Below are 72,089 nucleotides of genomic sequence, written 5' to 3' on the forward strand. Positions count from 1 at the left end.
GCTCCTGTAAATGTGCATTGAACATCTCCTCAGTTCTGCTAAGTCCACCAATAACTTCTTACCAGGAAGAGGCTCCCAAGCTTTCTTTTGAGTTATGCTGCGAATCCAGAGGACAGGGCCCATACCTACTTATGCCTGCAACATTACATGAGCTTCTGGACTTGAGGCTACACAGAAAGGACAAAACACAGCTCTCGAGGGTACATTGCCCAGATGATCTGAAGGAATCCTGAATACTAGGAGAGAAACTAGCCACCTGCATTTTCCAGATACAAACATTGATGATCTGTAACAGAGTCATTCTAAAGGACCTTAATGCTTCCAATGTCTGAATGCTTGGACTGTAAACAGTAATTCAGGACCATTTGATCTTTTCTGCTGCTGACTTTCCCAATCCAGACAGATGGATCAGAGAATTGCAAAGCTAGATTACTTTCCTTTTTACTTTCCTTTTTTCAGTCAATCATCCAATTCCTTTCATGAACATGCTTATTTCAGGGTATGCACAAATTGTAGAGAAAGATCTAACAGAGAACCTGAAACTGTGCAATCATTTAACTTCTTACTAATAAAAAACATGAACAAGGAAGAACACTAGCTGATTTTCCTTAGCTAATTCAGACTAGTGTACTGCAGTAGAGGGAAAGAAAAATATTACGGTTTTTATGGACATTGAAGAAATCACAGTGATCTTGCTAATGGAAAATGGGATAGAAATTTAATCAAAGAAAGCCATATGGAATAGCTATATTCTCTAATGGAATAACAAATTATATTCCAAATTAATTCTTGTGCAATAGATATAGTTGGGAACAAATAAACCAGTGTCCTAAAACTCTGTCGGAGAGAGAACTCATTTGGGAACTACAGCTGTTGTGCTTTAGAGATTTGGATTAAAATCCATCATTATCTTTCAGTTAATACTCTTTCACTGACCAATCAGCAGTCATATGGTGTTTACCAACCCTGGTCACTTAACCCACTTGAATGGCATTTGTGCTATAATTTGTACTTCAATACAATCAGATTACTTCTAATCTAAATGATTCGTATCCTTTATGGGACAGATGAACACTAATCCCAAGGTTCCTAAAACACTGTAAGCCTAAACACTGCTAGTACAGCATTCAGTGTCTGCAGTTTTAATGGAAGTATTTCATTCAAACTGGGAAATATTTCATCACTCAGACCCTGCCTTTTAAATGCTTGTTCTAACATTGTTACGTAGACGAGATTCATCAGCAAAAAAAACACACTACTCAGATAAAACCAGCAGCTAGTAATCATATCAATGTGTATATACTACTTTTTAATCAAATTATTTCACAGGAAATAATATTTAAAGTAAACTAAGCAATGAGGAATATTTTAGATCTTTATGTTGAGCAAGGTATTACATGTGGTAATGGCCCACTGTCCCAAGCTCATGGTTGAAAACACCCTTCTCTCTGGAACAATTTTCCAAGGACTGAGCAGTTAAAATGTCCTCTATCATTCGTGTTCTTCAGTTAATCTTGGGTGACACTTGAAAGAAATTGCACTGCAACACAAGTCCAACATCCAATTACATTTGCCAGTAATACGCTTAGGCTCTGATCTCACACAGGTGGATCAGTGCCCATGTGACAAACTCCCTCAGAAAGGAGGGACCCACAGACACAAGAACATCTGCACGACTACAGGTACATCAGTGTCTGTACCTTGACAAACACCGGTGCTGGGAAGAAGAATCCCAAAGTTCAGTAATAACCAATGGGTGAGAGCAGGTACACAAACATCTAACTACATAGGAGTATTATCTGTGTAACCCTGTGTATTGTATTCACATACACAAAAAAGTGATATTTTTTTACCTAGAAAAACGGGTAACTAACATTCCAATTTCCTATAAGACATCCCCTTCAAAAAGATAACTGATTGTATGTCAAGTTAAGGAGAGAGAAATATACTTGAGAATTGGATAAATCATTCCTAAGGAAAAATTTAAAATAAGATTTTAATTTAGAAGATGTTAGCAGCATCATAGCTAATACCTTACGTAAATCTAAATATGTTTACTTACAATACATTAGCTCAAGTGCCTGTATTTCATATCAGCAAAGCCTCTTTTCTAGTTGCTGGACTAAACTAGAAAGAGAAAGTCCTTTTTTTTCCCCCCCCAGTGTCTCACACACACAGAGCAGCTCTCAGCTGTGACCTTAGCCTACCTTGCAGTGACAAATGAATGAACACCCACAAAGGGACCTATGAACCACCACCACTGCCAAAACTTTACAGTTAAGAAGCAAGCCTGATGCAATAACTTTCTAAAAAAACCCCAGTGATTTTAAAAGGAGTGATGCAGATCGTCTAGTTCAGCACGACAGATCATAAGAAGCATTGCACTGAAAAACTCTCTATGCTAACAGCAAGCACATGTAGGGTTACATTGTGAACAGCACGTACACTCCTTATCCTGGGCACAACACACCTCCAGAAAAGCCTAGTAGAAATTACAGCTTGTTGGAAATATTCCAGGAAAAGTAACAAACTTCAAAAGTGCTGGAAAAGGCTGTATTCATTTTTAGACTTATCACAACCATTAAATCTAGTAAAAATTCAGAATTAACCATTCTGAATTTACAGTATTGCACTTAAAAAAATCACATTCACAGTACAGAAGATGTTGAAAAGACAAATATTCAAAAATTAACATCATTAGAGAAACTTCACGCCTAAGAGTAACATAATGCACAATAACTGCTTTGCACACAAAATATACCGAAGTAGACAAAAAAAAAAAAAAAAAGCCATTTGGGAATGGGATCCAATAAATAAAAGCTTCTTCAAAACCCCTAAGCTAACAAAAATTGCTGGCTTGTAGAGGGTTTTCCTCCTTATCACTGGAATACTAATTCTCTCACACTAGGAAAATGTTAGAGCTACACTGAGAATATATGGGATATCTGCATTAAAGTAAGTTTGAACATGAAAGATCACGTGTATTTCTGTTCTTAGCTGCTATGTTTGTGCTTTATGGAAGAGCCACATTCCCTCCTCTCTCCAGTGAATCGGATATGTGACAAGGAAGCAAACAACCATAAGTCACAGGAGCATGGGCTTTTCTGTCCTTATAATAAATGAGAAGATGCTTACAGCTGCCTTCTTCTCCTCCCATCACAATAGTCACCCAGCTAGAGAAAGCATTAAACAATTGAAGGTGTGAACCCAGTCTAGATTTCCACCCCATTAAGTCATACACCATTTTTACCTAGGAGTCGGAGAGCTATAATCATATGAGACAGAATGAGAACTAATTAACAGATCACCTAAGCAAATAATTTTGCATTGCTGCACATTAGAGAGCTTTAAAATCAGCCATATTTTCTGTAAAATATTCTCAAATATTGAAAGACACTTCAAGCTGATAGGGTTCCCTCCCCTAAGAGATGGCCATTACCATGTGAAAAATACTTAATTTCTTAGCATAGAAACCCCATGAAACTCTGAGTAAGGCTTTTGTTTCTTTTTTAATAACACTTAACTCTGTCTTGCACACCAGTTGAGGTGCAGCTTTGTTTACAGCCTTTGAGCGTAGTCAATTTTTTTTTCCTATAAGACCAAGCTCCTATGCTTTTTAAAAAATACACAATCCAAGAAATCTAAACATACACTAATGCAAAGCATTAATCAAACACACCTAAATCTAGCAGTTAACTTTACCTTCAGAGTGTTCACAGGATTCCTTTGCCAACAAGCTATGGTTTCCTCAGAAAAACAAATTCCTTGCACCAGATCTCTCATTCAGTGCAATTACATGGTACAACATTTTCTTTGAAGGTTAGAGGGAAATCTGTTACAGACATATTAACTGAAATAAAAGGAGATTACAGCCCTTTTAAGCACACGTAATATTACTGTAGTACCTAGAGCCTCTGTTAGGGAGTAAGAAACCTATTATCCCATGATCACATAAAAATAGAGCATGAGGATGATCCTCTAAATCAAAAAGCATTTTCTCCAAGGGATTTTTATATGTAGGTATGGATATGCATTTTACTTTTATTCCTTCTCCATTTTCTTTTTAATGATGTAATGATTGAAGCTACAAAAGAAACTCATTTAGGAGTTTTTTAAATAATTACATTCATCAATCACACTAACGCCTTCCTGCAAGACATATTCAAGGGCTTCTATAGCAGACTTACAACTTATTTTCAAGAATTTGGTTTCCCACCAGCACCTTAAAACAAGAAAGATCAAATGTTCTTCCATCCTGAAGCATACACAGATTTCACAACTAAACCTTAAAAATAAAGTGCTTTTTAAAAATTATTATTATTCTGCTGAATTTAATAAAAGGGTATGGAAAGTGTTCTTAAAATAGTTTTAATTCAGGATTGAGTGAATGGAAGAAGGGCTCAAAGACATTTTTATTAAAGATACAGCAAGCATTCATCAAAGGATTCATATTTTAGTCAGATATTCCAGTGAGCCTGTGCTTACTCTAACTTTTAGAGATGGGCTGCAATGAGGGAGAGGGATATGGTCAAATGCTAAGGGCAAGGCACTGCAGGGGCAGGAAATTAGAAAAGTCAAGAAGTGCCACTACCTGAAGGAAAGGGCAGAGCCCAAGGCATCAGGTTGCCTGATGGGAGGACAGGAGACATGCCAGGGTCAGGAGCAGTAGCAACAAGTGACAGAAGCTTTGCAGCCTATGAAGCCCAACTTGCTTTGCAGGCTCCTTTGATTCCACTCAAGTGCAAGCTGAAACCGTCAGTTTAAACAGCACAAGATAATGCTCTGGTTCAATGCCAGCAACTTTATAGAAATTTAAAAGTATATTTGTTTGTTACAGTACGTCACCAACATGAAAATAATTTGAGGATTCTTACAATCTGCCAAGAAGGAGGAGGAAGAATGACAAGAGCAACACAAAAATCAGTGACAGCCGTGGATTTGGCACTTAGAATAGTTGAACATATATTATCAAAAGCATTCAAAAACTTGGATGCAGCATCACACAGAACATGCTCTCCACCTCTACAAAAACAGTAATTCCATACAAAACCACGTTATTGTCATAAATGTATTTATACAGCATGAAAGCAAGTTTGCCATGACCCCCAACACTCAGCATGAAACAAGCTGTTGACTCCAAATTCCCCTTTACAGATCCTACAGTTATCATGACCACATGGTTAAATAAGCCTCTGAGCGGGAAGAGACTGTGGAGCTGCACGCAGAGATTACAAACCCCACGCGTTCCTGTTGGCCACAGACTCCTTGCTGCCCTCTGTGTCATCTGGTGCTTAAAACAAGCATGGGCTTTTTTTTTTTTTTTTTTAAAACGTTCACTAAATCAGATTAGGATAAAGCTCTTCCTCTGAACAAGGGGGAAGTTTTCTTGACCCTGTCAAGACTTAGATGCCCACATGAACTGTAAAGAAATTCAAATCTTTTCTCACAGAACTACTGCAAAGAAACTTGATCAATATTCTGATTTAGAGTTGGGAAAGAAAGGTGAAAAGCCATTAAAAGCTAGAAATAACATAAGAGACCCACAGGGTTCCTCTAAGGGCAAAGGTTTTTCATGCTTTTATGATACAAAAACAAAGCTCCGCTAAGTCACGTGCAGAAATTTTGGCAAGTGTGAACTGAAAGGGTTAAAAGAAGCATTACAGCATTCCTGCTTTGCATGCCTTGCTCTTCCTCCCAGTCCTGTATGACTTAGGCAGTAAACTGTAATTACAAAAAAGTTGGGAGCCATCACATTTACAGAGTTAACATATGGTATTACAACAGCATTGACAATATAATCAAATTATGACATTAGTTCTGTCAATGTTTGTTATTTCTGATCATCAGCACAACTGTCTTTGATGTTTGCTGAAGTTCCTAAAGCTCCATTTTCTGGTTTCTTAAGCTATTTTTGCACTACTCTTGGCTTGGAGAGACTAACCTACATGCTGAGGAGAGACAGCAGAATTTGATTTGAAATGTTTCCTCAAATCTTTTTGAAAGAGAAAGAAATTCCCAGTGGGGGTGGCTGTTGTACAGCCTTTTAAGAATATCACTTTCTCAAAAGAATCTGCCACCTGCCTGCAGTGAAGAGGTCTCACATCAGATTTGCTCCAGCCAGACTAGTAAAGCTATAGTAGTCTCAGGTACTTCTGTGAGAAGAGATTTCTATCTTAAAAAAAAAAAAAAAAAAAAAAAAAAAAAAAAGTCATGTGTTGTCATGTGTTTCCAAAAGCATTAATTTGGAGCAGCTGAGTACAATATAGAACAAGACAAAAGCACCAAACATCCCTACTCATACTAAAGCAATTCATATTCTTCTGCATTACTTATAGGACTGGGAGGGCCATCGTTCCACTTCAGCTGCCCCAAACCTTGTATCTATAATATGATTCTATTGCTTTTGAAAGGTACATAGTGTCTAAAAGAACATAAGAACATGCTGAAGTTTTCTAGAATAGGATCTGATCACATCCGAGTAAATACCAGCAAAAAAAAATACAAGAATCAGATAAAGCTCATCAAGCCTCACCTCTTATGTTCTAGTACGGTAGTATGAAGTTCATTTCTCCCTTGCTCCAGCCATTTCATAACCTCCAGAAGCTATGCTCTGTATCTAAACATTTGAAAAGTGCTTAGAAATGACACAAGACTTACCAAAATTATTCCTTGGAATTGAATTTAGAGGTTTTAAAGTTCACTTTTGAAAAATAAAATGAAGAATACATCTTCATAAAGAATACTGAGCTCTTTAAGTTACAACATCATATTTCCTCTTCTCACAAACTGGAGAGGAATCAAGACTCTCTTACACAGAGACCTCTTTCACAGAGCTGCTAGCAACGCTAAGCAAGTCACTGAAGTCAAGCCTTCCTCCATCACTAATTGTGCATGCCTTTCCTGGGAGCCCAGCTTGATAACAGAGCTCTAGTTTACAGACATGCTGAGCACTCACACTATAATGCAAGGCAGCACAAGCACTGCCACAAACACACTGCATCACTCTGAGCATTGGCATAGCAGCTCTCATAACTCCCCAGCTGAGCATCTGACACTGCTGCTGACCTTCCTGTGTTAGCTCCTCATCTACTCGGGGAGAAGGCCCCCCGCTCTCCTCACAGAAGCATTGCAAATTTTTTTATTTTTTATTTTTTAATATCACTAATCCTGCATTACTTATCCTGTTAACACAGCCTGGTGGAAGTCCCACAGAAAGAAAGCAAAAATGATTCACGGTTGTATGCAACAGGCACACAGACAACATTTCTCATGCTTCCTAATTTTCCAGTAGTTAACTTTACAAGTTCTATGCTGCACCAGTGATGTCTGTTATAGGTACAATAAAGGTATGCTTGTTTTGCTGATTAGCAAGGAAGCAGGTGAAACATCAGAAGGCATTGACAATGCAGAGGCCCCCAGCCTCAGCAAAACCCAGCTCTGACACAGAGTGCCCCCACACTGCAGAAGAGACTGCAAAAACAGACAACGGCAGAATCTTCACCTGTAAAGCTTTGACACTGATTTATAAGAGGTTTTCTTAATTAGTAACATGTATTAAATAACTTCATTTTAAAAGACAGATGACATGCATGTAGGCACACACATTTGCAATTCCAAGTCAAAGGTTCACCATCCAATTATTAGCTGGTAGCCAAAGGAAGCAAGTTTAAGCAATTTTTTTCTTTGTCATATGCAGTCATGCAAAGATAGAGACCAGGTACTCTTCTGCTGGCTTCTATTAGCATTTCCATTATAAAATCCCATTAGGAGGTTCTAATACTTTCTTTAGAAGCCTTGCTGACCAGGGCAGAGTACACACAGTTTGAGAGCGTTTACTTTATACCCTAACCAAACTCATCTTCTCAGGGATAAGTCCTGGTAATGAATTTCTATGCTCAAAGTTATTTTCTTTCCCTGACTTGGAAAAATAAAGTCATTTTCAGACCTGATAGTTGTAATAGAAACAAACACTGAAAAAGCAAGCCAAGTTGCATAAAAATCACATTATGGTTTAAGGATCAACGGTATGACAAATAGCATTAGTACAGTGTGATTCAGAATGAGGGGAGAAGAAAAAAACTAATTAATCTTTGAAGTTCTATCAAATTGTAGTAGAACTAAAGAGACCTGATAGTCTACTATATTCAAATGGGATGCCCCAAGCCCTCTCATTTTGGCATCTCTGCAGCGAATAGGTAAATCTCCAATGGGAAACTAAGAGTAATGAAACACTGTCCAATGTACCCCAGAATAAATCTTCACCAACACAACAACCCATCCCTTGTCATCAAGCAAAACAGCCTGGAAAAGGTCTGGAGAACCATGAATGAAGAGATGCAATTATGCATATCCTGCATTCTGCCACAGAAGAATGTGCATTCAATGTCAATTTGTAAATTGAAAACTACTTATGCAGTTTCTCTGTTTGAGACCGACTTTAAAGCCTATAAAATGAGTCCTAAACAAAGAAAGCTATGTAAATGAAAAGACAAACACAAGGCAAAAAGGACTTTAGGTGTCTAAATAAGTACAAGCGGAAGCAAAAGTTGGTGGTTTTTTTTGTTTGTTTTTTTGCTACTTCTCCCCCTTAAATTCCCACATTATAGATTTTTAACACTAAAAATATTGTTGCCAATAAACAAAGTGATAGAGAGTAATCCCAAGGAATTAGGCATTTCTGATGTTCCCCTAACAGGCCAACATACTCATACTCAAGCAATCATCAATAACATAAACAGTGCAATTGAACTAGATGTGCAGTAGCACCACCTGCCCTTTAAAGATCTGCCTGGCAGTGCAACAGTAGCAAAACAGTAAGGTGCCAGTATGGATAAGAAAAGGATTGGAACTGCACTGATACAATTAGATTGGTTTACAAGGCTTCTATTTTTACAAGCCTTGGCAGATCAAGTTCTCTAATGAATTTTTAACACATCAATTAATATGTTTATAGAAAGCAATGTCAGCTTTAGCTCACATGTGAGAAAAATCACAGTTGCATGTAGAATGCACAACATATACGTGACGATTCTACACTTCACAATGTAGAGATATTCAAAAGAATTACTGCGGACAATCTGATGAGAACACTCATCTGTAAAGGAAACACAATAATGCTGTGGAGGTTAATGGGAACGAATCATCACTATGGAAATACATCAGCTTATCTTCAACAAATGAGATGAATTGCAAAACAAAAAAGGGTTGGGTTTTTTCTTAGTGGTTTTGGAAGGATTGGGAGAGGCACAGTAAGACCCTGACCTCCTGTCATTAAAAACACATTATACTGAAACAAAACACTCGGTGCTTTCTTATCCTGCAGTTTACCAACATGCCACTGATGCCAAGAATTGTACTGGAACACCAGATACTGTTTTTTAGCACTGTCTCCAACAAGGTAGAATGCAGTCAAACGACTGCACTATGCAGACTTCATTCTTGACTTAATTCCCTGACTCGCCCTGCGCATTGCATAAAAAGTGAAAACAGATTATTTTATGAAAAACATTAATTAAAATCTTTACAACAGAACTTTTCAAAGTGTTTAAAAGAAGGCATATAAAAGCATTTTGCTTTAAAAAACATTTTCATTTGTTAAGAAAATACAAAAGCCAACTTCCCATAGAAAGATTAAATGCACTTTCTGGAGCTGCAGTACAAAGAGGAGTTTTATCTCTGAAGAGAATCTGTGCATTTTACACTTGTGAGCAAAACTGGAATAGAAAATAGTCCTTTGACTAATTCCTGCAGTGCCTCCGTAGAGCTAGGCAAGCAGAGTTCCTGGGGCAAACCCACCAAGCTATGCAGCTAGTGGGATGTTAGGATCACACAGGAGTGAAGTTCCTGTAATCCCTTCAGCTTGCTGCGAATTCGCCAACCTGAGGGAACACAATGCCTGTATGGTCTGGATTTGGGTGTATTTCCCTTAAAACCACTGAGATATTGTAGCATTTAGGCACCTACCTCTGCCTTCACTGTGTCAGAGGCAATACAGACTCACATCTGGTAAGAGCTTCCTCTTTGTACCACAATGGCTGACAGACATTAAGTACTACCATTTTCTGAATGAAATGAAATATTTCAGTTCTGTAACTTCTGGTCTGCTACAAGTTAACACTGAAGGAATGCTGATGGTTTTAAAACAAACTGATAACAGAACTTCAGAATGTAAGCTATCCAAACTGTGATTGTCTTTTCTTCCTATTAACTACAAATGATTTAAGCTTTGCAGCATATCTCAGCACACTAGAATAAACACTGCACTCAACTTTTGTTACAGCCCAGCACAGCCTGACAGACATTTTAAGGTTTGAGACAGCCACAGCTGTTCCATATGTTCATTTTTAAATCAATACTACCACCTCATCTCATAGATTTTCAAATTCATAGAGCAAATACTCACGAACCACAGTCCCTTGTGATAACCTGAAGAGCAAGGACGGCAGTGACACTTCAGCATCTGTTAGGTTTTATGCAGCAACCCTCATTGCTGTTTGAAATCTAATGACTTCCCAGCTAATTAGCTAACAAGCATACACTCCTTTCAAAGATTATTATCCTCTGCAGGGCTTTTTCCTGCTCTTATGCCATGTTATTCCTGAACAAACGTAGTCAAGTAGGAAGACATCCTCTCAGTTAAAACTTCACTGAAGAAATCCAAGAGGGGAATGAGATGGGAACAGCTAAGACGAGTCGCTTAGGACAGGCTGAGCTGGTGTGATACAGCCATTGCCTCCGGTGGCAGAGACCAGCACAGAACAGAGGGGCTGGGACGGCTCCAGCCGAGGTATAAGGAGGTGAGATCACGGAATCCCCTGATACTGCCTCAGTTTAGTTAACACTTCTGAGTTTAAGCAAGCATCCTTCATATTACTCATCAGGGAAAAGCACAGGAACTTGGTACCTTTATGAAGATACCATGTAAGAAGATCGTTTCCTTTTTAATTTCTTACCACTTCATGGATTATTTAAACAAATAATAGAAAAAAAAAATGTTAGTGTAACCAATTTCACAATTCCATTTCATGTCTGCCTGGCAGCTGCCACACCAAACCCTGCTCACTGTAGAAGGCACGAGTTGTGGAAAAGCCATGTAAGGATCCCGAACACCAGAAGGGCTCAGAATGAATTTGCAGCCATGGAAAAACACCTTAGCACTCAAAAAGCAGGAAAAAAAACCAAACCACCTCCCCCTAAGCAGCGCACTGACCTGATGAGTGAGAGAGAACAGCAACAGAACTCATTTGAGAAAGGAGAAGCAACATAACCCAGGCAAACCCCTCCCAGGCCGGCTGAGCTCTGCACACAGGCAGCGCTCTCCCCTCGCCGGTCCCCGCGCACCAGGCAGGCCGGCCGGCTGCTGGTGGGGCTGCTGCCCGCTGAGGCGCACGGCGCTGCCCCGCACAACGGAGCGCACACCCCGCGTGCCAGCCGCCCTCAGGTCCGTGCTCGCACCGTTACATGTGGCCTTATGGTGCAGCTCCTGCACTGCTGTGTCGTGTTGCATTCAGGCATGAGAACGTGCGGGTTCTGGACAGTAACAGGGCTGGCTTTATACCTTGTGCAAGATATCACTGATACTGCAGCAAAGAGGACGCAAGCAATACTATTTCTGCTACCGCTTTCCCAGTAAGCAGCAGCTTGCTGCAGTTAGACGCTCACTTTTAAGATGTATTTCAACTTCACAGAGCTTTAGAACTACCTCCCATCCCAGCTTCCCCACGCCGCTCGTGCTCAAAGCGAAGATCCCGTGCCCACACCGAGCCCCGCGGGGCGCTCATCCCGCAGCACTGCCGCGTGGGCAGGAAAGTTCTGCCGCTTCCCCGGCACGAGGGCGCTCGCGGCTGTGCGCGCGCCCATCAGCACCGCGGGGCTCGCGACGGAGACACCTGTGCTGCCCAGAGCCCGCGCCGGCCGCTAGCTCACCGGGACGGCTCCTTCACAGAGGTCAGTTCCGTCTTCTCTAAAGAAATCCACCTGCCCCGAAACCTGGGCGATGCCCGCTGAGCTACGCGAGCGAGGATAGCGGATCTCCGTCCCGCCCCGGGAACGGCACAGCCCGCACCCCGAGACGCGGAACGGCCACACGCTCAGCGCTGACCTACTGAGGGCTCGCCTCGCGCTCTCCCCACTCAGACTCGCGGTTGCGGGAGACGCCGCGGAGGAGCGGGAAGCCCGGCCCGCCGCCGCTCCTCACCTGCGCAGCCCCGTCCCCATCCCGCCGTGACATTGAGCAAGGTCCCCGCCGCGCCAGCCCTTACCTCAGCAGCCGGCTTTAGGCGAGCAGCGCGGTGCCGGCGGGCGCAGCAGTCCGGCTCTTCCTCAGGGGAAGGCACGCGTCCCAACTCCGCCGGACTCCGGCGGTTCGCTCGCTGCCACCGCCCCAGCGCATGCGTCCGACGGCCCGCCCCGCCTCAGCCGCTCAGGTGCGGGCGGACCAAAGGGTGGGGGGATCTACGTGCTTGATTCCTCTGCTAAACAAAAACGTTGAGCGTGGGTTGGAGAAAACCCGCTTGCTGGGTCTTTTCTCAGCTCGTGGAGAACACTTAATACCGTTCCGAATTGCCTCATACTTTATTTGTGCTCCTGTGTTCAATGGGCTCTTTCATAATTCAAGAATTTTTCCGAGTTTGAAGTAGCCGTCCTGTTAGAACATGAAATGTGAAGTAAATAGCCCTTCCTCTGGTCTGTTACCTCTCACAAACTCCTGGCAGAGCAGAGATCTGAACTCTAACCTGAAACAGCTGGTGGCCTTGAAACATTTTCTGATGCATCCTACAGTGAGAAAGGGAAGCTGAGAACAGCTTCTTTTGTTTGTGTGTTTGCCCAGACATTCTGAGTTTGTCTGAGGCCCTCGTGGAAGGATGGATGACATAATGGGAAGAACCCAGCGCTCAAACTGGTCACACTGGGACGTTGGTGGAGGAGCTACTGGTGTACCCCTACCCTGCAGTAACTCAGCTCAGGAAAATGATGAAGGCCGGCTGGTGCAGGTAAGTCAGACACAAAGTATCCATCAAGGATGATCCACCAAAGGAATGTCCTGTGTGACTGCACACTGGCAATATCGAGCATGTCAATATTTGCTTATCTTTTAGTCCATTCCAAAACAAACTTGATGTAGACTTGAGTAACAGTTTCCAAAATACAATTGAAAAGCTCTAAATCTATCAGGCTTAAAAAAAATCAGAATTTTTCTCTTCATATCCAGCTGTTAAGTCCTATTGTAATGAACAAGGAATATTATGTTCATGAAATATTATTTTTCTATGTAAGCAGTGGTGGTGGTTGCCATAGAGATGTTATTCAATCTCAAATTGGAAGGTGGTCTACAATGGCCATCATACTAGCTGTTAAGATGAAAATGTTTAAGAACCCGTGTGAATACCGCAACATTCTTCAGAGCAAATGCATTTCCATTTAGTAGACTTATGATTTTTTTTAAATGACATTTCAGTGAATGGTAACCATCAGCCTCCTACAGGGAGATGCAATAGTAGACAGATAATTGTGTATGGCTTGGAACGGTTTGTGTGAAAGTGTATCTTGGCTCTGCCTTTGAACTATTCTTGTCAGAAACACCAACGTTTAACCCATAATTGTAAGGACCTTTACAGAGTATTTCATCTAAGCCTTCCACTGTACAACCCATTGCTCTTTACTCCATTTATTTTTTTTTAATACATCAATTATTGAGAACAAATTGACTTGAGCTTGTCACTGAGAGGACTAGATTCGTGCAGGATGGTGCATGTAAGCAAACCTCTGAGGGAGGCTTGCAACCCAAAATCAGTGGAGAAATCCCAAGAGCTGGGAAAAATCTCCTGCCAAACTTAACTATTATATTAAACATTAGATAACAATATTAAACGCCAACACTGTCCTGAATCAGATTATGGGGACAGGTCACTACTGGAAAACTTAGAGCAACCCTCATAGTGCGATGGTGTGACTTACCCTGCAAGAGATATAGGCCAAGAAATTTTTCTCCGGAAAAACAAGGCAACAGGTGAGCTCAAAACACTGATCTATTTTATATATGTCAAAACCTATTTATTGTGAGAAAGCCTTCCTTCCTTGTGAGAAACCTTCCTTCACTTGAACATCGTACTTTTTACGAGAATTAAGGTGCAAGAAATTTTATTCTCATTTGTTTAGAAGAAAAGCTGCATCTAACCACAACAGGTATGAATGTAGACTTTATATTACTGATGGTCTCTGCAAAATATGAAATTAGTGTCCTAAGGCTGCAGATGGAGATTTGCCTCTTTGGTCATCTCGTAAGGCCAACATGGAAATAACAATAAAGTGAAAGGAGCAAAAACAACAAGCAGAAATTCTTCCAAGGCACATTCCATAGGTCTTCTTCTGCAGAAACATTCAAGCATTTCCAATGCTCCTTTTATCTGCCTCTTCCAATAACCTTATCAATGTGAGAAATATTTCAGTTAAAGAGGCTTCAGAATCTGGGAAATCATCTGTAGATACAGAGAAACACAGGTAGAGTCAGGTCAGTATTTCCCCTCCATTAACTACTAGCTCTTCTTATAATGGGAAAAGTTTCTTAGTGATTACCTCAGTGTGTCTTCTTTCCCAGGGTAATTGGCCTTGACTCTCTAAATTCATTCTGTCCTGACTGCAACTGACTGTGGGTATTTGCTTTGCGCTCTATCCCTTCAAAGGCAGCAGTAGCATTCTTGCCACATAGATCTGATTATAAACTTAAAGGAAAAGTGTTTGCTTTTCACCTTAAGATTATAGAATTAAGGTTGGAAAAGATCTCTAAAATCATGTAGTCCAACTCTCCACCTACCCCTGATGTTCCCCATTAAACCACGTTCTTTAGTACCACACTGAATGTTTCTTGAACACCTCCAGGGACAGTGACTCAGCCACCTCCATGGGCAGTCTGTTCCAATGCTTAACCACTCTTTTGGAAAACAAGTTTTTCCTAATATCCAACCTGAACCTCCCCTGATGCAATGGAGGCCATTTCCTCTAGTCTTTTCACCAGTTACCTGGGAAGAAGAGTCTAATACCCACCTCGCCACAAGTTCCTTTCAGGTCATTGTAAAGAGTGATTGGGTCTCTCCTGAGTGTCTTCCAGACTAAACAATCCAGTTCCCTCAGATGCACCCCATAAGACTCGTGCTGCAGACCCCTCATCAGCTTTACTGCCCTTCTCTGGGTACTCGCTGAGGCCTCAATGTCTTTCATATAGTGAAAAAATTGATTTTTTTTTCTGAAGATTTTCCTCATTTATTTGGTCCTCAAAGGTAATGTTTAGTTGAAGTTTTATAAAATCATAGGTGAAAATATGACCACTGCATGGAAAATGTATGGTCAAGAAAGCCCCTCTTACAACTGAAGTACAGTCTGCAATACCTGAATCTGTGCGCCTGGGAAGACCCCACTGAATTCTCACAACTTTGCTTCAAAAGACAGAGTTGTTCTATTGGCATGCAGGTCCTTCTTTACTTCCCTATTTTGGTTTTCAGTGAAGCTCTTTTGAGTCACTTGATCAAGTATTATTTATTTAAGACTTTTGGAACTTTATTGATTTTCTTACTCAATTGTAAAAAGCACAGTTGTATATATATTGAGTTTAGGTTCCTCCAAGGGACACTGATGTTTTATAATGAGATATCTTATATGTCTGTACATTTTCCAGTTTCCCTGCTACTGCCTCTGGGGATACAATCCCAGATTTAGTCAGATCTCCATCTGCCTCCCCTATAAAAACAAATAAAATGGCTGGTTAGCCACCTTACTACTTCCTCACCAATCTATTTTTATTTTTCAAGTAAGGTAATTATAAATGTTGTTCTTTTCTACCTTGCATTTAAATTTGATGGACCCCTTGTTACCTGAGATGGTTTCTGCAACTTGCTATTAACTCTTTGGTACTCTTTATTTTCCCCACCTACTTCCAAATGCTTGGTGTTTAAGGGTCCCAATTGTCCACTTAGCTGCTCAAAGATGTTCTCTTTTCCAACTCATGTCTGTTCCCTCTATACCAGAGTACTCAGTGGCTGATGAATTTAGCCTGGGGAAGGTGATTCTAACTTATCTGCATTATTTAAATTTGTGAGAAATTGTGCATATGATTATACTTTACTCCATTAATTGCCTTCAAACCATTCAATCATGCATAACTGTGCCATTAGTACTATGTGACAGGTTGGTTAATTCCCATGATATTGCTCTTATTTCCTGGTTGCAAGTCGAGTAAAATTATACTGATTTTGACCATAAGGTTTTTGGCACCAGAAATTGTTTGTTATTTGTCTACAGAGTGCCTTGGAAGTCACGTCTGCGAGCTATCCTTAGGGTTGGCTGTGCACATTCAATATCAATAATAGATGACAAACTGTTGTCAGGATAACCATAAACACTTCTTCACAAAACATTCTGGTTTCATTTACATAGTCACAGTGCTTTTCAAAATAACTTGTGAACAAGTATTTGTGTTTCTTGCTAAGTTAAAAACAGTATAAAAATCACAAATCAGCATTACATATTTTGTTTTAATGAAATATTCACATCTGTAATTCATTACTTTCCCAGCCATGTTAAATCCTTTTCCAGTATGTGCTTCCTATGAGAAACTGGAGCAGAAAAAAAACCCTGTTCTATACAAAAGCATATGACATCTTACCATAGCAATGTAAAAGCAGCTAAAGCCTTCCTTTCAGTCACAGTCTGTTCTGAGAACGAGGTCTCACTGATACATATAAAGACTATTCAATGTTATCCCATCCCTGGAGAATATCAGCTTCACAGATAGCATGGAAGCCTATTCCTCTGCATAAGCAATTTACTATGAATGCTGGAAACAATGGAGAGTTTGTAATTCGGAAAATAAATAACTCCAACAATACCCAGGAAAAACATATTCAAGAGTTTCAGATGCTTCAAATTGCAATTCAGTTCAGGGAATAAGTTAACTCCTAGACGGGGAAGAACAACTAGATAAGGAAGGTACATTAATAATATAGTACATTAGTAATATAGAACTTAAGATGCTGAAAACCAGCATAGGGAACCTCCTGGTAAAGTATCCAGGTAGGCTAGCCAGATGGCATACTATTTGTTTTCACTACTTCATTTAACATGGAAACAAACTGTTCTTCAACTGAAAAACAAAACTGATTAGAATATTTCTTTCCCTCAGTGTTCCTAAAGCAGCCTCCATTAAAAATCACCAGGGATTTACAAATAAGAGCTTTGCATTTTCTCTTTTGAAGTACAGGTGAAAGATCAGAGACACCTCCTGAGCTCCCATCTGTTTTTAAAAAGAATACTATCTGTACAGCATATAAGTAGGAGATTAGGAACTGTGAGAATAATAGTGGAAAAAGAACTTGAGTTACTATGTTTGTCTTTGGTGTCACTGTCACAACCAAGGAGGATACATCACGTATAGTCATGTTCTGGAATTTTTTTATTAATATAAAAATTATGCAGTGAGCTATAACTCTGAGAAGAACTGAACTGAAAAGACCATTCTTCAGCTAAAGTACAGTCTCATCTCTCAGAGATCTGCTTCTTCAAGGACAGACAACAAGCCAAGCACATATAGCATAATTTTGTCACTATCCCCAGATAGAAAACTATGAGATACAAAATTCGCTGTAAATGCTGGTGGTTTAGAACACATGGGAAACCAGTTATCTTCTATCTTGTGCTGTGGATTAAAAATACGTATTAAGGATAAGAGTAATCTTTAATTCTCTACATAGCCAGAGCTTTCTTTGGAAGAGTTAGTCTGGGATAAAATAAGTGTGGTGGTGAGTGACAGGATCCTTATGTACAACAGCTTCAGAACCATTTTTTAAACTGAGACAGGGGAGATTTAAAATGAGATTTAAAGGTTTAAGTTAGATATTAGGAGAAAGTTTTTCACACAGAGGGTGGTGACACACTGGAACAGATTGACCAAGGAGGTTGGGGATGCCCCATCCCTGGAGGCATTCAAGGCTAAGCTGGATGTGGCTCTGGACAGCCTGGTCTGGATGTTGGCAACCCTGCACATAGCAGGGGGTTGAAACTAGATGATCACTGTGGTCCTTTTCAACCCAGGCCATTCTATGATTCTATGATGACCATTCTCTGAAAGATGAGAATAGAAGAAAGCATTAGGAGAATGCCTTGCATCTCTGAATGCAAATATTTAAACTAATATTATTCGATATGAAATCTTGGTATGCCAATCAGGACCAGAAATACTCCTAATGAAGGCATGGGAAAAATTTCTCTAGTGTCACAAACAGGATTTGGCTCTAATTGCAGTTCTATCTGTATCTCAAGCAACCCTACAGGTGCCCATTTGGCAGCACACACGATATTACTAACCAGTGATAATACCTAACCAAACTGGTATAGCACACCATGAAAGTCAGTGTATGGAAAAATACATATCTATCTGGTGCATTACACTGGTATTCTTACTGCAGTATGGGAAGGCTGTGCAACATATTGCAATACCAGCCTATATGCATACCCATCAGATCTAATGATGCAAGGTCCACATCAGAAACTTGAACCAGCATTGCCTGCGTTATTGGACACTGTTTGCCACTATCTTATGCCTGAAAAGTTGTATTTGAAGGCTGTTTTGTTAGTTGCGTTTTTTCTCCCCCACCACCAAAGCGGGTGCATACTGAGACTTTTTTCTCACGTGGAAATTTGTTTCCATATTAAAATGGTTTCTTCTTCTCCTCTCCCTTCTGCTTTTTCTATCAAAAGATAAGTTCATTGTATTCTACCAAAAGTTAAATAGTTTCATCTATACAAAATGTGAATGGAGACCAGGTATAAGAACATTTAAAGGACAAGCTGCAACTGTGCTTGGCTAATTTCAGCAGAAATATGGGAAATTGCATCAATGGAGTGGATGTTTCAGAGCCTCTGGATGAATCACACGAATCGCTCTGCAGGGCACAGTACTTGAGCACCTGCAAGAGAATGCCTGTGCTATAAGAATAGCACGAAAATGGCTAAAAAGGAGGGAAAGATAATTTGGATTTACCGTTTTCATAGGTTATCCGCCTGTGTACGTGTATTTAATTGAATCTCAGGAAGTTAATTCTGTTTAATCAGTAGGAAGGATAGATATTATGTGGACATAGAATTTTGGAAACGCACAGGGATTTCATGCAGTGTTCAGACTGCGTTATTTATTAAAGACTAATATTGCAATTGCTGAATTTTACAATACAATAAATTTGGAAAACTTAGATGAGTTCCTCATTTTAAAAATTAATTTGATTACACAGCCTTGTAATTACATTGTACATTAAAAAACACACTGTATAATTAAATAGTTACCTATTAAACATAGAACCACACAGACTTATAAAATGATACCCCTACAATACTTTATTTCCTGGTAAGTCCCATAACAATTTTAAAATACTGAATCTTTCCTTAGAACGTCTGTATGGGTCCAGTACATGAGACATTAGGAGGAGATTAACTCTGACAAAATAGAAATCCGAGCAACATTTGGTTCTACATTTGATTTTCTCAGAGCTTGTAAACCAGCACAGAATATAGGGTTGTTAGGGTTTTCTTTGTTTGGGGGCTTTTTTTTTTTTTTTTTTCCCCCAGCAAATTTTCTTTCATTCATTCACTCAGTCATTCTGTAGAAAAAGACAGCAATAGATAGTTTAATTATATGCTAAAAGATCAAAAGCTGCCTCCATATGATTACACAGTTCTAAAACAGAGCAGTCACCAAAATAGTATCCACCAAACCAAATGACATCGGCTGTAACCTCAAAGGAGCACCCTGAGCCTCATGTGTGTGGCACAATCTGCTCTACTGTGAGATCTCTTTTCTTTAAGAGGGAGGCTTCACGTGTCCCAAAAAAGCATAGCTTCAGAACTGTCAGAAGAAAAAGCAGAATGGGCACCGAGCTCTTAGAAAGGAAGCATTTGGACTGCAGTTGCAAAAAAGCTCCACCTGGTTTTGTCCTGGGCCTCCTGAGCACCGTGCAGCACAGCGGCTGGAGCAGTGAGCGCTCCGGGAAACTTCCCATGGGGATATAAATTTCCCATCGCTGCCCCAGCCTAAGGGCTGAGCCATCCTGTGGCCAGGGATCTCTGCAGGACACGGCAGCCCCATGGAATTGAACGTAGCACGTGCCAGGCACTGCGCTGCCTCGCAGCCAGCAAAAAATATCCTGGTGTTTCTATGCCGTGAAGCCTCTGGGGCTGCAGAACAAATCTGTCTCCTGGGTGGTGTGTGAGCCAGCGACAGGCTGGAAGGAACCACAGCAGCAGTCCCAGGAGCAGTGATGGAACAGAGGGATCTCTGGTGGCTTTTCAAGACCTACTACAGAGGATCTACAGATTTTAGTACTGGATTTACTGCTTGTGCCAGAAAGGGGGAATAATTTTCCCTGAGCTCCTGCCTTGCCCATTTGAAGGAAGCTCCAAGGGAAAACTAACACTCTGCTTTCCATGAGGTAAAGAGAATACCTCAGTGCACAGTGGCAATTGTTTTTTTCCTACACAGCTATCAAATATATATTACATTTTATCAGCGTTCATAACTATGCTAAGAAATAAATTGAATGGAATGTGAATGACTCCAGGTCAACAAGCTATTAACTCACAGGTTATTTTATCAGATGGTTCACATGCACTTCTCCTCTTCCTCTCATTGTAAAAGTGAAATGAATGACTAAGTTGATCAGGACATCAGCAATCATAGTTGCAGCAGAGCTCAGCAGAAATGAAAAACAACCTTCTGTGTACAAACAGTCCAGATATATGAAGAGCTTACGGTTTCTGACATTTGTACAGCATGTGCAACTAAGAAAGAAGCAATATACAGGGTAGACTCATTTGCTTGTAACAAATTCCTGTTTGAAACAAACTGTAGAAATGAATGAATTCTCAGCTCAGACTGAGAGGAAGATAAAATGCTGTTCTCCGAGCTACACCTACACAAAGTCCCTCTGTCTTACAATTTTTAGATCATTAGGGACAACTTTTCATACTTCTTTTCCCAGTAGGTGCAGGAAATAGGCTCTTTTGGAAACACGTGGCAATCTAGCAACTGCACAGAGCAGACAGGCTGTTTCAAGTCAGCAAATGAGACTATGTACGACACGGCTGTCTCTACTGACAGCCTATCGTGACACAAAACTGCTGAACCTTCACTCATTCCTTTTGAAACTTACGATCTGCTCAACAGCAGACAGTACAGAGAAGAGCATGCCATAAAAGCCTGCCTTCTGTCTGCCTTTGCAGTGAATGATGAATGTTAACACGAGCAAGAAAAAGTAACTAATTTTTCTCCAGAGCCCTTTGTGGTTGCTTGCTTTGCCCCGTCCATGGGCAGCCATGGCTGGTGGGTGGCCAGAGGCTGGGTCTGTCCCTTGTTGCCAGTTGATGAGCATGTGGGCTGTGTGTGTGTGAATCTAGCACTAGGTGCTCCCTTCCTATTTATTAACATCTCCCCACCCATCATCCTCCCTAAACTGCAGAAGTTTGGGGAAAGATATCAATCATTGTTCTGTGCCTTACTGCAAGAAATAACTAGTCTGTTCTGGCTAATCTTCTCCCTTATCTCTTGAAATTAGGCTGTAGTTTAGGGGGAACACCTTTCTCTTGGGGTTCTAAATGTGTTTCCTGCTTCCCTCAGCTGTTTGCCTGTCCTCTTGCCTTGTCCTTCTGTCTGTCCATCCAGCTGGAGGGCATGGAGCAGGGCTCCATCAAGTGCCTTCCAATAAAGGCAGGTAGTGAGCAAGCCGAAGAAATTTATCCTTTAGCCATGCTCTGGTCTTTCTGGGTGTGATATGCTCCCTGTACTGCATCTCTGCTTGTGTAATAACACAAGGCATAGCAACAAATTAACACACTCAGAGGGATTGATCACACTTCCTGCTGCTTTTGTCACCTACTTTAGGAACAGTGGTTCTAAAACGTTTGCTCACCATTGAACTAGTCAGCTCAAGGGTTTAAGAAGGTTATCATTAAATAAAATATTCTGACCTCTTATTTTGATCTTTGGGATGAAACAAATTAAACTCCAGCTATTTCTGAAGCAGTTCCAAACAAAGCAGTGCGTCCACCTGAAGCCAGGAAAAGAAAACTTCCATGCAGAATCTTTCCTTTAAATGTCGTCTAAAATTTGTTTAAAATCCTTGAATCAAATCCTCATAAATATTTTCATCTTTCCCAAAACTATTTAATCATCTAATTCAAGCTGTCAGTTGTATAAATTGTACCAAAAATCTTAAAGGAATTATTAATCTAATTTTTAGTAACACAATAAATATGCATTAACAATTAAAAAAACCGAAACATTATTTCATCTGTAATTAAGCTGTAAGAATCTCCAGAAGATATAGGAAGGGACCTGCAAATAATAATATAATTAATCTAGACTTTAGAGAAGCCTTCAACAAGCCCAACAGCAGATGAACTAACCAATTCCTAGCAAAACTAAAATCTTCTTGAAGAAACTAATCATTTGGGAGGAAAGAGATGAAGCATGGCTTCCAAACATGCTGCTAGAATGTGAAACACATAAAGATGTGCTCAGCATTCTGTATGGCAAAAGACTAACAGTGAAACAGTCCCAGAACAATGAATGTCTCTTGCCAACAGCACAGTGACTAGCAACAACAAGCATGTAGATTGCTCCAAGGAAAAGCAACAAGTAACACTGAAAATACACCACCGTTTTGGAAGGAAGTGGTATGGTCCCAACAAGTGAGATGCCCAGTTATTGGCTGCAGAATCACAAAGGCCTCAGCAAAAAAAGAGAAGAATGAAAGCAGTGGGAGGTGGTGAAGGCTGTCCCTCCAAAGGGGAGCTATGAAAAAGTGTTTACAGAACAGATAACAGAACAGCACTTAGCACAGGACACTGGCAATAATGAATATTATATGGAGAAGAAAACGAGCACTTCTTACCCTACCTCATAACAAGCCTCCAAGAAAATGAAAACAATACAGTTAAAATAGAGGGCAGCTTTTTTTTTCTCTTAACGATGTAGATGATTCCATAATAACAGTCTGCAAGGTTTGTGGCATCAGTGTTAACTGATAATGAACTGAAGTTTTCACACCTAATTCGTAATATTGGTGTGTAGCACACACCCATAAAAAAATAAAGGAGCCTTTTGGAAATGGAAGCCATCCTACCTTTCCCCTTTAATCCCTTTCTGTAAAACAAAAAGTATAATTGTTTTAACAGAACTAGGAGCCCGGAGTCATTAGGAAGAAGATGGAGTGAAAGCCAATGCTGGGGTTCAAGTGCAAATTAAGCTTGTCATTCAAAATGGTAATTTCACAGACGGATGACAGCTGCCCTGCAGCTAACCTTGAAACTTGCTCTCCTTCAACTGATCTGCAGATCATCAAAATGATTGGTCTTCACGCTGCATTTTCTTCATAAACTACAGTAAAACTGTAATTATGGAAATAAAGCCTTCCCATAAATGCTGTGAAATGAAGAAAGCTTTTGATTATACACGCACCCACGGTGAGGAATGCCTAGAGCTCTGAGCACTGAGAGCAGGCGGTGCTTTACCCCAGCTCACAGACCACAGGACCACCACCCGCTGGCCTCCTCCTGGCTGCTCTGGTTGAGCTGAGACTTCAATAATCCTGGAAAGGAAAGTATAATTGTATGTATATAAAATATCAGAATGTGACACCACAATACACACCAACAATGCTGATATCTGTAGTATCATCTTTGGAATTGCCTATCATTATGAAAACACACAATTTTCCACTTTTGCAGCATTACACTGCACCATACATCACTACAAATCATTAACTAATGCATCAAAATGCAACTAATGCTTTTTCTTTTTTAGACTTCGTAGCATTAAGAATATCAATATTTTGTACTGTTTAACAGGGTATAGGTGGAAAAAAAGCAAACTATTTGGGAGCTATTCAGACAATATAGTAATGAAGATTATTCCACAAAGCATAAATAGCTGAAATTTATTGCTTTGACCTGTCTTAACTTTACAAGAAACTAATCTTAGTCTCTTGTAGAGGGAATGAAAATAGAAGGCTTTGTATGCAGGTGTGTGCGTTCATGCACATGCACAAAACCAAAACAGTTTTCCAGTGTGTCTGCCTCTCTGCAAACAGAGCACTAAAAATGAATTGAGAGGAAAGAATTGCTCTACAAAAATGAAGTAAACCAACTGGGTGTGCACAGGGCTAGATTTAGCTCGAGGAATACCATGACCACAGCCTTCCCTGCAGCAGGCACAGCTTCTGACCGATCACTGCACTTTCTTCCATAGCCACAGTCACACCAATGGAGGAGCAAACAGTGGGCTGTGTGGAGCTTCTGGATGGCATCTCAAAGAGTTGCTATTTCAAATGGAACAGGGATCAAACCAGGCTGGTCACCACCTCTCTTCCACAAAGAGGTAGAACAAAGGTCTTTCTGGTGTGGGGAAGAGAAGAAGGTTTTGTTGCAGGAAGCAACAAAGCTGCAAAGTGGCATTTTTTCCCCAACTGTTGTTGGGGGAATAGTTGTTAACTTTCAGTTTCTCATTCCAATTACTGATCAACTCCGATTTTTTAAGCACTGCTGTGTCTCACAGCACCGTGTGCAGCGATGGAAGATGCCCTGTGAACCTCCTCAGAGCACGTTTGCCTGCAGATCTGACATCCAGCCTTTTGGCTTGAACAAAGGAAGCAGTCATTAAAGCACAGGTCCCACTTGAAGTACTCCTTACTTCAGCACTCCTTCTTCCCACGAAGCCCCTCAGTTTGTCTGCACGCCTGCCAAACAAGACGCAGAATATCCAGAAAGCTCCCAGTTGGAAGGCAGGTTACCACCCACCAGCCAAGTCCTCACCACTGTGTCCTCACCCAAGCTGGCAGAGAGCAGGCTGCATGGATATATCCACTCTGTGGTCAAGACCCCCTGTGACACTGGGCAGACCAGGGCCTTCATGCTCTGCCATGGTCCCTGTGGGCCTCTGGTGGGGTGAACATCCCACATCCAACTGGGTTGAGAACAAGCAGGCTGTCTGCAGGATCCGAAACCAGAGCCAGTGCAAGCATTGTTATACACCATAATGGAAAAAAAGAGAACATACCAGGAACAAACTTTAAAAATAGCATCAGTATGTGGCAGGTTATATTTTTTTTTCCCCTCAATGGACTTCTGTGTTTACGACTTAACAAAATAGTTTACCAGGACACTGTAAGTTTCTAATTTGTCATCTTCCTCCCCTTTTTGTTGTTAAAGAAGAAAATGCTTGATGATAGTCATAAGGAATAGACAAGAAAAGAAAATCCCTGACTCCACTAACAGCCAAATTATAGACTGGCTGTAGGAAAACACACAAGAGAAGACTAAATATAAAAAGCAAAGGACCTCTCAAGTGCCCTTGTTTTTCCAATATATAAAGCAGTATTTTGCCCATGCCACTTTTAACCTGGAAAATACATGTGTCACTCATTCTTAACTAAAATACTCTCTGATTTTGCATTTTGATTTCATGATTTCTTTAAAATGTATATATACATGCTGACTAACTAAGAAAGCCTTTTAAAAAAATACTAGTTTCTCTAATTGAAAATACATTGAAGGACAAGTGTTTGCGTTGTGTGCTGTTTAAGTACCTGGAGTCAATTCTCTTTGCTAACATAATAGATTCTTGCTTTTTTAGATTATCCAAGACAATGTGCCTTCTGGTGGTCACATTTCCTTATTCATTCCCAATTCAAAGCTGTTTAAGAACAATCAATGAGGATCAACTAGCATCTTTATAGTCATCAAAAGGTGCAAACTCTAAGATGTAGAGGCTCTTAAATTGGACTTAAAAACCAACCCACTCTAGCTCACTTATTGTGTTAGGTTGACACATCATTAAAGCTTCAGTAATTTAACAGCGTACTCATAAGTAAAAATAATGTACCATCTAAATCTAATTAATAGTATGAGTAATTTTCAGAATTAAATCTAACGTTCAATATGCATGCAATCTATTTGGGAACTTAACATGAGCAATGCCATAAGACAAATGTTTCTGAAGTCAAATTCACATTTCCATGCAGGCCTACAATGAACTAAATACAGTTTGAAGATGCAATATTCTCAAATATCAATTAAAATCATTTCAGTAACTGCAGTTAAAATATTTTTTAAATGGTTATTAACTAAATGAGTAGACGGTTTTGGCCCTAAATTTATCTGACTGCTCTCATACTAAGAGATGGTACTGTGGCAGTTTACATAATGAGACTGTCTAAATATTTTGACAAAACATCTTCCCCTGGGTGAGGAGTGCTTATGACCTCCCCTGCAGCTCAGCAGGACTGAAGCATCTCTGCACACATTACCCAGGCAGCCCAGCAGGCACTGTGCTAGCATTGGGTGACTGCTGATAGCACAGCCATAACCAGACACACTCACAGAAAGCTATGGATAGGCTAAATCAATCCTGCTTCTAACAAGAAATTACAACTGAGCACAAAAGTTAAGAATACAACAGGATCTGTTGTTGAAGTCTTTCAGCCAGAACTGCTGCTCAAAACACAATGTAGTGCTCCAGCACCAGCTACAGGCACAAGTTTATTCATTGCTGTGCATATGCTATAGCTACAGCTAGCTAAAGAAACCCCAGCACCACAGTGGATCATTCAACTCTGCAGCAGTTGAGAGGATAGACTGAAATCAAACGAGATCACTCCTACACTCAAAAAAACAAAGCTATTGTATCACTACTCAACTTTCAAAACACCTTATCTTGAATACTACACAGAATTAAAATAAATAAACAAACAAACAAATAAATATCAGGAAAAATGATTGTGACTATGGAACAGTTTCAAAAGGAGAGAGATTAATCAGATAAATTTTAAACTACTGAAAAAGAAAGAACAATATACAGAATTAGGTCTGTAAAATCACAAACAAAATGGCAATCAATTGCACAGTGCTATTCATAGAAGAAATCAGAAGGTATCAAACAAAAGTGATCAAGCAGAAGCTATGAAAGAGACCTACTTTCACACATACTGTACAGGTAAATACTGGAATTCCTGTTACAGGGTGCTGCAGTTCTCCCTGCAAAAGCATTAAAGAATGAGGCCAATTTGGGGTGAGGCCTTGTTGGGATGCACACAGAGCCTCCAGCTCAGGAAGCAGCGAGCCTGCTAATAACTGGGAACTTGCTCTGTGTGCTGACCAAGGTCAGGGCCGGGGACACTCCTGGTCTGCTGCAGAGCAGCCCTGCTTCTGGGCACCCACCTGCTTCCAGCCATGTGTTACAACTACTGCTGACTGTTACTGCTTTGCTAATGCTGAACGGCTGCCGGCAGTTATCGTAAAAATCAGGTCTATTATTAATAGTTCATTCTATTAAGCATCTGTTAACCTTTCTGGGAATAAAAATCACCAAGAAACCGTACACATAGCCGAGACCTCAGCTCAACTCCTAGTCTCACTTCTCTCCCTTTCCCTGCCCTTGGAGAGCACAATATTTCTAGTAGCTAGTATAAAGCCACACAACAATTTGGAGGTGCTGTTTACGTTGGCATTTCTTGATCCGCAGTTTCAGATCAAATGAATTTGTTTCTTTTAAGCAAACGATGCTTTGTTTTAAGGCATCTCCATTTATTACAGATGTAATTAACAAGCCTTTTAATTTGTACAGAATATCTCAAAAGCTACAGTTTCATAAAATTGATGCTATTAAACCTACAATACAGTAAAGAAAGGGTTACTCTTGATAAATTAGCTAAGCTTGTACAATACAACAATTACAAAATACAGGTAATTTTTAATACTGTTAGTAGACAACTAAGAAACAGACAATGATTACTAGCACTAATCTTTCTAAAAAGAATTACTTCAAATTAACTTTTCTAGGAATTAAAGAATGCTATCAAAAATGCACGATTCCCTTGGAAAATGAGAAGTGGGAACAGAAACAAAACCACATCACAATTTAAATAAGACATTCCTCATGGTGCCACTAAACTTTCATCTTTCTCTGCAGTGTGTCTTTATTTTCTCTGTTAGTATCTTTGAAAACATTTAAGTGCATGAAAACTGGCAGAAATAAATTCTGTTAAACACAGAACAGAAATACAAAGCATCATTTTTCTTAGAAAAATGTTGTGACAAGATTTACCCCAAACTAGTCTAGTTCCTTAGGAATTGCTCTGTTTTCTGTTACAAAACAGCTCAAATGCATTTTTATAACGTTCTACATGCAATGAAATACAATGCATAAATGAAATCTGCATATTTTCATGTGCCCAGAAATTATGTTCATTTTGCAAAGTGAAAAATACGGTTTTATGGCACTAAGAGTTGAGTTATACATTACTGTCATTCCTGTCTTTTCTACTGACCATGGCCACATTACTATTTCATGTCAAAATACTTTCTGTACTTGTCTTTTTTAGTGATGATATTTAATCTTAACCACGATTCTGATTTATAAGTCAAACAATGAATGTTGAGCTAGTGCTTCAAATTACTCTTAGGTAGAACTACTTCTATATCTTCAATTGCTGGTTTTTTTTTGTTTTTGGTAAAACTTTGCTTCCAGTAAGCTTGAGCATTTCAAGCGACACAGTTCAAAGCGAAGAAGATTTGAGATCTTTTCTTTCACTTTTTTTTTTTTAAGTATAGCAGTAAGGACATTCCTTAAACATTTCCCTCAGAACTACACCTGAAGTCTACACATGACTTCAAATCAGATTCACAGTCAAAAACATCTCTTCCTCTCTGTAAGATCACAAGCGTAGATCACAAGCTTAGGATGTTATAACATTAAAAAACATTGTGAAAAGTAACACAGAACAAGTTGACACACTTTCAAAAGTGACATTTAAAATAACAAAACTGTGTTTCCAATTTTTAACTCTTGAAAAAATAAACAAAGGTTTTCCTGAAAAATTTTGGTCAAACTTACTTCCACATTTACGAAGATGGAAGAATATGTAACTATAGAATGCATGTAGTGCTCATGCTGATGTAATTCCTTTTAAAAAGCCTTCCCATGCATCATCTATAGTATAATCTGAGATTCTTACGTTAGCTTCAGTATCTTTGATCTGTAATTAGCCAAAGTTAAAATCCAACGGTTTTATACTATAAAGTTATGAATACTTGTAATTAAGTGACAGAAACACCCATTTCACTGAGATCTTAACTGTTTTATTCACAAAATAAACAACTTCATCTTCCCAGAGGATGAATTTAACAGAAAGACTTAAAGCAACAGTTATAAAAAAAAAGCAGTACTGAAAATTTGAAAAAGTCTGATAAAATTTACAAATGCAAACTACCACTTTGTACAAAATCTTTTTTAAAGAAAGTTTAGTCATTTTTTAAAATACAGTTTCAACAGCTCAGAAACGCCCATTTATTTCAAACTGTTTAGGTATTATTTTCGTCTGTGTGGGGAATTCTCCCTTCGTCTATCCTCATATTTTCTGGATTCCCTGTACTGGTCAGAGGAATGGTTGTACTTCTCTCTAAGTCTTTCTGAGCCATTTCTATATCGGTGGTCTTCTTCTTCCTCCCTTGGACTTGACTTGTTATATGATCTCTCTCCAGATCTAGATCTTTCTCTTTTTCTACTCCGATGTCCATTATCTCTGCTCCCGTGTCTATAACTTTCATCATCAGAAAAAGAAGCTCTTCTTTCTGCTTTCTTCTGTTTTGAATTGCTGTGTTTATTTTCTAGATCCTTACTTCTCTCATAGTTCCTATCTCTTCCACTATGGTAATCATCTCTGCCATTAGACTCATCCCTGTGATGGTATTTTGATATGTCATCTCTCCTATATGCTTCGTAATCGTCTCTGCCATTAGACTCATCTCTGTACTGATATTTTGATGTGTCATCCCTCCTGTGTGCTTCTCTCATGTTTCGGTGATTCCTTTCTGACTTGCTCTCACTATCACTTTTGTCCTCTTGCCGCCTCCTTCCCACTTTCTTCTCAAGCGATTTTCTTTTCCTTTCTTGTTTTTTCCGGGAAGCTTTTTCAGATTCTCTGTTTTTCTTTTGTGTTCTCCTTCTTTTAGCTTTGGAAGCATCTGAAATGACAACAAATTATGGGAATAAGGTTTTATTTTAATCAACTATTTGATCTATTAAAGTACACCAAGAGTTATAAAGAAATACCTGTATGGAAAAACATTCCAACTTTTGTTATGTATCTGGCCAGAGGTTACAAAAATACCAGCTTTGCTTGTATCCCTCCCCTCAACCAAGGATTTCATGCAATGGGATAAAATCCACCCATTCTTTTAACTGAGCAGGTTCTGACTATTTTTAAGGGTCTGGCTGTATTACAGGCCTCATATTTTAATACGAAAAGTTCTCCCTTGAAGTGCAAGCTAAGAAGCCCAGAGCTACATTATTCCTCTAAGCTTCAGCATTTGTCAGCATCTGCACTGTTACAAACCCACAAACCTCAAGTGAACAACAGGCAAGGCTACACCACATCCAAAACAGTAAAAACAAGAAAATATGACCTCATGGAATAATCTTCCACACTTCATCCGATTTACCATGACTACACAGTTATCAAGAACATGACATCATACCACTTTAGCTCTAACAAACATCAAAACCAAACTTCTTCCTCAACTTACAGAACATAGAAACAAACATGCACTTGAAAGGAAAACATTACTAACCAGACATATAAATGAAGTAACTCATACCAAAAGAGTAACATGCTAAACAGGAATCTGACATAACATGTAGGTCGTGAAAGACGTGCCTTCACATTTTAAGTGCTACATACTGACAAAACTCCAACAATCAAGTGTCCCCTCTCTTCTACTCATTTGTAGCTTTGACACCTGCAGGGTTTTTATCCTTTACCTATCCAGAAGTAATGCCTGAATTCTGAGAGCCTCTACACATCATCACCTTTTTACTGACTTGATACAGAAGGACCAGGCACAGGATGTAAAGCCATACATCAAAACTCAGAAAATTTCTTTCCAAAAGGTCATCTTTTCCAGACCATCCATTATCTTCAAATTGTTTACTTCACCAATTACTTTCTGGAAGAGCTTATCAGGCAAGGAGTTTAAAAACAGCAGAGAGGGAAAAAACTCTTAACACTATCCTGAGAAAGAAAAGCCAGATGAAATAGCTTCAGAAACTTTGTGGTACTGCAGCAACATAACAATGACTCTGGTTTGTTTTCAGGAATGATAGTGCTAGCTTGTCAACAATTTAAGATCAGCTTCAGAACCCTAAGAAAGGCCATAGACTACTGACTCTAGGAACCACAGGAAATAACATTACATTAACATCTACAGAGCTTTAAGAAGTCCCCAGTTTAAACAGGGCCTACATACTTGTTTCAAGTAAAAAGTGAAATCATCATGAATGCTAAAGAACAATATAAAGTTAACAAGTTTAAGAAGAGGATGTTTTGATAAAAGCCCAGTGGTCCTTAAAAATACATAAATATACAGATATTTTAGTTATGCCACAGGTACTGAGTGAAAGCAAAGCAAAGGCAGTGCAGCTGCTTTAAACCAGTAAATATTTGCTTTTAATTTACAGAAAATATTTTTTTGTCTAATAAAACTTGGCTTTTGAAAATAATGTATAACTACCTCAGAAACAGCCTCCATATGAACCAACATCTGTATTTCTAAATGTGCAGCAGTATTTATCTCAGAGGAAGACTTTACTCTTCCTGTTTGCTCTTTATTAACAATCTGCAGATTTCTCTCAGCAGATGTGACAAAGCATTATAAGCAAACAGTGAACACTAAAGTTGCAGTCATTTACAGTTAACAATGGTTATTATATGAGCTACAGTATCACATATTTAACTGTTTCTAACCACCTTATGAAAATACTGTAGCCATAAATTGATTTAATAGTACATCAAATATCTGAGTCCTACAGAAGCTGGCTAATCTGTCTGAACTAAGGCTTGCTGGCACTCTGATTACATGCAATGACGGATCACTTTGGCTACATTTTAGAACAGTAAGTTTTTCTTTTTTTTCCCCAACGCTACCAAGGTAAAGAAGCCTTCCCTCTGTTTGCAGCTTTTTAAAAATCAAGCTATAACCAGTAAAATACCTTCATTTTGTAGCAAGCCTGACCCACATTCGTAAGTGCATAGTTATCTCAAATTAGTATCCCATACGTGACATTTAAGTACACAAAAATCAGGGAAAAAGTGAAACTGGGCTACTAAGATATAAAAATACAAGTTTTATGACTGTACGCCTTGATGAAGGAAGGACAAACAGTAAAAGAGAGGGTCCTAAGACTACAAAAATCAAGTGCTCACACTATCAGACTGCAGACTCAGTTTGGTTTGTCACTAAGGACTTACCTCTCTGGTTCCTATCAAGCAGCTCAGCAGAGCTGCAGCTGTCTATGCAGGAACCATCTGGCTCTTTGCTGAACTAACGCCTTCTTTGACCCTATTTGACTGCGCCCTCCTCTAGTGCTTTGCTGTCATTAATGTGACAGCTTTAGGATGAAATGCAAATCAGATTTTGTAGAGGAACATTGCAAGAGGACAGAAATGCATTTCCAGACACGAGCAGTTCACACTGCTTTTATTTTATTAATCTGCATTTTCATTTCTGAGTCACATAATAAATCAAATTAATTTTGAATCAACAAGGTTCTGAACTACAGAAAGTCATGCTGTGTTATCATCTGCTCATGTTATAGGAGAGACTGTACACAGTAATTCATACTAGCAAGTACTTCACAGATTAAGCAATGTTTATGACAAATAATGATTACAACATGAAACTACATAATACTAAGTTATCAGCAAAAGCTGATTCATCCTTGAAGATTTCCCTTAAGGCAAGAACCCTCACTATATCAACACAGAAAGTCTTCCAGAGAAAGAATTAGAAATGAAGAATAACAAATAGAATAAAACAAAACTCACTGCTAGAACTGACCAATGTTGTGTCTAATCCACAACAGGGTACCTATTTACAGAAGAGGATACTAGGAGCATCAAGCTCACTCAATTAAGCAGTGGAAAAAAGAATCAGATGTTAGTACCACAGTTCCCCACTAAGCTATATATATCCCATAGAGATATTAATACTAGCCCCTCCGTTCTCCACTAGACTGAAAAGACAGCTCTGTGCAACAAGTATCAACTGTGTAAGAAACTCTTCTATAAAACAGTGTTCCTCAAGTATTTAAATCTCTAAAAACGGGACTAAGATCTTCTGTTTTCTGAAAGAAGTTTATATGAGCAAAAAGAAGTATTTTAAAAACATGCAATTTAAAAAAAATATATTTATAAACCACAGCAACACTGTCTAGAGCTAGTTTGTAGCAATAACAGTAAACAGAAGCATGGCAGTAAACAAGAGGTAAATAAATAGTTATAGCTAGTGCTTGAATACCTGAGTCACTGCTGTCGGTACTGCTAGATGAAGAGTCACTGCTGCTGGATGACTCTGAGCTACTGCTACTGCTGTCAGAATCAGAATCTGAAGAAGAGTCTGTTTCTGAAGATGAATCTGATGACTCAACATCTTGTTTCTGAGTCATTATCATCTTTGGTGCATTTTTCAGATGCTCCCGTAATTCATCTCTAAGGAACAACGACAATATCATAAAAAAAAAAAAAAAAAAAAAAAAAAAAAAAAAGAAGTCACTTCCCTCTCCCACCTCCTAAACTGAGAGGCAGGGAAGGAAAGCAAATATTAAATCAAACAAAAATGTTCCTCACGTAAGTCCTCCAAGGCCAATAGAAGTGAAGAAATTGATGGCAAAGCGAGTGTTTCTTGGGTTATCCCGAGGCAGTAATCCCTCAAAGAAAGGCTGCAGTGTTCTGTTGAAAACAAACATCTAAAATAATCAGTATGCCAGTTTAGCACTAATTCTCACTGACATTAATAGACTTAAAAAGGAACTATATTACATAGCACAGTGAAAATTCTCTTCATGCATTTTTCAACACTTTCCTTGTTTATATCTGTGATGTATATTAACAAAATACTTCTGAGATCTAATAATGCACTGTCATAACTGACAGTTTGAGGAGCCTGATTTTGCAAAGCCCTGAGCAGACCTGTGAAAACACAGCAGCTAGTGAAAGTAAAGAATATTACTTGACAACCATGAAGGACAAAGATCAAATTAAACAGGGCCTTAAGATGGTCTAAATTCAAGCTTACATGAACTAAAGCATCTGTTAAGCTTAAGAGTCAACCCAACTAATGGGAAGCAGCTCTAGCAACCAAGATGAACGCTGCCAGAATGCAGTGTATTAAAAAACCACAAACGCTTAAAAGAATGTTATTGACACTGTACTCAAGGACAAGCAACTAACCCTAGAAAAACTAGAATCTGGTCCTTTTCTTCTAAACTTTGTCAGAACAAACAGCCACAGCAACTTTCATTACTGCTGACAAAACAATGAAATTAACAGACTGGCACTTGATACATTCTTGTACAAGTTGTACTGTCTTTGGAAAAAAAAATAATATAGCTTTCAAATAAATACTCTTGCACATAGCTGAACTTGTCAATGGTAGCATTCAATTTAAAGGGACTGTAAGTCTCTAATGAGTAAAGTTATACATTAACTTATTCTTGAAAATTGCAGCTATAAAACCACCGATGTAGTTGAATTTGAAAACAGAGGTTTTATTTGTACTCTTTCTGATGAATTAATTCAACGTACTGTTTTTAAAATAAAACTTCAACTTACATGTCCTTTAGTCTTGCATTTAAATTTGGAAGTCCCATATATTCACTAAGCTCCTGAAAGAATATTTTGACAAAAATCCTACTGGAGGAAGTGGTTGTTTCTTCACTCAGTATTATACACTCCAGAACCTGAAAATGTTTAGGAAAAAAACACACAAATGAAAGAAAGTATGTTCAAACTTCACCTAAAACCCTTTGGCCTCCTGAAAAAAACAAGTAAAGACTATTTATTTATTTTTGTTCACCAATGCACACTAATTCTCAGTCAAGAACTTTTCTTCCTTGAAAGGTCCGTTCTAACAAGAAATTTCTGATCATTTTTAAACTAGCAATTGTTTCAGGATTTATCCTGTCCAAGAAAAGTCAGTGGAAGAAAAACAGGTGTGAGAACTCCTGGAAAGTTAAAGATTTGAAATGGGTGTTCTAAAGAGGTGAGATATTTGGATTAATTTGTGTGTGCCTGAAGAATGTCAATTAGATTACATTATCGAACAAGAATAAAAGTGTAGGAAAAGAGAATTGTAATTATTTCTAAAGTTTCATATAAAAAGCCTGAAAATTTTCTGTATGAAGTTAATTTTAGATGATTTCTTTACATTTACTTTTTGAGAGACAGCTAATTACACTGCTGATTAGCTAAAAAAGTGTACATTTTAATCAACCAATTCCAGCTCAGCTCTGTAAAATAACAGCTCAGAGCCACTAATGAAGAACTGTGGGAGACAGAAACAGGATAGGATGTTCAATGGTGTATCTCAGAATACATTTAAAATAATTGTTTGCTACAAGTGCCAATAGTTTCAAAACGTTGAATGAATACTAAAACCAATTTATTACTAATTTCTGAATTACTACAGATTAATAATTAAATAAAAAACCTTTGGCAATAGCCAGTTCTACTCACACTCCAGGGAATGGAATCAGTGTACAGCAGATGAGCAAACATCTTGGCAACATTCCTTAATTTGTTTGTTTCCAAACGATGAATGGTATCATACTGTTCCTTGAAAATAGCTTCAAAGGATTCCATATATTCTTTTTTTAACATGCAGAAACGCTGAAACAGTATTTTACAATTTAAATAACCAGATTAAGCAAAATATTAAACACGCAAATAACATATGCATAAATGACTTATGCAATGTAAATGTAATGCTGCTAATATTTATCACAAGACCTTCTGTTAAAAACTAATACTTATAGAAAACATCTCCAAACAGATACAATTGATTGCTTCCAGCAGTTTGTCAGAGCATGGAACTCATCTGCATTGCAAAGTAGTAATTAACAATTTTGACCTACAGCAAATGATTCAGCAATTTATTTTACTTCTATACATCCAGTATTCTCACTGGGCGTAACCCCTCAAATACAACTTTTTTCATGATGTCACTGAGAGGGTATTTAAGACCAGAGAGGCAGCAGGAACACAGTGAGAGGCAAGACACTTCGGACATAAACACTGCAATGAACACTAAAAAAATTTAAAAATTAGTTTTTAAAAATTAAATTAAAAATTATATTTTTTAAAAAAATTAAAAATTAAAGTAAAAAGAAATTAACAGTTACATCCTACAGCTTTTTAACATCCACATTCAAATGGCTGGTGCTTCATAACAATATCAGCAGAAATATTTCCTCAAATACTGAATTTAAAAAAAAACCTACAAATGGAAGTAAACACTTGCTTTCATCAGAACTGCTTACTCTATTTGACTTAGCGAGTCAGCTCTGCCAATGTAAGAGATAGGAAGAGCTTAGGTAATTAACCATGACTACATTTGTAGTTATTTTGAGAAAAATGAAAACAACACCAAAGACCCAAGATGCTAAATGTTTACTGAAAGACAACAAAACAGGGAAAACCAGGACAGCAACTAATGCTTTGTCTTATAAGATCTACTAAGCAGCTGAAAGAAGAGTCTCTAAAGTCAACTGTTAGCATTAAGAAAAGGATCTTTCCAGTAACTCACAACACTTTTAACTTCTTTTAATATCAATGCCTTGGCCTCCCATTTACTTCTCTACTGTAATGGAAAAATGGGAGGCCAAAAAGGAGAAAATGAGTTCTCATTTGGCATTCACTGTGCTTGTTACAATCCAGATGCTAATTCAATCAATTAATATAATCATTTTCAGTATAGTAAAGACTATTAGTTTTACTTCTCTATTAAAATTGATTTGACAAGAGTAAACCAAAAGAAATTATCTACCATCGAGTGTAAAATCTGAAATTAGGACTCACCCCTGCCAGTAACCCAAAGAATTTTTCATATGTTCTTTGCTGAGCGCAGCAGTCAAGTATCATGTTGCAGAGTTCTTTCTGATTTCAGAGAAAACAACATTTTTTCTAGGTAAATTTGCTGTAGCAGTACAAACATCATCACAAAGTATCAAAATATTAAGGAAACGCTCACATGGATGCCAGCTGTGAAGCAAGATATTTACATAACTTCCCTGGATAAAACAGTAGTTTTCCAAATTTCTTGTGTTTCTGAAGTTATCTCAGGGTCTATATTTGCACTTTTGGCATTTGTATTTTCTCTTATGCTTAAGCTGATGTCTTTTAATGATTCTGAGCTCACTCAATGTGTAATTTAATAACAACAGTCAAAACTACTTTACTAACCATCTTTACCACAGAGCAGAAAAGAACACTAAATCCCTGCATCTGGAGAAAACATAGACAAAGAAATCCATATTTAATTACATCACAGGAGACCCCAGAATAACTGGTACCTTAGCAAGTGCTGGTTATCTTCATAACAAAACGCCAGACTTGGAAACTAGATAGATGCACGTAAATGCCTACCTTTGTGAGTAGGAGCAGACAACTCATGAATGAAATCTGTATACATCTTTACAAAGATCCTAAAATAATTAGTTCAATTTTAAACTGTAACATTTCTTTATGTAGCGGGTATAATTTTACAGGTTTTTTTAGTCACAAAATAACCATCTAGTAGTTTAAGCTCGGACACATTTTTAAATCCTACTGCTAGAAAGAATGAAATACACAAAAAAAGCAATTGCTTTTTTTTTTTTTTAAGGAGTTTTTGCACAAAATAAACATAAAAAAGCATAAAACCAGGAAGACCTCTTTTACCATTCTGAAATCTTATTTTTAAATAACCTTTTTCAAAAGCAACAAAAATAATTCAGAAGACTAACTTGAGCGCTTCTTTTCTTACTAAGGAAGTGAGCTTGGCTAGGAGAGAATGCAGGAAGTAGAGGCAGATTGGCCTCCCAAAGCTTTTTTTTTTTTTTTTTTTTTTTTTTTTACACACACACACACACACACACACACACACACACCAGTGACAGACTGCCTTCCATCTCTCTCCTGTCCGAATGCATGTGAGCATAAGCAAACATCAGCTATGGCAGAAGATACTAGCTGCCAACTACCCAAAACAACCAGTTTCCTCCCACTCCACAAAAGGCAGCCTTGTTGGAAGAAAAGATATCTGTCCTCCTTTCTGCTCATTTCCCAGTATAATCACTCCAAGTTAATTATTGTATCACCCTCCAGCTATAGATACACATAAATGTTGTTTTCCTGACTACATAAACTGAGCAGACAGTGACATGGCTTATGGCACAGTCACTAATACAACCAAAGCAAATATTCTCATATATGCATTAAAAGCCATCAAATACTGTGTTGCAGTTTTCCCCCAATTATTGTATACTTTTCCATATGACCAACTTCACAGAGTAAATCAATTTATGATGTTCCCAAATAGGTTTTAGAGTATCAGTCATATATCTTTCATGATTATTTAAAATAAACTTTAAACTTTCCACTAAGCTTACGATGCAAAAAGAAACATTTTGCCCATCACAAACTGTACTCAGAAGAAACAGCAAACCAACCACATTTAACAAGAAGAAATAATCCCTTCTGATTATACTGAGGCAGCAACGTATGAAAGAGAAACCTAAGTTTGTTTAAAGGCATTCTTTTCAACACTGTCACACTGGGTTAGCTTGATATATTAAAATGCATATTAACTTTTTATATTATCCTGCTTTACAGTAATGCTTCAGGTAATCAGTTTTTAAACAATAAAAAGGGGTAAAGTGCTGATGCCATTGCTAATAAAGTCAGCAAGATTTGAAAAACAAATTACTTCTTTTCCTCATCTTAAATGCAATTACAATATTGGTATCCCCTGTGGTTTACAGTAATTAAATATTTTAACATTTTAATTAAATATTACAATGATTTCTAGGAGGGTATCTTGAATAACCACATGCATGAAAATAGCTTTGCCCATAGACATCCTTGCCAGTGTTATCCAAACAACTCAAGGTTAGGTCTACAGTAACTGTCTTTCAGATTAAAAATTAACAAACTTGAAAATGATTTAATTATTTTTTGAGAGATGTAACAAGTTCACAAAACAATTCCAGCTTCAATTATAGCTTTAAGAGGTTAGTTAACTTGTTTTGTTGCTTCCAGTGCTAAAGTTTCTAAAGATGATTAAGGTGAGGAAAGCTTGTGGGTTTTACTGCAGCATTTGCTTTAAAGAATGTAACAAGCGCTTCCCAGTTTTGAAGACACTTTGTGTACTGTGCTGTCCAAAGCCTTCCATACAATGACAAGCAAGCAAGCATCCAGATTTGGTCAGATACTAAGTACAGCTATCTTGTCATGAAGTAAATAAATCCTTCAAAAAATATCTGATGTCCAACACAGAACGAGCGAAATCTCTTGTGAAGATCTTTACCTCAATACCGTATTATGGAAAAATGCCACTTCCCAAAACTGCTGAGATTGAAAATAAGGAGAAAGACTTCTCTACATACACTGTATTTCCCCAAGTTCTCACTTGAACAATTCCTGATCAAGCAGGATAATGGGTTGGATGGACTTAAGCGCAGCCTTGCAGGGAGATTATCTTTTTTAAACCAGCATTACTGCTTTAAAGAACAAGCATACCCTTGCTACTCTACTCTATTAAACTAGCTTCACACATAAGGGCTAAATAACTTCAGAAAGAGAAGTTAACTCAGTTTTCTCACTCCTTTCTGATTCTGTGTTTCTTCTTACACTATATATTTTTTTCATTCATTCATTCTCCTTTGTTTCTTGCTGTGATTTCTTTAAGAGCCACTCCTCCTCTTTCAGAGTTGACCCACAGCTGTTCTCCAAGGAGGCCGCTTTGCTCCTCCTTCCCTACCTGGAAGTGATGACATTTCCCCTCTCCTTCCTTGCAGCCATGCAGTTCTGCTCCTGTACTGACTATATAAGCTGTATACAATCTGAAGCAACCGTGAGATATCCCTTATCCACAGACTACTAGTTCTTTTTAAAACATACAAGTTCCCACGCTAGTACGTGTGTTTCTATGATCATGTAATGAACTGAAAGAACCAATATGCTGGAAACAAAACTAGTAAGGGATTATAGGCTGGTTTACACCACTGTGAAATTACCTAAAATCAGCATCTTGTTTTTGTACATTGTTGCAGTGTTTTCACAGATGCTGTTCCTCATTCTTCTCTATTCCAGCTGAAGTTTATTTTACTACCTTTAAGCTTTCCCTACAATGGTAGGGAAATGTAGTGCATGCAACTTACATATGCCTATTTTTTCCAGCATCTCTCTCTTCCTTCCCTCAGTTCTCAGAATTATTGCACAGAGCCAAGGCTGACAAAGGGATAGAAGGTGCTTCAGTAGCAGGTGGTCTGGCAAACTGCACATAATGCTTTTGGCAGTTCCAGGTCTGTCCTCTATTAGGTCAGCTGATAGTTATTCTTCAACTTCCATTATCCCTTTGCCTACATTTTTATTTTTTTTTAAACCTCAGTTTGTTTTATGATTAGAGAACTGTATGGTTAAAGTTGAACATACTCATCAGAAGACAATTAGACCTACAGGATTTTATGTAGGAAGAAAAAAATGCATATAAGGACACACATGTATTTAATTGTGCTGCTTTAAATCTGCTTCCCGCTACAAGTCTGCAGCACACATGGAAGGCTCTAGTAAAACAATACATTGAAGCCACACAGCATATGCTTCCTTTCAGTCTCAAAGGTATGTGTGCAAAAATTAAGTAACGCCACTGAGGTGATGTGGGCAATTCCATCTTCACAGCTTAAATGCATACACAGAAGTTTGCAAGATCAAAGCCTAGCCAGAACTCTAGCTAGCACCAGGTACTAGTAATACAGAATATCACCTCCTCTTCTCGTCTATATTTTTATTTTGTAGATGGACGTGTATACCAAAATAAACACAGAAAGGGCAATGAGCTTCACAGTTAGATAATGAAATCAGCTATTTTTACATCAGTAACATTTTTATTAATGATAAAGATATGCAGTTAAAGGAAGCTTTTATGTTTTTTATATTTATTGGAAACATTTTAATAAAAACATCACCTACCACAGTTATAAAATGCATAAATCCTATTAAAAAAAAAAGAATTTAAGTCTAGACACTTCAGAGAGTTGCAAAAAAAATTAAAAAAAGCTAGCATTTTCTCATTCAAAAGATAAACGAGTCAAATGCTGGCACCTTCTAATAGATTTCATGTATTTTAAAAAGCACATTTTAAAATATAAGTTAGGTTTCTGGGACTTCATTCTGTATACACATGGCTTAGAAGTTCCCCTTAATTTGTTACTATTTATTTCCAAGAGATACTTTGAATAATCCAGCTACACAATTAGTTATTTTCTTCTGCAAACATTCAGTTCCTCCATGATCCTGAAGCCTAAACAAGTAACCCCTGTTCAGGTCGTGACAGAAACCTCAGGTCAAACAAAGCACCTAGTTCATTCCCATCTACTTCACTCTGTTTAGAAACTGCTTGCATTTTAAATATGTAATCTACATACTAACTGGAGGGAAAGGAAGAAAGTAGATAAACTGGTTCCATAAAGGGCATTTTTCAGATTTTATCTCAAGATCCACATTCTGCAGTTACACGTGCGTTTCTGATGTAACTTGGGGGATTATACTGATGTCAATGGCACTGCATGGTGCACACAGTAAAGCCACAGAACAAGACCCCATCTATTAAAATTTTATATTTTAAATGTAATACAGTGTTTAGAAGCAGGTTTTTTTGCACTTAGTCTTCTGAGGATCTTATATGTGTAAAAACTGGATCAAAAAATACAGCATAACTCATAAGAACTTAAATTAGTGTAAAATGGTCAGATAGTAACCTAGTATAAACAAGCATTCAGATCAAAACTTCCACTTGAAAAACATCACAAAATCAAATTTCTAGTGGAAGCATGGACCCATCTCAAACAAACACAAGCCTACTGGTAACACTGATCGTTCTTTCTCTCCTCAACACCTTTTCAAGTCGCCTAAGGAATAGACCTGAATCCGAGAAACAATTTATCATCTACACACCATGGAATACTCTAGACATCAATTCACAGGGCACATAACCTAACCTATCCATCCTACGTACTGAAAGAATACACTATAAATCAAAGGACTGTTAGAGGCATTCCTAGGATCCTACAGATTGTAAAAAAACAGCCAAACAAAAAAACCCCCATCATTATGCCCTATATTAGTTATTGTCTCTCAGAGGAAACTGCATCAAGCCAAGTCCTATTTCAACACAAGTCTGAAATAAACTGAAGGCTCCATGAAATAAACAAATAAAATGATAGTCCTGCTACAAAAGACAAGGAATGGCATGGAAAGACTTAAGGATGATCATGTATTACAGACAGTAGCAAGGCTGTGAATTACCAAGGTGCAGCTGCCAAACCAACCAGCTGGGATGCCCCACATTTGACAAAAGTAAACCAATGAATCTCTGAAATCACTGACTTGATCAGAACGGAGTTATCAGATTTAGATCATCCCTCTCCATACCAGCTTCTTGGACTCTGTTTTCACTGAATGTCAAGTCAAAATAAGTACTCCTGCTCTCTTCAAAACTAAATTAAGAAATAGCACAAGCAAGACACTCTCACCCCCCACCCCCCCCCACCCCAAAGTAGGACTGTTTTGAGGAAGTGTGACTCCGTCCTGTAAAACTGAAAATGTGTCAAATGCATGCATAAGTCTTTCAAGGGTTTGCTTAAAAAAAAAAAACTTCTCATATCAAGTAAAAGAAATAAATCCTGTGACCCATTATTTTTGTTTTTGTATAGCCACACTGAAGGTCAGATATTGTTACAGAAGAGGCCCTAATTTAGTTCAGCAAAGTTCCAAGTGTTGCTGTATACAGATTCAATTTACATCACAATCATTGGGAAGAACAAACCAAGCCTTTCTGTTTTATCCAAATGCTTGAAGAGCAAGAACAATATATTTTTCTCCCTGAGAAAGACTGAAGAATAAAGTAAGAATCCTTTATGAGCTCAGCTTGAATGATGCTTCAGTCCATTTTAACTAAGTATTCTGTAAGCAGTAAAATCTTTCCAAAAAAAAAAAAAAAAAAAAAAAAAAAAAAAAAAAAAAGAATCCAAACCCCAAATGCATTCCACATACACGTGGATTCATTCCACATACACGTTTCACTAAAGAAGGAGCAATTCTCCAGGTAAGTACTTGCGAGTGGACAGATAGGAGTGCTATCTAGATCTGAACTACCATGAAGAAATCATTTTCTTTCAACTAAAAGCATCAAAAACAGAAACACACTCTCTTTCAAGAGCAGAGGTAACAAAACCTGGTAAGGGAAAAAAAAGTGAAAAGCCCATTTCTGACATTTTTCATTGGGCTTGGTTTTTTTTTTTTCTTTTTCTTTTTTTTCCCTGTAAGAGTTTTGAAGCCAGAAGAACTGGTAATACCACATTCCTCTACTACAGTTTTAACTTAAATTTTCTTCTTTGGCAGTGCATTGGATTTACACCATTTTAACACGGATAATAACAGCACTTTAAGAACAGAAGTAGTTCTCTCTGCCAAGATCAAACATATGCCCAAAGCAGAAACTGAAAAGCTTGTTTAGAACAGCTTGTCACAGGCTGTAGTACAGACTACAACAAAGCTCTTCAACTTTTGATCTGCATGCTTCAGTTGGGTCTAAAAAAAAAAAAAAAAAAAAAAAAGCAAAAAACAAAACAAAACCAAAAAAAACCCAAAAAACAAGAAAATGCACTCAAATAAAAGGGGTTCTTGAGCTTTAACAATGGCTTTTATTGCTTTTTTTGCTGTGGATTTGACTCACATCAGTATGTTTGTTCTGTTCCTTAGCATTAGAAGTAGTACTTAACTATTCGGAATATCAAATTCAGACTTTTATTCTCATTATTTTTCTGCTTTTAAGGTTAAAAAGAAAAAAATACAATGAAGATTTGAAACATATTTACAGTAAAAAAAAAAAAAAAAAAGCCTGCTTTTCTTGAGCATTTTTGTAAATCCAACTGAGGCCTGAGATCAAAAGTTGAAAGCTGGGCAAGAAAACTGCTTGTAAGCTTGCAACAGAAAACTGCAGTTATTTTTAAATGAAGAATAGAACACAGAGGTAGAAAAACTTCTCTGTTGAAAAGAAAGGGCATGAAATAAAAGGTGCAGATGAGTATTCTTAGAAGAGGGAATATGTAGCTGGAGACTAAAAATTAACTATGCAAATTAGACAGAAATGGATGATGTTTGTGCTCAAAGGCATTCTTTATTTCTGAAAAAGCATTTCAGTTCGTAGCAGAATGAAAAACGTCTTGATTTCAAGCCACAGCACAGCAACTTAATAAAGAATAAATAAAGATTGCCAGCATTCCCATCAACACCGAGTCACACCTATACTGTAATGCCATAAAGCCTTATTAGGTTGTTCTGCTCCATAGATGATCCGTTTGAACCTTAAAGCTCTTCTGCACGTGAGATCAGTGTGGCAGACCCACGACAGGTCTGGCAGTGCATTAAGCACTTCTGTCACAAAGTAGTTGATGTGACACAATCTGTAATTCAACCGCTGACAAAAACTGCTGAATTTAAACCTGAAGTCAGCCCTACCCTATCATGTCTGAAGTCTGTGCACATAAAGACTTGAGACAAGTGCCTTAAAGTAATTAAGACTTTATTAGTCTCAAAACTGTCATTCATGTCTGTCTTCAGTTTCAAAATACTCTTAGTAGTTTTTAGGTAGCATTTCACAATTCATTACTCAAAACTGTGGAATACAGTCTTACAGATAAAATTAATGAAAGCTAATAGTTTTCATTTGATAAAGTATTCTGGAAGGAAGAAATTGACATTTAGCATAATTAGAAAACAAATTTTGCAATGAAAACTTTAAGTTTTCCAATTTTTGAAAAGTAGAAACCATACTGAATGACACTAGAATTAACTCTAATACGTACACCTTGTAATAATTGCCACTCATAGTGGGGCTGGCACGGAGAATGAGCTCTACAGGGTCTTCATTATATCAGAACTGAGGCCAGCATAAAGGTTTTATGAAAGAGCAATCAACTAACCATGGCATCACCACCTCTCCTACATGAAACGAAGCTGCGATTTCCTTACAAGAACAAACATGAGTTTATCAAACATTTCAGAAGTGTATCAAGAATGGTTAAAGCTTGGAATCATAAGATGTGAAAAAAATGTTGGGCAAGATCCAGCATCTTCCTGAAAAACAGGTTCATGGAACTTTCATTTAAGGGAAAACCAAACAAAAAAAAAAAGGGCAGAGGGACAGGGAGCTTTATGGCTAAAAAAAATTCATCCTGTGACTTGTTTCAACTATGGAAGTAGTGAGAATAATTTCAAAAAGGCTTCATTTAAGAACGTACGGGATATAAGAGAATTTTTGTTTAGAAATAGAGGGTCAAATCAGACAGAAATGCCCTGCCATCCATTTAGCACATGGACAGATCTGAGGTGCATAAATCCTTTTATAACTTCAGTATCTACAACTGATTGTCCTTTCCACTCTCACACTGATCAGGAAACTGTATTTTCCTTCTCCACTATAAAACACTGCTTAGGAGCTGTAAGCCCATACGAGTCAAAGCTCTCATATTTTTTATTAAGGTAAAATAAAAAGTAATGATTATTATTAGGGAATGAAAACAGCACAAAGAGGAGGTGGCATCTTATGAAAAGATGCAGATTTACATCAGTTGTACTCAGCCATGAACTGCAGGAATTTTTGCAACTAGTATGAATGATACCAGTTTGATACAGTTGATAGCAGTTTATCTCTTTTCATAAAACAATGCGTACATACACACAAAACGCCAACAAGAACTCTTCAGCATTTAACCTAAAGGCATCTAATTAATAGTAATTAGAACAGAACCCTAGTTATATGGATCACATAACATTCTTTTTTTTTTTTAAATAGGATGCTTATGCTAACTGCAGCCAATCATCTATGCACCACAAATTTTAATATTCAAATACAAAAATTGGTATTAATCTGCATGTAATTCTTCTCAGAGAGTGTTAAAAGTTGATACTAAAATCTGTGACGATTAGAGAAATTTGAACACTAAAGTAACGACAGGAAAAAATATACTGGAATGAAACATTAGGAAAACAAAGTAGCGCTGTCCAGAGACATAACCAGACAGCTGACAGGATATCATGTTCTGTACCCCTCCATCAATTGTTCTTTAAAAATACATTACTCAGTAGAAACATTCCAGAGATTAAGTCTTAATGGTAAAAAGCTGCCATACTGTAGTCAACATTGTATTTTGTTTGGTTACTAGTAGTTCCATATACAGACTATTAGACAATTTAATTTATCCATCATTTTGTAAGTCTCAAAACTAGATCTGGAAGTTCCTTTCAGAGCTTTCCTACAAAATTAAGAATGAATAATAACTTCTGCTTTTGCAATGCAGCAGAAAAACACGTATTTACCCATTTCTTTTGCATATAGTAATATTCTTACATTTTTTTAAATTGTGATTGATAGTGGAAATATAAAATTTCTCAAAGCTCACACTTTTATATTTCTACAAAGCACATCACAGGGTTATGTAATAAAAAAAGATAAACACTTGGTAAAAGGACCACATAAGTATGAGAGAAATAACACATTAAATTCATCTCTGTTTATCTGCTTATTTTCATTTGCGATTAAGGCAACCCACAAAAGCAGAAGAAAATAACCTAATGCCCAATACTGAGTCAAACCTCACAAAATACCTAGTTTTCTGAACTGAAGTGGTAGAAAAGTCTATTTCTTTCCACACTTCAGATTGTGATTAATGCAGGTTTTTCGTTTAAATATATATTTTCTCCTTGCAGTTCTTGACCATAGAACAGATGATAGCTGAGACACAGCAATGGGATTAAACACCAGCAGTTGAGAATCAGTCATCAAGCCAATTACTAAAGCAATGATGCTCAAGTTCTATCTACACTGTATAACATAGCTTATGCATTCCTGACTGTTCTCTACTCTTTATAGCTGAATTGATTTTCTGCAACACAGCATTTTTTCCCCAACTACTCAGGAATTCTTCAGGTTATGGCTTCACTGGAACCCAGAATCGTATCAATGCTTTGTATTGCATTTAGGCAGCGTTGAATCATTTCATGCACAAAATTAAAGAATCAAATAAGACAAAAACATAGCAGTCACGTGAAACTTTTAAATTACTTTTATGTAAATTGTTTGCTGGCTAAAGGACAATTTCTCTTACTTGAGAACACATCTGATGATCTCCAAGACGGCAACTAAGCATCCATACACAGATTGCTTTAAATCAATACACAATATTACTAGGAAAAAAAACCAACACAACACCAAAAACTGAAAGCAATGACATGATTCATTCTTTTAATACCAATCTGTATTTCAAGTCCTACTGACAAACTCCACAGCTGCCTGAAAATACCTCCAACTCCATTCTCTTTCAGAGTCAGAGTTCTGAAAATGTCTTCCAAGTTATGGTACTTTTGTTATAGGATAACCATTTTCCAACAGTCCAACCAACAAATCTTTTCAGGCTTTAAACAAATATTTTAAACTGCTTGTCAGCAAGGAGCAATTACACAAAAGAAACGTGTTAAGAAATATGTCAGCCTAAGTGCCCTAAAGGTTTAAAGACATATTGAGGAAAAACAGCTATAAGGAGACACTGTCATTCATTTACTTGCCACACAAGTTAGGTCCCAGGACAAGTAAGGATTCTCAATACTACACAACTACTTCACATTAATAGCAACAACAAAAAATAAGCTTACTGTTTGACTTTCAGGAAAATCCATCTTCAGCAATTTGTGAGCACATTCTTCAAAGTCTAAGCTGCAATAAGAAAAAAAAAAATTCTTCTTATCTGAGCAATATACAGCTGTACTAAAACACCTGAAAATCACTGACTTTTGTTCACTTGAAAATTTTGATTACAGCAATACTCACAGAAAAGTCCTAGTGCATTAACTTGTATTATTGTATTGTAGAACAAAGATTTTTGTTTGAAATGATGATTTAAGAACCCACTGTCAAAATAATAGTTAATTTTCTACCTTATAAATCAAGTTCCATATGGTATTTTTAAAAAAAACGATGCTAAAGCAGGATTTAAAAAAAGAAGAGAATTCAAATTCGGTCACATGAAAAGAAATGCAATTGCGTATAAATTATATCATGTTTACCTTGACTGAATAGCAAGATAAATGGTACGACGGAAGGAAACCAGGTTGATCTCTGTTTTGTCATGGACAGTAACTTTCTGGCCTATGAAAGAAACACAATTTGGAAATAACAAAACATTAAGTCATATTTTTTATAATATCTATGTATCTCTTAGAACATATCTATTTTTATTAGGTCTGCAACACATCTGTGTAAAAATACCTTTTGTATCAATACTTAAGATTTAGGCAGTATTGTGTTTGTATATTTATTTCTATCAAAGTAAAGAATTTAAAATCAATGTTCGCCTTATCTATGACTAACAGGTAAATATTTAGAGATACAGCAGAGATACAGAAAGCCTCCTTTTAAATTTTCACTCTTATGCTATGTGCTAGTATTAAACACTTAGATCTGGGAATAATTGCAGATTAAAGCCTCCCTTAACATTGCAGTGTTCTTAGTTTTATAAAATGTGCAACAAAAGTCAAGCTTTCCTTTACAGTTTAACCTACAAAAAGAAAAACAAAAAACGTGCACTCAAAACAATTCCAACAATCAAACAAAAAACAAACAAAACTCCAAAACTATCACCACTAAGTTGCCAGTCACACACTTACCATCTTCATCCTCTTCTTCATCTTCATCTTCCTCTTCATCACTACTTCCAGCCTCCTGATCTGGTTCAGACTCACTGTCACCTTCATCAAGGATTTCTGAAAGAGCAGATTAAAGGTGTACAGAACGTAATAATTCAGTTACCAAAACAACAATTGATCTAACATCTGAGATTGAAAGGATGTCTCAGGCAAAGAAGGTATGCCACAACTGGCTAAAAACATAGCTGTAGGGACAATACTGAGGAAAGGGATGGGAGTATGTCAGAAAGGAGTATGATGAATTGAAATGCAGTTATCTGAAAAACAAATGCCACCTGCAGTTAAACAAGACTTGTAACGATAGTTGGGTAACTAAATAGCATATAAAATACACAAAGTACATAAACACATATTTTACATATAGCATGCACATATAACATCTAATAGAATACATCTATTATGTATAAAACATGTACACCTGTACACGTACACATGTACACCTACCTTTCTTGAGCGCTTTGTATTTCTCTTCATTTTCCATAAAGTTGGGATCCATCTTGAAAACATCTTTAAAATAAAAATGAGTCTTTAAAACACAAAATGAAAATAAGGCTGTATATAAAATCTTTAGTTTGTTTTTGTGTGAAATATAATCATGGAAAATATTTATATTTCTAACTTACTAAGAACATCCTCTGGGTTGTATTCATCTTCTAAAGGCAACATATGAGTAAACTGATCTTCCTCTTCCACTAGATCTAATCCCTCTGGAATGATTGGATGATCCTTGAAGCCATCCTTCCGTACAGCAAACATAACTTCTATCATGTACTGAACACGCATGTCAATTTTAGACTCGTGGAGAATGTGTCGAAGACGGTCAAAGATTGCTTTGGAAAAAACGAAATATTTAATATGGACAAGGACTGAACATAACACAAAACAAGAAAAGGCTAATATATTGGCTCATTATACTTACCATTAATACCTCTAGGAGAAACTTCTGTTAGCTTGAGCCCACTCTCCTTAAGAAATCCAATTGCTACTTCAATACTGTCATCAGTAGGCCTTTCAAGAAGCAAGGTGAGCATTTCCAAACATAAAACCTCATGAGCCTTTAGAAAGAATATCAGTAAAGAACCAGAATTTACAATATTTCTTTGAGGATGTCACACCATTTGTTTAATCACATAAAGAAGGCAACACTGGACAAAACTAATTAAGAGGTTGTCAACATTTCATACACAATTTAGCTATTTATATTTACACTATCTTCACAGTGAACATGACTATACTTTTGAAATATGAATACATTCTAATGAACATTTTACCATTACTGAAAAAAACAGAATGCATTTATACAAACAAATAAAATAATACTTAGCTTACTAAAACTAGTTTTAGCATTGCATAGTCTTTCAAAATAACTGCAAGAAGTAACGTTTCAAACTGAAGTATCTTATACACCAGGGATAGAAACCCTGGTACCTCTAACACAGAAGATGGTAAAACAAGGAAATATACAAATTTGATTCAATTGATTCTGATCCTGTCTACAGACTTAATCATCTTTGTATGAGATTACAGTGCTGCAAGAAAATTCCATTTAGTATCTGCAGGAATTCATTTGCTTTCTATCACAAGCTATCAGAACAGTATCCCAAACATATATGTAAAGTTTTGGGAAGCTCTCAGACATTAAATGCAATGGCTAGAGATGAGAACATCACAGCCATATTATCAGACAAAATCTCTTTTCTAGAAAGTCCCAACAACTTACAGCAAGTACTGACAGGAAATCTGAACTCAGTTTTCCCATAATTTATGGAAAAGGAGAAGTAAATTCACTTGAGCTACCACTATCTTGAAGCTAAAATAAATAGAAAGCCATATAAAATATGAGCAAGTGAAAACAAAGTAACATACCACATTCTGATTCATCAAATGCGCAACGAACTTTGAAGACGTCAGACAGAGTTGCTGCAAAAGAAATAAACGACTGGAAACTGTAACATCTTACATGAAAGAAACTGTAACATCTTACATGAAAGAAACACTTGTAACTGAGACATTCTATACTATCAATTTGTGCTTCTCAGTCAAATTAAGACATGAAAATAACTATTTTGGTATACTGGCAATTATTCTACCATTAGAACTGCATACGTCCAAGTAAAATATAAAAATAGCATCACAATTCCAAGCTGAAATCAGTAGCCAAGCTTTCATAATACACGAGTGCTACTTTATTTAACGTACACATGGTAGGTGAAGCATAATGATACAATACAAACCACAGGTCATGGCTGTGCACCCTTGAAATACCTAACTTGAATACACTCAGTACAAAATTACTCAGCAGTTACAAGTTTTAGCATTTTGTCTCTTCACATTTTTTACATACCTTATCATTTCTGCGATATCCTTTGCGAAAATTTAGTATCAACCTCTTGAGAATCAATTCACCAATATTTGGAAACTTTGAATTAATAATTGCCACAAGAGCCGCATAAACATGGGTAAAAATTGGAGAGGCACCCTGAGCTTGCAAAATGGATCTAGACAGCAATCCCCTGCAAATATACACAAGTTTAAGAATAAAATTTTTCTTATAATAAAACACAACGTTTTCTCCCATTACGTATCACAAAATAGGACTGCATTGTTTGAATAGTTAGAAAGGTGCTATGTGGTCATTTTCTAACAGTTGTTCACTGCAAAGCCCAGGAGGAAAAAAAAAAAAGCCCTCAAAATGTGACTCTTTAAAGTACTACTTACTATAGGGTTAATAAACGGAATAGAACTCATCTGATACGTGTATAAAGGAACAGAATACTTGGTTTTAAAACTATTAGCTACAAATGCAAATTAAATTAGTCTGGTTATGATCATATTTACTTGTACAATCACCATGATTTATAACTGCTAGAATCATAGAAATACCTAATAGCTAAATAGCCTTTTCTCCACATTACAATGGGAAAGATGAAGGTGGTAAACAGATCAGTCAGACAATTGTAGAAAAGTGTTTTGGCTAAAAATATTTACTTCAGATAAAGTCCAGGAACACAGAAAGAAATAGACAGGCACATGTAAATTGCAAGTCATTCAAGTAAAATCAATAGATAAGCTAAAATAAAAAGGAAACATGCTATCTGCTCTACTGTCTTATTCTTCCAAGCACGTACTCCTTCCTCTACCCCTCTGCTCCCAGCCCCTTTCCTCAAGCAGGGTAGTCCTCTGCATAGGAAAATATAGCCATAGGAAAATATAAGCTTTTAAAGTCAGATTAGTCACCATACACTAAACATACAGTGATGCAAGAATGTACAATATACATATTTACAGAAAAAAAAAAAAGTTGACTTAAATATTTCAACATTTACCTTCCTCGAACAATATTCTCCTGAAGCAGCTCATGAATAATATTTTCTATATTAGAAACGTTTACTTTATTGACGAGACCGTTGATGGACTTCTTCAAGGCTTCCCAACTCATCCTCTGATATGCCAAGCTATTCAAAGGCATCACAGATTAGTAAAGCATAAATTTGTGGCAGCGCTGTTATATATACAAAAATGTGAAGATGCAATATATTAAATAAAAAAACTAAGAAAACATTCACAGCACAGATGTAATGACTAGCTCACAATTATACATTAAATGACTACAAACCCACCAAACCAACATGTCATGCCAAAATGTAATTCCCACAGATGTGGTATAACCCAGAATGTTTGTCTTTTAATGGCATTAGGAAAAAAAAGCCTGTTTATGCTCTGTATCCTACTTTTCCATTAAGAGCAGAAGTGGAGAGGGTCATAGTCTGATTTGTTATTTTTGTTGTTGTCTGTTTGGCTAGCACTTTGTTTTCCTCAGACAGGTTGGGAAGAGAAAATGACTTAAGAAAAATGGCTCTCATTTTTTTTCTGATCAGAAAGGTATCTCAAGAAGTGTCCCACTTATAACAACGTTCCTTAAAACCCTTCATAGTTTTGTTTTTCAGGACGAATTCTAATGTTACCTTCAACTCACCTGTTTTTATCAGTAATTTGTTCTTGCATCATCCTGAGCTTGGCAGGTGGAATATATGCACCACCTGTGCGAGTAAGGATTGGATCCACTTCTTCTTTCTTCTTCTTTGAAGTGGCTTCTTCATGAGTATTTGAGCCCTGAACTGTTGACCTCTCTGGACTCCTATGATCAGGGGAAGAGAGTCTTCTCTTCCTCCTTCGATCATAATCTCTTTCTTCCCACTTTTCATAGTATCTGTCTCTCCCTCTCTCCAGCCTTCTAAAAAGACAAAAAAAAAAAAAAAAAAGAAAAAAGAAAAAAAGAAGCTGTTTTCCTCTTTTGTTGTTTAAAGTGAGTACCTTCATAGGAATTGAAAAACAGGTCTTAGTATTCACCTTTCTGAAGATCTGTCATCATAATACTCCCTTCTTGAATATTCTTGATCATATCTGCTGTCATCAGAATATCTTCTTCTTCTGGGAGATGGAGACCTGTCATGCTCTACATCCCTATTCACAAACCAAGACACAAAATTCTCAGTAAAAGGATTAGAGAAACTATGCTATTAATAACTACCTGCAATGCAATCTGTTACATACACACCAACAATTCCAATTCTGCACTCCACTCTTAGTATGTGCATCATTCAAAAACAAGATGTTCCCTTTATAAATTGTTGCCAGACAGCAAAAAAAGAAAAAATGAAAATAAAGAAATCAACAGAATCACCTTAAAAGGAAGCACCTCCTACCATGTGGGATAAACGCTAAATGTCAGTAACATCAATCACCAAAGGCAAGTGCCACACCGCATTTCTTGAAACTCACGTATTCACTTCAGCTACTTTTGAGGTGGTGCATGAAACAGACGCCACTAAAAATGATTGCCTTTGGTACAAGATGCTTTATTCCAATTCAAATATGAAATATAGGTAAACTGCTAGTGCTTCATCTCCTGCATCAGTAGACTGTGCTTCAAACAATACTTGTACACCTGTTGCTGGCCTCCATAATCTTGCTATAAACATCAGTACTGTTCCACAAAAGAAGGTGTTATCTAATTTCCATTTTCAAGATCCCTGAGATTTTAACTGAGAATTTTAGACTAAAAGTATTTAGTCTTAATTACAAATCTATTTAACTACTGCTTTTTATACACGCAAGTATTTTATTAAACCTGCAATTATTTTTCACAGCTATTATGGTAGCGTATAAAATCATACTATATTCAGTTTTCACCTTTGTTGTTTGTTTCAATTTTTCTCTCCCTAGAAGGTGTGTACATACATACATACATATATATACACACACACACACACACACATAATCACAGGGAACATAAATCAATCATTTCTACCTGTCCTCTGGAGTCAAACTTCTGTGCCGTGGACTGTATTTTTCTTTCTTTTCATGACTGGACCCATGCTTAAATAAAAGAGAAAAAAAATTCAACTTCAAAGACATAAAACAACTAGTGTGAACACACACACACATACATATAGACATCAAGGCATATGATGGCTTTAGCCCACTACATATTTATAAGAAGCAATGTTCATCAAATAAAGCTAATAGCAGTCCAACTTATCACAAGGAGAGCTGCTTCTAAATAACACATACTTAAGCAGCTGCTACAGGATACTGTAGATGCTAAGTTTTTATCATGATTTCAAGAGGCTGAACGCAGATGAAAAATCATACAGGTTACTAAAAGAAATTACAAACTGAATGAGATTGAGTATTTTCACGGTTTACCCTGCTTCTACAGGGCATTTGCTATGGATTACTGTCAGAGACTAGGCAAAATCAACCTTCAGTCTTTGTTTCTTTACTGTTTTCTTTATCCACACATCCTTTTATACTTTGTTGTATCATGTGCAACACTGTTTACAGACATCTACCAGTCCTTTTGTTTAGCAAACGGCAAGTATATCTTCCCTCTTCTAAAGATTCTTTTTTACTTTTTAATTAAAAAAACTCTCATTTTTTTCTAACCATTGTATGTTTTCTCACTGAATCATTCCTAGCTTCATAAATTTGACATGTATAAATTTAATACGCATAGTAACAACATGAAAAAGGTGGTTTTTTGGGGGGATAATGAGTTCTCATGAGCTCTACAGCATTTGCCTTGGCCCAAGTAGACTAACAGACAAGGGTTCATAGGAGTAAAACAATGTTACTGATGTGTCTGTCTCTGGGAGTTCTCAGGTATCCTTGCAAAAGCAACTATTTTGCTGAATAACTTATTTCCCTCAGCTTTTCCTGACCAGGCTTCCTATCATAGGTTACAGTATCCCTCCCAGCCCATTCCCAAAGCACCCAAAGAACCTACCTGGCTAAGTTACTCATTTCAACAGGTGAGAGAGCACTACTATAATCATTTGGTCAGGAAAACATGAGGACATACCTATGCTCAATACCAAAGGATATTTGAGCATCCCTGTCAAAAACTACTTTGGCGAGAAAGGCTGGAATGTAACTAGGAGCAAAACAGCCCAGGCAGGGTTGAACACAAACCCCCCCAGAAAGCTAGTGATAAAGATGTCACTCAAATTCAGTAAAATTCTAGTGAAAACAAATGTGGTATTTCTACACCTCATTTTTTCTCATTACTTGCCAAGAAATCAGCCCTTCCACCCTCCCTGCCACTCAGAACTGTACTGTACAACCTTTAAAGCTGAAGTTCAACTTCCACGCTAAGAAACGCAGCTGACACAGTAACTTATACTTCCTTTTCTTCTTAACATCATCATTACAGTTTCAGCACCCTTTTTCCCTATTTCCCAGCCCTTATGTTCTCAGCTGAGCCACCATTCAGCCACTTTTGTTTCACTACCACATGCCAATAATGTTCAGAACTTCCATTGCAAGGACAGCATGCACCAGCCGCTATAACTGACTGCCTTAACAGTAACACCTCTGTTGCCAGTGGCTGCCACCACCACTGTCTGCTTTACAACAAGCGTTCTATTTAATACAACATCAACAGAAACCTAGCCACCAGCAAGAAGAGAATGAGAATAATACACAACATAAGCTTCAGGGCACTTACGTTTATTTGTGTCACCCTGCTCTTCATCTCCACTTCTGCTATTTATACAAAACTCTGAACGTGCAGCAACGAGAAAATCCAAAGCGGTGACCAGTTCACCCAGAACGTTTCATCTACAATACAGAGACGACAGCAAGGATTTTATATTGTACAACACAAACGTTACATTGCCGTGCCGCAGGCCCAGCCGCGCGGCTCCCGCCCCTTCCGCCCGCTCCCCCTCCGAGCCGCGGCCCGGCACACAGGCCGCGAAAGCCGGACCCGCGGGGCTCGGGAAGCGGCTCCGCCTCCTCGCAGGGGAGAGAAAGGGCAGAGAACGGAGGGACAACTCCCGCCGCCTCACCTACACCTCGCCAAGCAGCCGCAACCCCCGCTCCGCACCTACCGCCCGCCGCCGCTGTACCGCCGCCAACGCCGTCACTTCCGGCGGAACGTGATACGCAACGAACGCGACGCGCTCAGGCACCGCCCAGCGACGGCGCAACGCACAGCGCGGGGTGCCGGGCTGCGCTGCACCACGGGAAACGCAGTGCGGTAGCGGCGGTGTGCGGCTGCCATCTTGTGCGGCGGGCGGTGGCGGGCGGCTGAGGGCGATTGCCGTGCCCGTCGGTCAGCTGTTTTGGTTTAAGTGGTCGTACGGAGCGTTCGGGAAAAACAAACTGAGCAAGTAAACAAACACAAACACTTATTTCAACAAGAAATAAGTTGATGCTGTCATCCGAAATTTGGGAATAAACGCTTTAATAAAAGCATTCTGCATTTACGAGGTCAGATGTGTGAGGGGGTATCTACACCCTAACCGCGCTTATCTGGAACAAAAGAGCTTCAGCTTGTATACGTTACCTGTGATACGTATGCAAAAGTTTCCCTGATCAGTACATGAATATTCAATATCCCCCCAAAATCGTTAACATAAGGTCCCACCTCCTTGCACATTTTGAGTGAGGGTCTCAGGACCCTCAGCGATGAAGTAAGCAGTCTTTGTGAGGAAGAATATGAAAAATTAATTGTGCTTACTTGTTGAACACTTCACATTTTATTCACTCTCATTAATCTGGAAATACAGTGTTTATTTTGTGAGAATTCTCTTGGGACAGGGCTATTTGTACTAAAGTAAAACCCCTCCTAAATCCTGGTGATGAAAACAATGAACTCATTGCGCCCTGAGGATCACTTTGCAAATCATGACTGCAACACGCTCTGCGTCTGACAGCAGTGTTCTGCTGGAAGTGCAGTGAGGAGCTGGTGAGTTTGCAGAGTTGGAACCTAACAGCTGCGACCTTATGAACATTCTGGACTTAGCACAATGGCTTTGATTGGGGCCTTGCTGCCTAACTGCATATAGCCTTTTTTTCTTTTTTGCTTGTATATTTTCTAACAGTGAAGAATATGTTTAGTTCTATAGCTTAATTAACCATAATTATGTGTCACTTTAATTAGGGCTTGATTCTACCACCAGGTTCTGTCATGTCAAATGATCTCCAGTGGTGTTAGGACATTATATGACTAAACAATTTGAAATGCTATATAAAAGGTTTTAATTTGGAAGAACCATTCCTCCCTGGTATTTATTCTCACACTGAGTACAATAATATGGATACATTTATATATAGGTTATGTTTATATATATATGTAACATATACATGTACAAACACATACAAACATCATGATGTGGCTGGATTTTGATTAATCTACTGCAGCAGTTTCAGAGTTAAGCTGCCCTGCCAAAAACTGTGATCCCACAGAAGAGTCAAGGAAAGGGAGTATCGGACCATGCCTGTGATAATTCAGCATTCAGCAGTCTTTGCTCTCAAACACTTGCAGTATTTACAAAGTGAGTACAAGCTTGGTCTCACATTTTTCCAAAGGTCAGGAGTACTTTCTTTAAATTGTGCATCATGCCAGTCAAAAATACTCTGCCCTCCAGCAAGAACAGCTGTTTTTACTTATAAAGTCATAAAAGTGAACTCTCTCATTTTGTGATCCTAAGAAGATATCAACAATCTAAGAAAATCCTAATCAAAACAAACACAGGGATAAGATGTTTTAAATAATTGGAAAAGTACAGAAGTATGTTTCTGCTTACCTCTAGCTTTTAATCACAGAATTTTATTTCCTCAGCTTTTGAATTTGCAGTGGCAGTGCCTACACAGGAGACTGAAAACAGCATGTTATCTGGATGTTATAACAACTCTGACAATATGAACTGTTAAATGTTCTCACTAGATGTACCATGAACCCACTGCAAATAGAACATCACCTGCTGGCAGGGACTTGTGCCCATGAACTCTCTATGGCTTTCCATTCTGCTGGGAAGGCAATCTCTTTCCTGACCCATGCTGTGTAAGCAGGTGCCGTCAAATAAAAAGGCATATGGCATCAATGTGGCAGCACCATCTCACAAGAAGTTTCCTGTGGCTGATGGCACATGTACCATGACTCAGGCTGTCCCTCTGAATGTGCTGAGAGAGAGCAAATGGGGAGAGCTGATCATCTCTTCAGAGGGTGTCTGAGGACAAGACCAGAAAATAAGCAGTCTACTTTGAGGTGCAACCACCGGGAAACAACTGATTACCCCTGAGGAATAAGCTTATGTTTGAAAGCTGAGTGACATGGAGAGACCACATCCTCTCATGAATTACACTATTCAGCTTCTCTGCTCAAACACAGAATGCAGAGTAAGGGCCAGGAGAGAGATTCATTGAACAAGAAAGGAAAGGACTGTGTAATTCTGAATAGAATCAGTGAAGTGATGTTTCTCTTTTTCCTTTCCTAAATTAAGGCTTTTGCATTTGAATTACAGAGCGGAGCCCTCTCATTGCTTTTCTGGCCTCCTCAACACGCAGTCTCTTCTCTGCAATGTGTTATGTAGAATTTCAGTTTTATAGAGTGTCTAGGTTTCTGATCTGGGGACATATTTTAAAAGATGTAGGTATTAATTTCGTGAAGCTGAAGAGACATTTATTTCCAAAGCCTCCGGTTTCCAAGGAAAGTTTTGAAGGGGCAGACAGCAGCGCTGGTTGGGCACTGCGTGGCAGTCTTTTTGAAGCTCCTGTGCTTGAGATCCCAAATGCACAGAGTCTGAAGCAGAGTCAAGACTCATATTTCTGAGTTCTGGAAAGGAGTAAGGCTTTAGGCATCTGCTTTTTTGTTGGTATCTTACACATCTCCTTACTCTGCATGTGGTTCTCTTCATTGCTTGGAAAGCACTCAGTTCTCTATGACTGTGGTGCATGAAACCACGTACCTAACTGTAACAACCCTGATTGCCCACGTTCAGAAAATACATAAATAAGTAAACAAACAAATAAACAAAAAAAAAAAACAAAAAAACAAAGCAAAACCCAACAAGAACAACAAAACCACAAGAGAAACAGTATGCATTTCTGAGATATCTCAGACGTATCTACTGCCCTGTGCAAGTGCAGTAGAGATGCACAAGGTGAAGTTAGTTCTAAACTAGCTAGTTCTGCTACCTTGTTTCATCAAGCTAGTGCAGCACTGGGGATGGGCTAACAATACTGTGTTGCTTCTGATATCTGAAGTAACTGATGTCAAGTGGCTGTATGTATATTTGGGGCAGCTATAATAAACATACAGAATGCTCCTCCCTCTCTCTCTGTCCATCTCTCTCTCTCTTTTTACTTTTTAAATCTGAGCAAAACAATACCTCAGACCTTAAAATAACTCCCAATTAATACAAAATTAAATACTGTATGAGTCAAAGTTAAAATATTAATTTCTACATATGGTAAATATAGAAACACAGAAAAAAGTGATAATTCAACTGAGACTAATAGCAATTAAGCCAAACATAATTATATCTTTGAAACTTGCACAAAGGGAAAAAGGATAATGTACCCAACAAATTCATATTCAGCAGCTTAATGTTGTGCACGAACACTCCATTAGTAAGCCACGGGAAACATAGTCAAGTTGTTTTCCCACGGCAGTTTTTGTCATTGTGCTCAAAATGATACAAGTTAAAAATTATCTCATGCTGCACTCCCTGGGTTGGCTCCTCACCTGGGATGAGCACTCCATCAGTTCCTACTCTTCTACACATAAGGAATAAAAGTTTGCATGTAGATGCTCACTGAAAAAGCAACTGTAGTAGCTCCAATATCTGATTCTTAGTACAAACACTATTTGCAGTTAATAGTACTTCATTAATTAATTACAAAATGACTTTCCTACCAGCTTCATTTGGAATACAACATTTATACACAACTAATTCCTATTAAAGATAATCAGTGTGACCTTTAGCATGCTGTAGAATTACAACCTTGTGCAAGGCTCAGACTGTGCTTTCAGATAGCTGCTACTATGCATCAGGTCCAGACTGTTACTTCACACCTCAGTAACACAAGAAATTGCATCCTCTGCAGTTTCAGCGCAAGGTCAGATAAGTTAACTGAGCCAAGCCAACAAAGAGGGGATGAGAAGCAAACATGAATTTGTTCAGAGCAGGATGTAGCTGTGCAAGACCTTCTGCTACCTTTCTTTCTTTCTCTCTTTTTTTTTTTTTTTTTTTTTTTTTTTTTTTGGCAGGGGGTGTTAGGGGATGATGACAGCATTAATGTTGGTTGTTACAAATTTGTATGTGAGAAAGAGCAAGATAAAGAAAGAAACAATCTCTGACACCACAAAACCGCTTCAGAGAGATCTAATGTCTTTGCTCACCATTACTTTTCAATACATACTAGGTAATAATCCTGCCCACAGCAGGGGGTTTGCAACTAGATGATCTTAAAGGTCCCTTCCAATCCAAAGCCATTCTAGGGTCATGGATTTACAATATTTCCTGAATGATACCTCATTTTGGTAATAAAAATGGGTAACATAGAGAAATACTCTTTTGTCCATGAAGGTACCAAGACATTTGAATCCTTGCCAAAACACAGCTATTCCCATGGTCTCAGCAGGAAGAGATGAGCAGACTGCAAACTTCCACACAGCTTCCACGGTGTGAAAATACATTACATGTGTTTTCTGTTACTTTTAATGATGCTCTCTCAGCTGTTTCTCATGTTAGTCAAAAAAGTGCATTCCTATGTAGTGGTGTGGACTGGTGGCAGAAGGAGTGCTGAAGGCACAGCTCTCCCAGGTGTGTGGTGTTTTCATTTCCTTACTTTCACTTGGTACTTACATACCTCAGAGGAAAACCGGTGCTTTTCCACAGTGAGGAGTGTTCACCAAACCAAGGTGTTACATTACAGCAAATCCCCTGCAGGTGGAATAAGTCTGTTTAAAATGTTGAGGCTATACGATCAATTGAACTATGTAAACATTTGGCAACTTTGTCTTCTTTAGCAACAAAAATCCATTTTTAGCACCCAACACTCATTCAGTTACGTTTTGATTCCTTTTATTAAACCCTTCTGATGTATTTTTCCATCTCCAGTCCTGTAATGAAAGCAGTCTCTGCTGTTCCGCAGAGCTGTGGCAGCAGAGCCCTCTCGTGGGGACACCAGGCTCAGTGCCCGGAGGTGGATTTGTGCCCTGAAAGCTACAGGACACGATGACACCTTCTTTTTACCCTCCCTGCCTTAACCAAGTCATTATGTTACTTAACCTGCTGCTCAGTGCTTTGGGGCTTTTTGTCCATGTTCTCTAATAAGCATACAAAGCTTCTTTTACTTAGCTCTCGATGTATAACTTTATCCAAATTTTACTCTTTAAATAGAATATGAATGTAAAGATACCAAAACAAAAATATTCTATATATGTTACGATATTTTCCTGTGTTAAGGACAAATTAACTATCTGTTGCATGTTCCTAAAACTTGCTAGATAGCTATGCCTTTCTTCAACTTTTCCAAACTAGAAATGGAAATAGATGATTTTCCCATAGTTTGTCTTTTTCAACAGTTAAATTAAACCTAGAAGAAAGCAGGTTATTCTCCCTTCTATTCTCTCCTTCTATTGCTTTCCTGCTCTACTTTATCTGATTATTTCAAGATGCAGCAGCCACTCAAGCCAGTGAAAGACAAGTTAGCACAACTATGTCTCAGCTACTGAACATTTGAATGTGGTGTTCATCTTTCATCTCCTCAGTGATAGAGAAGGAGAGATACTGTCTGACTGCTTGCAAGGAATCCCATGTGATACTGAAGCATAAATACTTCAGCACAGATAGTATCATCATAATACACTGGGAAGCACCTGGCAATATATAGTTTACCTTGTGTTTGGTGGGCCTGAAACATAAAAAACCTGTGCACTAATTAGTTCAGAATTTTTTCCTTGTTTTGATAAATGTTTGGGTCCTGATGTCCTGACAGATGAGTCAGATCTTGACAGGACACTGCACACCCCTTGGAGCTCTGGGATTTGCAGCACATCCAGCCACAGGAGCTCCTTTTAGAAGGTTGTTTGGAAAGATATTCTTTTCTGAATTGAAACAGAGTAACAATGCTGGAAGCCCACCTGCAGTATTTCACAAAGAACTTTGTTATATAAAGAGCAGTAATCTAAAAAAGAGGGGGAAAAAAAAAAAAAAAAAAAAAAAAAAAGAAAAAAAGAAAAGAAAAAAAGGAAGCCGGAAAAGTACAGTAACAAGAAAAGAAGCAATGACATTCTAAACTGAGGTGTCTTTGTGTTAATGTATTTAATTCTTTTCTTAACAGCCACCCAATGTTGCATTAAGTGCTAGGATCTGTACAAAATGTGATGCCAACATCTTTTCTTTGAAGTGATACATTTGATTTACAATAAAAAGTAGCTCTTCTCTATGAGACCAACCAGTTCAGGGTGGAAGTGATCCCAGGGTGTTCAGAATAAAAGAAGATGGCAACAACAGAACAACAAAAACCAAATCCAATAAACAAACAAAAAACCCTGAAAGCAAAAACAAACAACCAAACCAAACCAAACCAACAAACAAAAAAACCCACAAAAAATGACAAACAAATAAAAAACCATCAGAAAAGAAAAAAGCCCCAACAACAAAACAAACGAAAAACCAAGAAATCCCAACAAGCCAGCAGACATTACAGCAAAATGTAGACCTTGAAGGAAGAGTGTCGGAAAGGCTTAATAGATAACCACCTACACAGAGAACATAATTCCCTGGAAGGAGGCAACATCTTTATGGACAGTGTACTTGTGGGTATTCTGAATATCAGAATATATGTTCCATTTTAAAAACATCCTGAAAGAAAATTTATTTTAAGGAATTTTTGTTGTCATAGAGCAGTTTGTAATGTACTTGAACAAACATTTTCCAGACAGGTCCTATATGTTCTCCACTAAGTTGTTTAGATTCTTTTTAGAAGTAAGGATCTTACTACCATTAAATATCAACTATAAATTTAATACGGTTGAATTGTGAGCTGCTTCCTTTAACCAAAGGTTGATTAAAGTGCAGTCAAATTCTTTGAGAGAAAAAAAAAAAAAAAGTATTTAAAATAGTAAAGCAAATTGCAACATATCTGGAAATATTGTTTCACAGAAAATGGAAAAATTATGTGTTCAAAATAATGTAAACAAATGTCAAAACGTTGATGCTCTAAAATTTTACTTAGAAAACTGTTCTTCAGAAAAAGTCACTATAGGAACCCCCTTAGAAATATCTTCATCATGTCACAAAATGTTACGTTTGTTAATTAACTTTTCTTAGCACTCCAGCAGACCTTCAAATTAACAGCTATTGAAACTATAGGTAAACAGTGGGTGCCTGACTTAATTAACTCAGGCTCTGTGTGATGTGATTTGTATTTCAGCAATGCTTGTTCATAACATGGGCACTGCTATTCCTATGGCATATGGCTCTTTATTGTTATTTCATGATTTCATCTCACGGTGTCCTGCAGATTAGAAGGTCTATGAGAACCAGTGCAAATATACAAAACAGAGAGTAATGCAAAACTGAAAGCATTATTATTTTCATGAAGGCTTTATACAAATAACAAAAATATTTGTTAATAGGAATACCATAAACAGATTTGCTGCGTGTCTACATATGCACAGACATGGACAGAACCCCATAATACTCAATGGAATGTCACAACGAACAGCTAAGAAGCAACTAAGCAATAACTGTATCAATGCCTAGTCACACTGCATTTTAATAGCTGATTAATGTATGTATATAGATAGATATCGTAATGGTATTTCTCCTAACAATCTAAATTTGAAGGGAGACAACATATTCATTGTATTAACCATACTTTCTACTTTGTATTGAGTCCTTGCAATCTTCACAGAGTACAAATGCTCATATTTCCTCTAATAAAGGCTTCCAAGTAAGCCTTGGCAATATTTCTGAACAAAGTGGAGCCACTGCAGAAATAAACTGGCCTTGTGTCTCATATCTCCATGGGGTTTATGAGGCAAAATGACTTCAACAGTGATAGTACATTAAAGCAAGGACAGGCAGCCTCCTCAATTAGCCTCCCAGAAAACAAATGCAAATACCTCATTTAACACACATACGATTCAGCAGTTCTAAAAAAGAGCATAGGTCAAAAAGAATAAAATTATTCAGCTTTATGAAAACATGTTCTTTAATTCTTACCTGGAGGAGGAGTCCTGCACACGACTGCTGTCACTCAGCTTTATGCCGAGCTTACTTTGCAGATGGCATTGAAAAAAAAATCTCACTTGAAATGATCTTAAAATTTGAAGGTAGTCTGTCTTTGAAAATGGACATTTCACAAAAAAAAAACAAAAACAAAAACAAAAACAAAACAAACCAACCAACCAACCAAATAAACAAACAAAAAAAACAAAAACAAAAACCACCTGATCTTCTGTTGGTCAGTATGCAATAGTACATGGAGGGTTTTTTGCTTGTTTGTTTGAAGCATTGGATCATAGTCAATTCGCTTGCATAGTAATTAATAGGTGGCCTGTTATGCAGTTCTTGTTAGAACCTTCTTTTAGGCACAGACACTTTAGGAACTGAAATGTATTCCCGCTTTTTTTCCTAGTGCTCTCTAACAGACTAGCTGTTATTTTCTACCACAGCACTTGTTAGCAACAGGATGGATTTTTTTCCCCATCTTGCGCAAGCAGATATGATGAGTGATTACTTTTGGAAATCCTTTCATAAGTTACCAAATACATTGTTCCACTGCTTCCCAGCTTCTCTTACGAACAGCTTTTTTAGGTAACATTCGTTTTTGAATCTGAGTAGTTTTCATAGCTTCACAACTTGCTGATAATCCTTCTATCACTTGTGTGTCATCCTCCACCATATCACTGTGTATCGCTGTTGGAAATTCTGAGAACAGAAACATCTGGTTTTTCTTGGCTTTTCTTCCCTATTTTCTTGAGGAAACAGTGCCCCCAGGAGCTCTTATTTAGGGAAGGGCAATTTAAGATGATTAAGTCAATTAGCTATTCACTGATCATCTCTAAATGTAAAAAAGTCTTCATAGAATTGTTTCTAGAGATGTTGGTTTGAGAGGCAGATGAAACACAGTTTATTTTGTTTTCCTTATTTTATGTTCAATAATAGAGAGTTTACTAAATGACAGTTCTTCTAATATTTCCCATATGGAGATCTCTGGTGATGAGAACAGCTTTGCTGGCATTTTGGAGGACCGAAGAGTGTGCTGTTTGCCAGGGTTGCATCTTTGCTGTTTTTCTTTGCAAGTTTCCTTATTGCTGGGCTGGTTTTGTCATTTGCCAGTTGACATCAGGATGGCTGGCAGCAGTCCAGGATACAGCAGGAAGCAATGTTTGTTTGTTGGTTTGTGGATGAGCGGAGAAGAAAGATGGTGTGAAAGGGGAAGAACAAAGAGAATTAACAAGGAAAAGCTTAAGTTACAGTGAAACTGTAAAAGTACAGACAGCAAGCCTATTAGCCACTCTTTCTTAAAATACGTGAAATGCACATAGAAATAATCATGAATATCCTCAAAATCTCACAGAGTCAGATCATTGTAATAACTTGAAGTTATAACCTGGTGAATTATCACAGCTTTTTATGAATAACACACAAACATTCGTGGAAGGCACCACAACTGCTGAAAAATTGAGGAATTGTCCTCATAGCATTTAACAAATGCAACATCCTCAAGGGCGGAGTTTTTAAAGCAGAATTTGGAAATTAAAAAATGATAGTTTGTCACTGAGCCTTTACATTCAGAGAGAGCATGGGGTTTGTGTATGGAGGGGGGGAAAGGGAGGTGGCTAACACCACGAAAGGAGATTATGCCACTTGAAAAAAAAATCCAAATTTTTCAGTGAAGAACTGATTTTAATGCATTACCAAATACTTGATATCAACACCTACATTTGTTTCCGTAGCAGAAGCAAACCTCTGGTTCCTCAGACATTGGCTGGTTGACCTCAAAAGATCACTTCAAGTACATATAAATACATGGACAGAAACAATAGATAAAAAAATTCCTATCAGTGAGCTCCAGACCAATGTCAGCTATTTCAATTTACAATGAGAATTGCAGCATCTGCCTTACATGGCAACTACCCTGTAAAGCAGTGAAAAAATAAAATCCATAAAATGGAAAGGAGGAACTCCTTGGTTTTCCAGACAGACTCTCCCTGTCCTTTTAAACTATGGGCTGTTTCCAGGTCCTAGACCACTGAGAGCTTCAGAGGTCAGAAACACTGCTTGGAGCTCTATTAGGACACTAGACAGAGGCCTACAGATTGATAGAAAAGTATAAAAGGTTTCTGTTGCAAGATCTATGCCAAAGGAGTAAAGCAGTAAACTAGATGATATTGTTTAGATTGAGCCTGCAGTCAGCCAGACGTGGTTATTTCTGAATTACACAGATCAGTGTGAATGAAGATAAATACAAGACAGAGAAAGTACCATAAAACACGTATACAATAGATGACTCGTAGTATTCCCATGTGCTTTCAGATTCTCAGGGGTAGAACCATGCTTTCAGTCCTGGGAGCATTCCTGGAATGAAGATTACTCTCTGATGCATAGCTGTATTCTATACACGGGAGATATCTGTGATGTATAGCTGTATAGTGCATGGGAATAATTCTAATTTCTCCATTACATTTCTCCTGGTCAATTGCAAATGGCATTACTTTTTCTCCTGTTTTTCTATGTGACTGTAAATTTGCCAAAGAAAATGCTATGGAAGAAAAGGAGTTCATGGTTGGGTTTATAACTGGTGTGGAGTGAATCTTATGAAATATGGGAGAAAGGTGACCTCTGCTCAGAAGACTGCCTGATTATTAACAGATGGCTGTAGTTTAATGATTCTGCTATGGTGCAAAGAACAAATCAAATTAGATGTTGTGTGAAGCTGTCGTTGCACTGTGTTTCTCTGCACAGTTCCAGCTTAAACTACGATGCTCCTTTCATAGCAGTCCCTCTGATTACTGTATCTAATTCTTTCCACATCAAAGTGCAGTCAGCACTTTTATAATATACAAAGGATGCAGAGCTAATGTTACAATGCATTCTCTTCAAACAGCATTGACTTGTACACTTGCAACATTTTTTTTGAGTTTTAGTAAAAGAAGATGCATTAAAGTGAGTAGCATCCTAATACTGAACAAAACCAGAAATATTTACTTAAAATCAAACCAAAGCCGTTCTGCAGGGATGGTGGGGATTTCAGAAAGTCAAGTCTTCTCAAGTGCTATCTCAATTATATCTCAGTCAACAAATAGGAAACATTGTGAGTATGCAAAATGTACTTTAAAAAGCACAGAAGGCTCTATTTATTTACAAGCAGAAAGACTACAGTGCCTTAAAAAATCTTCAGTATAGTATAAAGTAATTCAGATCCCACTCCTTACATCAAAAGCATGGTGTCACCTAGTCAGTAGTGCACAGAGAGATGGGATTGCTGTGATGATATTACTGCTTTATGACAAAGTAAAATACAATCAAATGAACACAGGATGGAAAGGATTGAAAGGCAGCAGGAAGAACTTTATAGGAGTGGCTTGAACTCTGTAGGGCTTTCTCTAATTTTACTCCACCAAGAAATGTTCTTCCTTCCGTGATACCCCTTTAGCAGCTATGCATATATAGTCTATCCTTGTTTCACACTGTGTTTATTGGTCATGTTAGTCACTTGCCATCATCTGTATGTCACAGAAGGTAAGGGTTGGCCAGCAGGTGGCAACTACATTTTTTGTTTGCAAAGAAATTATATAAAATTTCAAAGATTTCAGACATGTTTACGAAAGAACATATAGCAACAAATCAAGAAATATAAACATTTTCCATTCATTTTCAAGATTGTAATAACATTTTTCAAATAAGTTTTTCAAAGAAAAAAAGCAAAGCATAACTCTGAATAAGGTGAGCCCATTTACATAAAAGCAATGTTCAATGGGAGACAGAAGAATTGATATTTGGGTAACTCATTTTTTTTAACTCTGAAAAAAGAATTGAAATCATGAGAATAAAAGTTTAGGTCTATATATAGTATGCCTGCCAGATCCATCTCTGTCTAAATACTACTCACTTTTATCCCAGAATTATGAAAGATTTGTTCTCAAAATTATTTCTTCCTTCCTCGGTTGCCTTTCATTCTCCTGTCTTATTAGAATGTGACTGTCAGTAATGTGCCTTTGGATCCTGAACGCAAAGGGAAGAACACTCAGACAATTATGTGTCATCTTACACACAGGTCACAGACTGATCTTGGCTAAATCAGCCTAAATCTGGAAAAACTTAGTTGAGATCAATGGGCTTACCCAAGCCTGAAATCAATTATTACCCTGCTGTAAGCACCTTGATAAACTCATTCATCTACGACAAGCTGAGAATAAAAGCTTATTCAGATGAGATCAACAATAAATATTAAGAATTTGTTTATTTTTCAGAAGTTCACTTCTTTTATTTGTTGTTTTTTTCCTAAGTTTTCAAAGTATCAGCTCAGCTTTGCAGTATGTTGGAAGTAACTCAGCCCATTCTTTGAAAATGGGCGAATTCTATCTGCTTTTTTTTTTTTTTTAAACTGCATTATTATTTTTCTGGGGGGGGAGGGAGTGGAATATCTCAAACCGGACAACTTTCCTTTTCCTGGTTTAACTCCCTACTACAAAGTCTGTATGACGTTACAGGCTGTTATGCTGCCTGCCATATTATCATGCTGCTGCTAATAGACTGCTGATTTTCTTCATCTGTGACAACTAGAATGTATCTGTTACACAAGTTCCACTTACTAGTTATGTTAAAACTCTAATTCTGAATGCTGAAGAGAAAGCTGCCATTTCCTTTATCACCTCTTTATTGAACTCCTCCAATTAATAGATTTGAAGTATAAAGATAGCCAATGTTTCAGGGACATTCATTTCAGGTGATAATTTTGTATCTTTGCTGAATATTTCATAGCTGACAAGAATCAAGATAACAAATGATTGCCTTTGCAATAACCTGAATTCCCTGAAATATTCCAAAGGAGTCACTGGACGATGGCTAAAAAGAGATTAGCCCATGTGCCTGTCATAAGCTCTGTTTGCAAGAAGGACGATCATTACTACAGCCTCTGAAGAATGACTGGGGCTCGTGGGTCAAAACCGAGGAAATTTCTTCACATCGATATTACAAACTGAAACTCTGTGAATCTGTGGAACAGTGTCTGCGAGGGCACTGAAGGTAAGTAGAAATCATTGTTTCTAGTGTTGGGATACAAAAGGCTGCATCGTAGCCATGCCCATAAGGGTTGTTGCCACACTGTGGGCCATCTGCTTTCAAGTTCTCAGGAATTAATAAACTCTTGATTCTGCTCCCCCTCAGCCTCCCACACAGGTCAGCCAAATCATGGAGTGTGCTGCTCTGGCATGCTCTCACAGTGGTGATACTTTGAAAATCAAGTCCAAAGACATCTATTTCTAATAGGGATCACATAATAACTAACAACTTGCATCAAGTAAGATGTTGCATAGCAGCTTTGAGATACAAATATCCTAGCAGATTTCACAAATCAGTACACGAGGGAAAAATATCTGAAAATTCTTGGGAGCACCTTCTGAAAATAGCATTAAGCTGTGACTAGTGAGCTAATTGGACTGTACTGGAGGCACACAAGTGGAATTCCACTGTTATGTACGGGGACACAATAAATAATTTTATGGAGATTTTGATCGAACTAATCCCCCTTCCACAAAACTTTATTCCATCACCTTTATTCCATCAGCAGATCTACAGCATTTATTTTCTCCTGCTAGGCACAAATCTGAGATGGGCTCGATACATGTCAGTCAGGCATCTCAGATTATTGCTCATTATCCTTTCCAGCTGACAGTTTTGACTGCACAGAAAATTACTGATATATTCCTATTTTGGATTTCCAACATGGTGTCTTTGACTTCTAGTCTAGACCTGGCTAGCTTTATCAAAGACCTTATCAGCTACAATTAAGTGGTAGGCAGAGAAGCAATTTGTCTGAGTGCTCTTGTACTATAAGTAATAAAATAAAGGTTGCATTTAGGGACCTCCCAGCTTGTCAGTCACCTCACTTTCTGTAGATATGCACGAGGAATGGGGACAGAAGCCCTTCATGGAACAATGTCTTTTACTCAAGTGAAATTACATAGCAAATTACATAGTGCAGGTGTACCAATGCAGAAGGGTTTTGTTGTTGCCAAATTCTGCACCTGTACATACAGAAATAAAAAATGTAATAGACTATATATAAATTACTTTCCAGTTACTACGGTGATTAATCTGAGAAAGTACTATAATAAACATGCTGAATAATAATTACTCACTGCATAAAGGAAAAAAACCCAATCTAGTTCCCTTGAAATGTCAAGTAATTCTGACTGGTACAGAGAGTATCTGCTGAGAGCAGTGACAAAGCTGGAAGGTGCCCGCTTTACAGAAATAAAGCCAATGAATTAAGTAACATCCAACATTAATATGACAAGCTTGCTTTGCTTTAGTCATTTGCCATGAGAAATCATCATAAAAAGCAGCTTTCACCAGATATTTTTTAGAACTGAGGTATGTTCAATGCTTTAAAAGGGTGAATGTTTAAAAGCAGCAATTGTTGCAGACTCTTTAATGTTGACCTTCTTTTGATAACTATAGGTTTGGCATAGCCCCTGCTTTTAAATGAGAGTACTTAGTTTGTAGCACTGGCTTAAATTCACTGTCTGGCTAGCGAGCTTCAGCAGGTTTAGTGCCTCTCTATGTTAGACACTAGCATTTGTATGGTATTTTCCTCCCCAAAGAAGTAAATTATTTATACAGCACCAACCTTTTTTAACCTGGCTTCTGACAGGCTGGGATTTTTCCAATCTCAGTTGAAACTGCCTAAATAATTTATCAAGTATTCTTTCAAAGTACAATGAATTCTGAAACCTAAGAAATGCTAAATGATGTTCTTTGCCCTTCCAATGTGAGTGGGTCACCAAGGTTAAGCTACTGTTTTCTTTGAACTTTCCTCAGTCCTCCCATTGTACAGACTCCTTTCTCTCCGCCCTCCCCCCCCCCCGCCCCCCGTCTATTTATGAATTTTCATGATATATTCAATTTATCAAACTTTTTGTTTGTGTTTCTGTACCTCTTGCTAACTCTTCCCTTCCTAATGTCTCCCTACACCTTTTAATTTTAGATACAATAGGACAGTTTTCCCTGTAGGCAGTCCTCCAGGTACAGGAAGAATTGATCTCTGCATTCCAAAGTGCACAGGCAGTAGCAGTCCTCCCAGTATTCTTGGTGCTGGGTTTTCCACTGCAGCCTTAAATTCAACTGACCCTCCTCCCATCCTCTACAAAGATAACATTGATTAATAGACTTGTAATCTTTGGTATGGAGCATGAGAAAGTTTGCACAGAACCTGAATCAGGAAACAGTGTGCAGTCATTCATGGAAGTATTTCCAAGTCAGATATTTTACATCCCCTCCATTTCTTTCTGATCACAATTAACTCAAAGATAGATTTAATTCCTTATCTTTTCCCCCCATCCCTTCTCTGGTTTTCTGGAGTGCTGGGCATAGAGGCAGTAAATTCATCTCACAACATTCAGGTATTTTGTAGGTACAACTTCAAAAAACAAACTCCAGAATATCTACTGTATTTCAGCTCAGAACCAACCTGATCTGAGGAACCTACTCCAAAGCCCATTGAATTTAAAGTAAACATTTCTGTGATGTCACAGAACTTCGGATGTCAGTAGTTTCATTTGTTCCTTCTCTTCCAGTAACTGCCTACACTGTTAGTCTGGTGCCCCCTCCTTCAGTGTCATCATGCTGGTTAAATACTTTTGTGCAGACCACCAGTAACACAGAGAGA

General features: G+C 37.9%; 2 protein-coding genes across 4 annotated transcripts in view; both read right to left on the reverse strand.

Annotated features, from left to right (window-relative positions):
- The window catches only part of ZNF385B (zinc finger protein 385B), a 153,008-nt gene extending 140,662 nt beyond the window's left edge, over positions 1-12,346 (reverse strand). The window contains exon 1 of the mRNA XM_042875003.1: positions 12,261-12,346. The gene's annotated coding sequence lies outside the window, so the exon portion shown is untranslated. The remainder of the gene's footprint in view (positions 1-12,260) is intronic.
- Positions 12,347-29,150: 16,804 nt separating this feature from the next.
- Positions 29,151-56,324, reverse strand: CWC22 (CWC22 spliceosome associated protein homolog). 3 transcript variants are annotated; one of them, XM_042874699.1, is made up of 20 exons: positions 56,282-56,324; positions 55,897-56,009; positions 54,199-54,266; positions 53,238-53,351; positions 52,864-53,121; positions 52,214-52,342; positions 51,232-51,400; positions 50,754-50,807; positions 49,807-49,942; positions 49,511-49,717; positions 49,332-49,394; positions 48,849-48,944; positions 48,249-48,330; positions 47,838-47,898; positions 36,945-37,022; positions 35,604-35,756; positions 34,701-34,828; positions 33,717-33,818; positions 33,388-33,578; positions 29,151-30,057 (listed from the first exon to the last, which is right to left on the reverse strand). In XM_042874699.1, exons 2-20 carry the CDS (start codon positions 55,921-55,923, stop codon positions 29,402-29,404), a joined length of 2,772 nt encoding a protein of 923 aa, XP_042730633.1. In that variant the 5' UTR covers positions 55,924-56,009; positions 56,282-56,324; the 3' UTR covers positions 29,151-29,401. The 3 variants fall into 3 exon arrangements, with proteins under 3 accessions (XP_042730633.1, XP_042730635.1, XP_042730634.1); XM_042874701.1 differs by having other exon boundaries at positions 56,278-56,308; XM_042874700.1 differs by having other exon boundaries at positions 56,240-56,296.
- Positions 56,325-72,089: the final 15,765 nt, after the last annotated feature.

This window comes from Lagopus leucura, unplaced genomic scaffold, assembly GCF_019238085.1.
Source record: "Lagopus leucura isolate 7727_CA_CO unplaced genomic scaffold, USGS_WTPT01 Super-Scaffold_100012, whole genome shotgun sequence".
In the NCBI taxonomy this organism is placed as follows: Eukaryota; Metazoa; Chordata; class Aves; order Galliformes; family Phasianidae; genus Lagopus; species Lagopus leucura.

Bases quoted from the DNA above. Each gene is read 5' to 3' on its own strand.
- CWC22 (XM_042874699.1), bottom strand. From the start codon at position 55,923: ATGAAGAGCAGGGTGACACAAATAAAC. The intron at 48,331-48,848 runs GTAAGTGTGTGA...TTTCTTTCATAG, and splicing joins TGAAGAAGAGGATGAAGATG to GCCAGAAAGTTACTGTCCAT. The intron at 37,023-47,837 runs GTAAGCTTATTT...CTCTGAAATCAG, and splicing joins ATTTTCCTGAAAGTCAAACA to AAAGAACTCTGCAACATGAT.